Below are 72,089 nucleotides of genomic sequence, written 5' to 3'. Positions count from 1 at the left end.
AAACGACGTCATTTTTGCGTTAAGTAACCTAGAGGATCCGCGTGTTTTGCCAAGATCCGACCCGATCCGAGCGTCGACCTGCGCGTGATCTGCCTCCCCAAGCCGTTAGTCGAGCCGAGCCGACATTCCGAGTCACGTTCTCCGAGCCGTTTTTCTTCCTTAAGCCGAGCCGTTAGCCGAGCCGCTCCAGGTTTTTTTTTCTTTTTTTTTCTCTTTTTATATATTTTATATATTTTATTTATTTACTTTTTTAGGTTTATTTAATATTTTTTTATTTTTATCTTTATTTTATTTTTATTTTTGTTTTACTTTTCTTTATTTTTTTTATTTTTTTATTTTTCCTAATTTTTTTATTTTCTCTTTTATTTTGTTTTATTATTTTATTTTCCTTAAATAAAATCCAAAAAAATATTTTTGGGGAAAAGTTGAAAGTATCAATTTTTCTTAAAAATAAATTTTCAAAAAAAGTTTTTGAGAAAAAGTTGAAAGTATCAATTTTTCTCGAAATTAAAGTTTTTTTTCAAAAAATATTTTTGGGAAAAAGTTGAAAGTATCAATTTTTCTTGAAATTAAAGTTTCAAAAGAATATTTTTGGGGCACAAAAACAATCATTCTTTTCTTCTTTTTTTATTTTTTTAATGTTAAGTAATCCAACAATAGAGCCTTTACAAGTGAAACAGTAGTTTTCTTGCATACTCCTAAGGTGAGAGAATTTTTTTAATTTTCTACTAAAAGTATTAAAGTCAATTAAGAATAATTTTTAATAATTAATTACTTGATAAAATTTTAAGGCTCATTGGATAACACAAATTTAAGCTGGTATCATCTTTTGATGGGCGTTGTGAGGGTGTTATAACCTTCTTCACATGTAACCGAACTCCCGAATCCTGTTATGATTAATAGACCTGAACCTATTCTTTTAGGAACCCTTAAACTTAGGTGTTCCCTGAAAGGATAGATTCTTTAGGTAGTCAATCGCACCTAAATAAAAAAGATTGGTGGCGACTCCCTTCAAGTCAATATCTAGTGATAGATCCCTGGATCTAGAGACACCTAATTTGGTCCAGGCCCGGATCAATTGAGCCTGGTCCAAATAGGTATGCCTGTTTTATTTTTTTTATTCTGGTATTTTTGTTTTTTGTATCTTAGTTACTTATTATTTATTATTACTATCTATTAATATATATTTTTTATTTTCATTTTTATTATGTATCTGTTGATATACATATTATTATTTATCTATTATTATTATTATTATTATTATTTATCTATTAATAGTTTTATTTATCTAATTTTTTTTGGTTATCTATTAATATATTTATCTTTTTATTTTGATTAATTTTTTGTTAAGATTAGGATAAAAAATTTGGAATGAATTTAGTTGTGATTTAGGAATTGACAGAGTTGGGATTGATCATAAACTCTTCTGATCAATCACTATAAATAGGTGCTAGAAGAACAGAAGAAAAGACACAGAAAAAAAGCAGACACAGAGAAGAAATAGAAGCTAAAAAAGGGTTTTTGTGTGTTAAAATCCCGAACCGAGTCTCCGAACTGTTTTTCTTCCTCAAACCGAGCCGAGCCGAGTCGTTCCAAGTTTTTCTTTTTTTTCATTTTTTTATTATTATTATTTTAGGATTGTTTAATATTTTTATTTTTTATTTATTTTTTATTTTTATTTTTATTATTTATTATTTATTTATTTTTTATTATTTTAAGATTGTTTAATTTTTTTATTTTTTTATTTTCGTTTTTTATTTTTTATTTTTTATTTTTATTTATTTTATTTTCTTTAAATAAAGTTAAAAAAAAATATTTTTCCTTAAAAATAAATTTTCAAAAAAAAAAGTTCTGAGGAAAAGTTGAAAGTATCAATTTTTCTCAAAATTAAAAGTTTCTAAAAAATATTTTTGGGAAAAAGTTGAAAGTATCAATTTTCCTCAAAATTAAAAGTTTCCAAAAAATATTTTTGGGGAAAAGTTGAAAGTATCAATTTTTCTTAAAAATAAATTTTCAAAAAAAAAAAGATTTTGAGGAAAAGTTGAAAGTATCAATTTTCTTTGAAATTAAAGTTTTCAAAAAATATTTTTGGGAAAAAGTTAAAAGTATCAATTTTCCTTAAAGATAAATTTTCAAAGGGGTTTTTGAGGAAAAGTTGAAAGTATCAATTTTCCTTGAAAATAAGCTTTCCACAAAAAAATATTTTTGGGAGAAAAGTTGAAAGTATCAATTTCCTTAAAAATAAGTTTTCAAAAATGAATTTTTAAGGAAAAGTTGAAAGTATCAATTTTTCTCGAAATTAAAGTTTCAAAAGAATATTTTTGGGGAAAAATTGAAAGTATCAATTTTTTCTGAACAAAAATAATCATTTTTTTATGTTAAATAATTCGATGATGGAACCTCTACAAGTGAAACGGTAGTTTTCTTGCATACTCTTGAGGTGAGAAAATTTTTTTAATTTTTTGCTAAAAGTATTAGAGTCAATTGAGAATAATTTTTAATAGTTAATTACTTGATAAAATTTTAAGGCTTATTAGATAACATAAAATTATGCTGGTACCATCTTTTGATGGGCGTTGTGAGGGTGCTATAATCTTTCTCACACGTAACCGAACTCTCAAACTCTGTTTTGGTTAGTAGACCCGAACCTATTCTTTTAGGAACCCTTAAACTTAGGTGTTCTCTGAAAGGACAGATTCCTTAGGTGGTCAATCACACCTAGATAAAAAAGATTGGTGGCGACTCCTAAAAGTAAATGTCTAGTGATAGATCATCGGATCTAGACGTTATGATAGCTTGACGACTCTGCTGGGGACCCTGAGAGTCAAACCAGCAAATAATTTATGTTATCCAAAAGCCTAATAAAATTGAACATTTTTGTATATATGTGTCATTATTCATTCATGTTTATTTACTTTGTTAATTATGTCATTTATATGCATGTGCATAACATGAGCTCTATACCCGAGCTCCGTCCCTCTAGGAGGGAGTAAAGTACCTATTGCTTTCGTGAGGTTTAATGCTTCCGTAGTGGCTAGCGAAATACTTCCATTCAAATTGAACCTTTTTCGCTTTGTAGCCTGTAATGAGTGAGTATTAGGGTGCCTTACTAGTATGTGATAAACAACTATGTAAGGAGCAATTTGAAAACCTTTAGATTTTAACCTTGAACCACATATAGTGAACCTTAGAGGTGCCTAAACCCAGGATAGAGCCCTTTCTATCCAATGATAAATATACCTTAAAATTAAGACACAAAAAGGGTGTTTATCTAATCATTTTGATTGTTTAACTTTGTGCATCATTTTCATTATCGTATGTAATATTATGCATCAACATCACTTTCATTTCATCCATGAAACTATGTTGTCTATCAGATTTTATGCATCTGCATTACTTTCATGATCATGTTTTAACACAATCATTTGCATCCATTTCATATTAGATTTCATTCAAAAAAATATACATTTCATTTGTGCATCAAAGCATCATACATAAAGCATAGCATAACATTTCTAATCATAATTATGGTGCTAAAGGTTTAAGGATAGCTCCATCTAACGAAAATTCTATCCATCGATACAACACAAGATCCAGAACCAGACAAATGAAGCAGGAAAATTCTCACAGATTTGAAAAGATAGAAAAAGTACAAGAAAAGATTGAAAGTGAGTTGAGTAAGATTCTGGATACTCTCAATAAGATGAATAAGGGAAAAAAAAGTTGAAGAAAATACAAGCCAACAAGTTCTCCCATTGTAAAAAGTGGCTGATCCTTTGTATCCTCCAAATTTTGGCCCACTTCAAGCCCAGTCTGCATAAGAGGTTCCACCATAACACTTCGCATATCCAACATATCTTGGAATGCCATTAGCTTCTAACCTAGGGCATTATTATAACTATGTAAATTTTGTCTTTATTGAAAAAGTAGTAGAACCAATTCCTGACCTAGATGATTTGAAAGAGAATGAGAAAGAAAAGATAAGGGTGAAAACTCAAAAAAGCTTCAAGATTAGTATGCTAGAACAAAAGCTACGAGCTGTGAAAAGATTTGGTTTCTATGGTTTAGTTGATGCTGCTGGGCTCTGCTTAGTCCCTGATGTGGTCATTCCTCATAAGTTCAAAGTATCAGAATTTAAAAAATATTATGGTACGAAGTGCCCCAAAACTCACATCACCATGTATTATCGAAAAATGACAGCTCATGCTCATGATGAAAAACTCTTGATACATGTCTTCAGGATAGTCTTACAGGCTCAGCGGCCAGGTGGTATGTTCAGCTGGACAGAACTCGCATTCGCTCTTGGAGCGATATGACCTATGATTTTATCAGTCAATATCGACATATTATAGATTTGGCCCCTGATCGTTTTGTCTTTACAAAACCTGAAGAAAAAAGCCAATAAGACTTTTAAAGAGTATGCCCAAAGGTGAAGGGATATTATTTCTCAAGTACAGCTTCCTCTGACTGAGAAAAAAACTATAGTGTTGTTTGTCAGTACTTTGAAGTCTCTCTATTATGAAAAGATGATAAAAAATACAATAAAAAATTTCATCGATATAGTGATCTCTGGAGAAATTATTAAAAGTGCCATAAAAAATGGCAAGTTAAAAGGAGGAGAAACCAAGAAGGCATTAGAAAAGAAAGAAGCTCAAGCTCAAGCTGTAAGCTTTGATAGACAATAATTCAGGGGTTATCAACCCTATCCACCTCAAGGTTACTCTCCATACTATCATGCTGTGAATAATACCTCATCCTACCCATGCCAGCTAGCTTCACAACCATCTTATTCATCCACATATCGATCAATTTTTAGCCCTCAAGATCTTACATATAACCTTAACATTCAAGCTCTTGCAAGAACCTAAATTCACCCTACTAACCCAGCAAGTGGTTCACGAGAACAACGGGCTACTCAAGAAAAACTTGTATTTGATCTAAGCCCTATGACTTATACGAAGTTATATCGAGAACTCTATAATAGCCATTTGATTACTCCCAACCATCTGGAGCCGCTTAAGCCACCCTATCCAAAGTGGTATGATCTTACAGCCCATTGCGATTACCACTATAAAATTACTGGCCATTCTACTGAAAATTACACTGCTTTAAACATAAGGTACAATGATTGATCAATGATGGAATGGTAAGTTTTGATCAAGGAAAAGCAACAATACCTAATGTTAGCACTCTGAGTGAAAGTCAAGAATAGAAAGGGTTCGGAGAGTCACAATGAATTGAAAGGCAAGATGTCAATAGAGATTCTTCACCTGATCGCATAGGGAGACAATTTTAAAGAATGGAGATAAGGCTGGTTGAAGGTTTCTTTTGTCATTTTAGGATTTTTTTTTTGAGTAATGTTAAATTTTTTTTTGCAATATGATTTCACTTGTTATCATCTTAATAAAGGCAAGTTAATGCATTTCATTATATTTTCTATTTCACTCAACCATTATTCCATGCTCTGTTACCTTTCATAACTTTACATTCCCATTTTCAAATTTCAGATGATGAATATTTAGACAATGATAACAATAATTTTAGGATTTAATTTTGAGAACTCATCTACATTAATATGAGGAGATGATTTGAGCAAAAGTAAAATGTTATTAGAGGTGAAATAGATATGCCTTGAAAATGTGTAATCTTTTATACAAGTTCATGAGCTTTGTTCAATAGATGACGTTCAAGAAAAGTATTCACAATTGAGATGAAAAATGGCCATTTTTCTTTTACCACTCAAAAAATCATTCATTGCTACCCCTTTGAGCCTATTATGATTTTTTTTCTAAAGAACCCCAACCAAGGATCACCCTCTATACTGGAGGGTAAGTTTAAAAAAAGAATCACAAAAGGTCTCAAGGATGAAAAGAGAAAGAAAAGCAAAAGAAAAAAATACCACACATGATTTGGGGTAAAGTAATGAGAATCCTTTGTGTGAGGAAAGAAAAAAGTAATGAAATGATGTGGGGTAAAATGCCAAGTTGCATCAAATGATCCTTGGTTTTAAACCTTTTTAATACATGTTTTGAGCCTATTATGTCCATTTCTTTTATAACCCTTCACTTTGACTACATTACAACCTTGAAAAGTCCATTTGGATCAAGTGTGAATACTCAAATTGAATGATCATATATTGGACAAAGACATGCTTATGATGAAACAATGGAATCATGCTACATTGCTCTAAAGTTTGATATATGAATGATATCAACAATGGATGAAAAATGAAAAAAAAATGATGAAAAAAAAATAAAAAAAAATAAAAAAAAAGAAAAAAGAAAAAAAATGAGAAAATGAAAAAAGATATTCAAATTGAAAACCTGAAAGGGTAATTTTGGTAGAAAAAGATTCAGGTCAAATGGTTCACATGGATGAAAGATCAAAAACATTTGAAGACCCCTTAAAAACTGGGGCAAAGTTCGTCAAGCTCAAAATGACTCCAACAATAAATGAAATTAGTTTTTGAAAAAGAATCATAGATTAATGTTGAAAATTGTCTAAATATTCATCATTTGGACATACCATTCATCCCTATGACATGTATCCAATTTATTTCCTTTTTCTAGTTGTTTTGTACCAAAATAGTTCTTCATTGATTATCTTTACCATAATTCACCTTGTGTTCTCTTATTGTTACACCCTTAAAATGAATTGAGAGAATGTTTAATTGCATTGTATTTGTCAAGAATTGAAATGACAAAATGAATGAATGAAAATGTGTTTAAAAGAGTCTTGCATTCATTTGAAAAAAAATCTAAGATGATGGTGGTAACAAAATGAAAAAATGGTAGAAACCTAAAAGAGATGATTTGAAAGGATATATGATGTGACCAAATGAAGAATATGATGGGGCAAATCTTAAAAAGTGGTATAACCAAGTGATGAGTACAAGGATGAATTGATCGATATGACTTGCAAGTTATGATTGAATGATGAAAACAATCAGTGGACAAAGTTTGTTTTAGAATGGTTAATGCTGAGACACCTATGAGTAATGACCCAGTGATGGTGGATGAAACTTGTTCTGATATTTGTTAGTGCTGAGAAGTCCATGAATGGTGGTCAAGTGATGATCGATTGATGAAACTTGTTCCAAAGTATTGAGAAACTGAACAAGGAAAATATGCGGAATGGTGGAGTTTTGAGAGCCATATCACCACAATTATTTAGAATTTTGTTACATAGACATTCGTATTACATGCATGATGGTGGCATCGTCGTTTGAATAGTACATGCATATAATTTGATGAATTAAACTTTGTACAGACATGCATGGCACTATGAGAATATAGGTCACGTATTTGCATCACTAAGAAGGCATTTGCATCTTTGTCACTTGAAAAAGAAATTGTGAATATTTTGATGAGAATTTTTTAGAACTCAAATGAGAATCTTTGAGTTTCAAAACGAAAATCTTTGAGAAGTGAAACCCTAAAGTTCGTCGAATGTGAATCTTCGAACAAATGAAAAGTTTAAAACTTTTGGATGTGAATCTCCAAAATACAAAGCTTCATTTTTTTTATATGAATTTCTAATGTTTTAAATGAAAACCTTTGAACTTAGATGCGAAACTCTAAGTTTTATTGCATGTAAGCTTTTGAACTCAAATGAGAAGCTTTGAATTTTTGGATGTGAATCTCCAAAATTCAAATGAAAAGTTTTAGATTTTTGGATATGAATTCCAAGTTTGCCAAATGAGAATCTTTGAAAAAAAAAAGCTTTGAACTTTTGGATGTGAATCTCCAAAATTCAAATAATGAACTTTAATGCGAGTCTTGTAAGTTGCAAATGCAAATCTTGAGATCTTGCAAATTTGAACAAAACTGAAATTTTGATAATCAAATTTCAGTAAATTCTTACGAAGTTGGAAGGTTCTTGCGAATCTGAACCTCTAAATGTTGAACTCAAATTGTGAATCTTTGAGTTCCCATTACAAAATTCTTTCAATCACGATCCATAATTCCTTTGGACATGATTGTCAATGAGTAATTTATTTTTCAAAGTCGTGGTGCCTCTGTTTAGAAGAGCAATTTATTTTCCAAAGTTTTGTTGCCTCTGTTTAGAGGAGCAATTTACTTTTCAAAGTCGTAGTGCCTCTATTTAGAGGAGCAATTTACTTTTCAAAGTCGCGGTGCTTCTGTTTAGAGGAGCAATTTATTTTCCAAAGTTATGGTTGCCTCTATTTAGAGGAGCAATTTACTTTTCAAAGTTGCGGTGCCTCTGTTTAGAGGAGTAATTTATTTTCCAAAGTTTTGCTGCCTCTGTTTAGAGGAGCAATTTACTTTTCAAAGTCGTGGTGCCTCTGTTTAGAGGAGCAATTTATTTTTTAAAGTTTCGTTGCCTCTGTTTAGAGGAGCAATTTACTTTTCAAAGTCGTGGTACCTCTGTTTAGAGGAGCAATTTACTTTTCAAAGTCATGGTGCCTCTGTTTAGAGGAGCAATTTATTTTTCAAAGTCGTGGTTGCCTCTATTTAGAGGAGCAATTTACTTTTCAAAGTTGTGGTACCTCTGTTTAGAGGAGCATTTATTTTTGAAGTCATGGTATTTCTACTTAGAGAATTTGTTTATTTTTTCAATTCGTTGAGCCTTTGCTTAGAGGAGCTTTGATCATTTTTTAAAAAAATAAAAAAACAAAAAAAATAAATAAAAATAAAAAAAATTTTGCCTCTGATTAGAGGAGCCTTTTATTTTCTAAAAGTCGTTGAGCCTCTAATTAAAGAAGCCATTTATTTTCCAAAAAGTCTTTGAGCCTCTGATTAGAGGAGTTTTGTTTATTTTTCAAAAGTATTTGAGCCTCTGATTAGAGAAGTTTTGTTTATGTTATTCAAAGTCGTTAAACCTCTGCTTAGAGGAGTTTTGATTAAATTTTAATGAAAAAAAACAAAAAAAAGGGGTTGAGTGGAGCCTTAAATGGGTGTCTACGTCTTTGCGCAATTTTTGTTTCACAGAAAATGTGCAAAGAGGGACAACTATAGACATCCAATTTGGTTCAGGCCCTGGTCAATTGAGCCTGGTCCAAATGGGTAGGCTCGTTTTATTTTTTTTATTCTGGTATTTTTATTTTTTGTATCTTAGTTACTTAATATTTATTATTACTATCTATTAATATATATATTATTTTCATTTTTATTATTTATCTGTTGATATACATATTATTATTATTATTATTATTATTATTATTATTATTATTATTATTATTTATCTATTAATAGTTTTATTTATCTAATTTTTTTTTGTTATCTATTAATATATTTATCTTTTTATTTTGATTAATTTTTTGTTAAGATTAGGATAAAAATTTTGGAATGAATTTGACTGTGATTTAGAAATTGTTTGAGTTGAGATTGGATTCAAAGATTGAATCCAAATCCCAAAAAGAGTTTAGATTGATCAGAAACTCTTCTGATCAATCCCTATAAATAAGTGCTGGAAGAACAAAAGAAAAGACATAGAAAAAAAGTAGACACAGAGAAGAAACAGAAGCTAAAAAAGGGTTTTGGTGTGTTAAAATCCCGAGCCGAGTCTCCAAGCTGTTTTTCTTCCTCAAGTCGAGCCGAGCCGTTCGCAGGTTTTTTTTTTTTCATCTTTTTATTATTATTATATTATGATTGTTTAATATTTTTTTATTTTCATTTTTTTATTTTTATTTTTATTTTTATTATATTTTATTTATTTTTTATTATTTTAGGATTGTTTAATATTTTTATTTTTATTTTTATTTTTATTTTTTTATTTTCGTTTTTTATTTTTTATTTTTATTTATTTTATTTTCTTTAAATAAAGTAAAAGAAAAAATATTTTTCCTTAAAAACAAATTTTCAAAAAAAAAGGTTTTGAGAAAAAGTTGAAAGTATCAATTTTCCTTAAAAATAAATTTTCAAAAAAAGTTTTTTTTCTTTTTATGAGGAAAAGTTGAAAGTATCAATTTTTCTCGAAATTAAAGTTTTCAAAAAATATTTTTGGAAAAAAATTGAAAGTATCAATTTTCCTTAAAAATAAATTTTAAAAAAAAGTTTTTTTTTTAGGAAAAGTTGAAAGTATCAATTTTTCTCAAAATTAAAAGTTTCCAAAAAATATTTTTGGGAAAAAGTTGAAATTATCAATTTTTCTTAAAAATAAATTTTCAAAAAAAAAAAAGATTTTGAGGAAAAGTTGATAAAAGTTGAAAGTATCAATTTTCCTCGAAATTAAAGTTTTCAAAAAATATTTTTGGAGAAAAGTTGAAAGTATCAATTTTCCTTGAAAATAAGCTTTCCACAAAAAAATATTTTTGAAGAAAAGTTGAAAGTATCAATTTTCCTTGAAAATAAGCTTTCCACAAAAAAATATTTTTGGGGGAAAAGTTAAAAATATCAATTTTTTCTGCATAAAAACAATCATTTTTTTTATGTTAAATAATCCGACGATGGAGCCTCTGCAAGTGAAACGGTAGTTTTCTTGCATACTCTTGAGGTGAGAAAATTTTTTCAATTTTTTGCTAAAAGTATTAGAGTCAATTGAGAATAATTTTCAATAGTTAATTACTTGATAAAATTTTAAGGCTTATTAGATAACACAAAATTATGCTGGTACCATCTTTTGATGGGCGTTGTGAGGGTGCTATAATCTTCTTCACACGTAACCGAACTCTCGAACTTTGTTCTGGTTAGTAGATCCGAACCTATTCTTTTAGGAACCCTTAAACTTAGTTGTTCCCTGAAAGAACAGATTCTTTAGGTGGTCAATCACACCGAGAGAAAAAAAATTGGTAGCGACTCCTAAAAGTCAATATCTAATGATAGATCTTCGAATCTAGACGTTATGACAAGGTGATCAAATTTTAAATTTTAATCACTAAAATTAAAACTCTAACACCAAAAAATTATGCTAACAGTTAGGAAGATTCAATATATGGAGTTGATAATGCATAGGATTAGTCTGAATATTAGGCGTGATGTTAAAGACAATGACTAAGTTCAAAGAAACTATACTGAAGTTACCACCTTTCATTTAATTTCTAGATTCAATATTTTATCTACTACCCCAAAAGATGAAGATAAGACAGAATTTGCCAAGACAAAACCAGAAAGAAAGAACTGAGAAAGATCGTTAATGCGGACGTGAGCTAAATTGACAATAATGTATATGCTATTAGTGGACTTTCATATACCATAATACTTGTTTAATTCTTTACAGTATTTTTCCTTGAATAAGACAGTAATGGCTTACTTGCTCAACTCTCCAGTTGCATAATTAGCGACATGTTTCATTTAATTAACCAAGCTTGTCATCATCTTTTCATGCACTTTTTGTAAAATAAGGGCGAAACGACGCTACAAACGTACGCAGCTGCTGAGCTCAAATTAGGTCTCCGATCTTTGCCCCCTACCTCAAGTTACCAACATTTGTCAACTCTCTTAATGCTGCCTTCTTTATTTTTATTTGGTAGCAAATTAACCATTTCCTTTTCAGCACCCAAGGAATCCACATGACCCCCTTCTACTTCACTACCCAGAAATTTACATCATATTCATATTAGTTTGGAATTTTGTTGTTTCCTTGGCAAAAAGTGCCACAAATTGGAGTCAACACATAATAAGTCTTTCATTTTATTTTTCTTTCTGATTTTTCTTCTCTGGATACAGTAGGTTACTAACCTAGAGACTATGCATACTCGATTTCGATGGAAAATGCCTGTAGATTGCATCACCTTGTTTGAGTAGTAGTCATGAACTCATTATTTCGAGTAACTAGAAAGTAAGACTCTTTCAGACCTTTATTCCTCTTTTTCTTTTGATCAAAGAAAAAAAACCAAACAACCATATGATGAATTCTCATTAGTGGGTGGATTAATGTTTTGGAAAAAAAAATCACTCATCAATACTTTAATAATATTAATTAAAAAATATATAATCATGTAATCTAATAATATCTCTATTTTTTTTAGTTTTGCAAATAGAATGGATTAAAAATATGAGTGAAACTCAATTCTAAGTCTAGCAAACTAGATTCTACGGGTTTCAGTGTTCTGCAATTTCATATTCATGTCACCTAATTGATGAAAAATCTAATATCTTAAAACTATGCAGAGTTTACTTTGGATAAATTACATGACTAGTTATTAAAGTTTTTGTGATTTTTTTTTATTTTCATATCTCAATTATAAAAAAAAAAAAAAATAACGATTTTGTCACAAAAATCTCAGAAATTTAATTTTTTTTTGGTCACACATGTAATTCAGAATAATTTTTATAGTTAAAATTTATTTTTTCTCAAAAATATAATTGATATTTATCAAAAAAATGATTTTTTTTTTTTAAAATTAATTTTTCTCAATTTTTCTTTTTTATTATTTTCTTTTTTAAAAATCTATTTTATAAAAGTTCATATTCATAATTCCATATAACAAAAAATCGATATTATTTTTTTTTATAAAATTTGTGAGGTTATTTGAATATCATCTAAAGATTTTTTCAATATAAACAACAAAAATAATAAATCAATTGAAACTCGTTACTTAATCCAATTAATTTATATCAACATATTTAAAGAGATGATATTTAACTAGTTTGATATTCAAATCGTAACATCAAGGATCTTTCTCCATTTCCTAACATTAGCCTTCATTATAATAGTAATAGTAGTACTATTACTAATAATAATAATAATAATAATAATAATAATAATAATAATAATTTTACAAAGGATGGTAATCAAATCTCTATAATATCATGTCGACAATGAAACAATGGTAATGACATTTAAAATATTAATAAATTTGACTAAATTATGCATTTTTAAAAGTTACGTTGCTAAAATAAAATCTCCCAAAAAATTGACTTAAACATGTAATTTACTCTTTTTTACTATTAATTGTTTAAAAAATTATATAATCAAGTCAATACTGCAAAAATTGTAAATATCATCGGATGAATGTCATATGACAGAATCACGTCAATCAATCGTTAATTTTTAAACAGTAAGGGGATAAAAAATTAAATTTAGGAAAGGGTGATCAAATTGTTATCTTATATAATTGGATGATCAAACTGACTAATTATTTTTGGGGGGCATAGGCGAGAAGTCAATGGCAAAAGGACACTTTGACTTGAAAACAGAAAGGCTTTCCCGCGTGTTAGGTGGATGAGTCATGAGATACAGATACAGCGGGACGAAGGGGGCTGTGGGGGCTGGAGATGATAGTGTCACACTATTTGACCCTGTGGAGTTTTGGTTGTCGAATTCCTACTTAATTCACCTCATTTCTTTAATCATTATCAAATACATTAGAAACCCTTCTACATTATGATATCAGTACCACATTTGTTTCATAAATATAATAAAAAGAACTCGTACCAGCGGAATAAAGTCAATCAAATGTTTGGATATTCCTCACCCTTCATTAGCGTATCACAATAATCTTGGTCAGTGAAAGTGGGACATACAAAGTATACAGATATCAACTCAACAGGATTTCCTCTTTGATACTATCCCTTTTTTTATTTTTATTATTATTTTTTAAGCATTACTTGGTATCAAGGATAAAAAAAATCAATAATAAAAATACTCATTCATTTAATGATTAAAGTTCATAACCACTTTCCTATTTTATAGTTTAACACAAACGTTACGGGGTGGATGGGTGAGGCACCAATAATCTTGTATGGCATCATTGCCAATTAATAATCCAGATGTCTCAGTATAAGATAGGGAACCAGCCTGGGCAAATAATCATATACATCTGAAAACCCAATTTACACCATATAAATATGACCTCTTGGTTTACTAATAATAATAATATAATAGTAATGGCAAAATGATTAATAACAAATTTGGCTCCTAGTTTATCTGAAGTTCAATATGTGCTATGCAATATTAATTACCATAAACTTATATACAAATCTTTAAAAGAAAAAAAAGTCCCACCTCAAATGGTAGATGCATTCACCCATTGTACCACCATCTTGATCGCATTCAAAATAGCAACAGTCCTGAGTAGGGAAGTTGAAACCTGTTAATGATCATGAGAAACCATTTTGTGCAAGATTTAAGATTAAATTATAGTTAGCAAAACTCACATCCCAATTGAGCTTTCATGGCTCTCCTCTGCGTATAATGTAGTCTCCCTGAGTATAAGTCACCCTAAAATGTATGTGTTTGCACTCTTGAAAGAACTCGTGGCAGTACCATAAGCGATCCATTACAGAAGAACCAAGGCATAGTAGTGTATTATTAGCCTAACCAGTAGATGACCTTAAAATGCAGTAACTGGGACTCCTATTTTTCATTTTCCCAGTATGATAGCGAGAAAGTGAAATCCATACTTCAGGATTGGATTTATTTTACATTTATTGCAGCAGCCATGTTTCTCAGCTTCTGAGATATTTCTGAAAATGAAGGTCTCTCTGCAGGATCAGAGGCCCAACACTTTTCCATCAAAGCCTTCCATTCAGGATCACACCATGATGGTGTTTTTGGACGTAATGTGTTGTTTACAATTCCCCCTGCATATTAAATGAAGAAAATTTTGGAAGAGATCATGGTAAAAAATCCATTATCAGCCAAGTTCACATCTAAACATATAATTTGAATGTAAAGTCCAAAAGCATGCATACTAGTAGAATAGCAATGCTTAAATCAGAAAGGATCCCTCAAACACATATCAAAGATAGTTAGAAGTCCATACTCTTCCATCTGACTATTGATTTCTATTTCATTTCAAATAACGAACAACTTAGCACTTATTTTCAGAAATAATTACAAATAGAGATCCATGCATAGGTCAATACTAATTTCTTTCATAAAGAAATTGCATCAAACTTAGACCTACAAAATAAAACAAAAATTAGAACAGAAGTCACTTTCGTTTTTCTATTTTAGAAGGTAATTGTTTATCACTCATTAGGATAGTTCTCAAATGAACAGTAAATAACAATGCTAAAAGCGTTATCCTGTGAACCATGCTTCAACAATGCTAGAATTGTTAACCTTAAAAGCTTTTTCCCAAAAAAGACATGATAATTTTGATGAGGCCACTGCTTTTACACAAATCAACGATGGAGGATCATCTTTGAGACATTATTAGGATTTTATTATTGTTTAGAGTTATTTATGGGATTTCCCCCATTTGTTAGAAGGATGGTTAAGATTGCATTCTAAATGCTGATTCTCATAATGTTGTGAAAACTTTCCCATATTTGGATATTGAAAGTAGGTTTTTCCCCTATAGTTTTCCTCTTCCTTCCCCTTTCTTTTCTATTTCCTTTCTCTTTTCTCAATCTACCCTGTTTCTCCTCCCGTACTAAAAGTTTCAAGGTTCAATAGAAGCAGATGGATTTCCTAACAAGAATATCCTCTTTCCATACACAACCCCCCTTGTCCCCAAACACCCTCCCCCTTTTCTTTCTCCACATGCCATGCAAAGTGTGCAACTATGGATGTTCTCCATGCATAGAACTCAAGAATTGAATCTCATGCTGTCATGCATAACACTGAAGTACCAAATTTTCAGATAATCTGAAAGAACAAACAACCCCGAATAAAAATGGTTCTAGTTGCATATACATGCATATCTATCACGACTCTTTTACAACTTATAAGTCAAGAGACAATTACAACATTCAATTTTGTCAGAGATGACAACTTTAAACCAAAGCATATATGGTGCCATTGGCCTACCCTCACTGGAACCGGTGTTTTGATAAGAGATTGACTTCCAAATGTGTTAAAGAAATTGTACAAATTCATTTTCCATCAAACATGGATTAAAAATTCTCCAAAAATTTTTGTCTTATTTTTCCTCCATTTTTCTGGCTATCAAATGAAAGCAGATAAACAAAGTTAAACTGTAAATAAAAAAGAAAATCCATAGAAAACCTAATTAATATTTATATAAGAAATAATAATTGCTACAGTGTTAAGAAATAATAATTGCTACAGTGTTTGGCCAAAGTTATGAGTGTCATGCATAGACCCAAATCTGACATAGGAATGTCAGATTTTTGGAAAGTTTTTCCTCATAACCAAATGCATATGTTGATGGACATGTCTTATATGGGTACCAAACATTTTGTCTGTAAATTGAAGAGTTGAAGTAACAAAGATTCTTAGCAGGATATGGCAAAAACGTCTAGCAAATCACTGTAAACATACAATATACTACAATTTATGACACTTACCGATTATAGAAGCACAATGCATATCTGCGTAAGGTTCTTCGCCAGTTAGTAACTCCCACATAACGATCCCAAAAGAGTAGACATCAATCTAAAGCACAGAAATTGATGAAATGAATAAAATTAGTGTCTGACCAAATAGAAAATATAATGTCTCAAGAAGCAAACGAAACAAAGAACTGATGTCCAAAACAGCTGAATCTGTTCCAGATTTTCTATAGTCCGTATATACTATTACCTCTTCGGATACCATATTACTTTTACTGCTCAAAAGCTCAGGTGCCATCCACGGTAGAGTTCCACGAACACCTCCTGAAACTAACGTATGCTGTCTGACTTTCGACAAGCCCAAATCACCAATCTAAAAGGGTATGCATGCATTGCATGAGTTCCAACTCCGTTGACCATCAAAAGAAAACTAATACTAGCGTGCTCGAAAGAATATTTATAGAAAGAATGAATTGAAGACCATGGTAAAAGGAGCATATGCTCAAGAAAGAATCTCAAGCTGAAACCCTTACCAAGCTTCTACTATTAAAGAACTCACAGCAAGCTGACAACAACATCCAGAATTTTCAAGAAATTTTGGAAGAACCCAAAAATTTTACTGTACAATACCCAGTCCACTCCAACACCCAAAACCACACCCAGACCCAACTTAAAGTTTGAGTTCCAAAAACAATTTATAAGACAGCATACCTTGCACACTGGACGCTGTGGATCTCTCATATTTACCAACAGATTTTCACATTTCAAATCAAAATGTACAATGTTCTTTCCATGCAAATACTCCATTCCAAATGCAGCATCCATGGCTATGATAAGTCTCTTACGACGATCAATAGTTCTGCTCAATAACATTAATATGTCACACATTAGGAAAATATTACATTCTGGCTTGTTTAGTCTACTATGAAACAAAAAAGGTGCATGCTAAGGCAAACAACAAGATTTCTAAAACAAACACCAGTGAAGATGCTCAAAAGGCAATCTGACCAGAGAGCTATTAATATGGTTACCTGTCCTTCTTCTGTAAAAACTGCTTCAAGGATCCATTAACCATGAATTCAGTAACAGTAGCTAAAGATCCGTCAGGACCATCACGAACTATACCATAGAAAGAAACAACATTCGGGTGATGTAATGAACTCAATATCAAAGCTTCTTTCCAGAAATCCGCAATCTATGGCAGCAAAAAAATAGAGATTGCTATCAATCAGTATATGAAAAACATAAAAGTATCATATATCATTAGAGCTCTTGAAAACAAAATCCTTGGGAGGTACTTAATAAAAACCAACAATTGAACCGTATCCCACAAAATATCTTTTGGCTTTAACTGCCACCATGCATGTGTATCAACTTGAAGGGATAAAACATAAAGACCAGATCTGAATGAAAAATACAAAGATATAAAAAGCAAATAGCAAAAAGCTGGTCTTCCAGACGCATATGGTGGGAAAATCATAAATAAGGGAAACAAGGAACTCTGATGTAGTGATAATAAAACCTCTCAATCAGGATCCTGCCAAAGAGGAAAGAAAGAAGAGTAGCCAACTGGCAGGATGTGGTCTAGAGAGTTCATTACTGCTACGTTATTATTTGACACCCTTTTATGAAGTCATATATAGAAACATAAATATCCAAGGTTCAATTCACCAGCTGAATTGCTTCCATTGAATCAAAATATTTATAAGAATTTTCCCTTGCCTTTCCCTTTTTGCTAATGATCAAAGCTTTATAAGCCATCAAATGCCTTGAGTGCAGGTATAGAAAAAGCAATCATAAGCTACATAATTTTTTTAATGTCATAAAGTACCTAGTAGTTCATTCTTCAAGTTATATAAGCACTTATATTTTAGGCATCGGGCAGTAAGTGAAAAAAAAAATGAAAAAGAGCTATAAAAAACATTAACTCTGCTTCTTCCCCCTTTTAACTTCTAACCAACTCATACGCTTTGTTTACTGTTGTATATCCCTTTCAAACTTTGCTACAGGCGAAAAAAATACCATCAGAACAAATACCACAGCATCTGTTACATATAAGACATATCAGGTGAAGCATTTTTCCACCCTTTTGACTATCAAGCAGCATTGTATTACAAGGTTAAGCAACCAAAGCTTCATGAAAAGGAAAAGTGCTAATAGTTATTACCAAACGTTCTCTTTCAGAAGGCCTCCCTGCAAAGCAGCTAGCTTTAATTCTCTTGATTGCTACATCAGAACCTTTCCATTTGCCATGATAAACTGCCCCATATGTTCCAGAGCCCAATTCTCGGATCTCCTCTAGATCATCATTTTTTATCGTCTGAAGGTAAAATGCAAATACCATCAGAAACAAAATGGTAAAAAGACGTGTGAACAAAGTAAAAAAATTCGATGATCTTAAGAAGTAATAGTGAGAAAGGGATGACAGCATAAGCAGAATGAAAGAGGATGGATCTTAAGAAGTAAAAAATTTCAATAATCTTTCTCATTGAATTAATATCAGGAAAAGGGAAAAGAAAAAAATGACCTGTAACCCTCTTGCAATAGCCTCTTCTTCAGCCTTTGTTGGCTCAATTTTGGAAAGGGTTATGTTGTCATTATCAGAATCCAGTTCCAACTTGCCACAGGCATTCTAGAGCGCAAACATACATTAGAAAGAGAAAAATATTACATTGCAAGATGTTCTTTAACAAAGAAAATTTTATTCAATCTCACCATTGATTCATATTCACTTGCAGCCGCTTCTTTTTCAACTGCATCACCTTCAACGGAGGCACCATCTTCAACTTTGGCTTTCATTTCTTCAACATCTTCCAAAGCTGCTTTCTTAACCGAAGCAACAAACTCTGGTATGAAACTCAAACAGTTTACAGATAGCTTTGAATTTTCAGCAGCACTAGGATCTTTTTCACCAGGTTTTGCTTGCTCACCACCCTTTTCAGCAAATTTTAAGCAATTTGAAATGCTGGACTCAACGGATGCTATTTTAGATTCATTTTCAGTAATTTTGTTTTGCTCTGGACAGCACATACTTGGAACATCAGACTTTTCCATCTTCACTACATGATTTGCTTCTTTATCTTCTATGGGAACAATTTTGTCCTCAATCCTCAATGTTCCAGTCGCGTTAGAATCATCTCGTGATTTTGGATTGTTACTGGAAACAGATATATCATGGATTAAAGTTGAAGGTTGATTGGGCAACTGAACAGGTTCAGTGGAAGTGGCAAAATTTAGCATGTCTTGAGGGGATTGAACTGGTTCCATATTGACAGAGTGTTGAGTTTCCTGACCATGAGAACCAATGTTCACCTTGAGAGGATGGGCATAAGCATTGTCTGGAACAGCAGTCCCATCAAAACCCAGCATCTTTTGCGAAGACTCAACCCAAGGATTTTGATTATCTATTGCAACACAAAGCCTTGCACTACCTTCCGCTGGACCCTTCAAAAATGCTGAGCTAACTGCACTATTTACTTGCTGGGGTAAGCCAGACGCTTCATATGCAGGAGCACCATGAGTTGGGTTCTGAATGTTTCTCCATAAAGACTGCGCATGTACATGTACATGTCCATGTGATGCCTGGTAAACATTATCTCCTCCATATGGGTAAGGATAATTCCCATAGCGGACACCTCGTTCTTCAGGAGGAATGTGCATGAAAGGTGAAGCAACCACAGCTTGATCATGAAACACTTCATTCCCCAATTCAGATCCAGGTCGGTGATGAGCATAATTTGAGGGAAGATGATGGCCATCCGCTAAACTAGCATGCCCAAGAGGTAAATTCACGCCAGCACCATCTAGAACATACTGGTCATTCAATCTTCCAGCTCCATGTGCATGATTTCTTGCTTCCTCAACACGAGGGTTCAATTGGTGCTGCAAAATCCATCCTCTTTCATGACCGTGTGTTTCACCATAAGCAGAATGGGGATCAGTTTGATCTTTGGAATAAAACCCAAGATGCAATTTTCCATCTGCATTCAGCATGAAAGCTTCCCGGGTTGGCGGGCATTCAGCACATGGATTATTAAGCTTAAGAACACCATTTCCCACGTTGGGATGCTCCAAATGTGGTGGTTGATTTCTGCTTAAAGCAGCCCTGCAATGCTCGCAAATGTGGTTCCCTTCATAAACACCGTGACTATGAAGTATGTTACCAGGGAAACCACAAGCCTTATCACCAGAAATAGCTCCAGTTGGCATCCATACTACATTATCTGAAAACTGTGGCTGGTGTTCATATTGGGGATGATTTAGTTGCTGCCGCACATAGTCTTCAGGCATTCTATCCAAGCATTTGTCTGGTAATTCAGGAAATGGGACTCGGTAACGAGCAGAAGATGGTGAAAGTGGAAACTCTGATAGTGTTCTGGGATCATGATGTCCATGGTGCCTAGGAGAATAGTAAGCAGGACTCCATGAACCTTCCATTTCATTGTATCTCTGAGGAACTGGTTGTTGGAGTTGCCCAGACCCCATATGAGGGATAGTAAGATCATGCAAATTATATGGTGGCATCGACATCTCACCACTCCTTTGGCTATGAAGACCACCATCAATACTCATATTGTTAAAGAATTGTTCTGCTAAATGAATATCATCGGAAACTGGAGCCATCACAGGAGAGTCACATTTCCTAAATTCAGAACCCTCATTTAAACTGTTTAAAGCATCCACATACCTCCTCTCAGTCTCCCTCTCATCCCCATCAACATAATGTGATGAACCATCATGGTCAGGTTGCGAAAATAAAAAAATCCTAAGCCTAGTGAACCCATCGCCTGAACCTAACTTCTCATACTCTTCCATCATGTTAGTCACATCATCATCATTCACAACTGATACTAAAGCATCAAGATCCTCATCTGGCTGCTGATATTTCATCACTGCAGCTCCATCATATAGCTCCCTCATCTTACTCATCAACTCCTCATAACTAATATCTCTCGGCACGCTCACAATTCGCGTTTCTCCACCAACATACCTCAATTTACCATCTTGGGGTCGAGGCAAAATGCTACCCAAGAAGCTACACAAGAATTTTACACGCGGGGTTTCATCATTAGAACCAGAGGTGGAGGAAGGCAGGGCAGATGCCGGGGTTGATGAAGGTGAATCCATCAAATACACAGCTTGACTATTATTCTGCTGTTGATGATTAACTATTCCTTTATTACACATGGGAAGGTTTTCAGCTCACATCATGTAACTCAACAGTGCCGAAAACTCTACCCAAAATGAAAACCAATATACAAGTTCTCAAATTTTGACACCAGGAACAGATTGATTCTCCATCTGGTAACTCAAAAAGAGTACCAGAAATCATCAAATCTCTCAAATTTTCAAACACCAAAAAGCCAAAGAAAGTAAAAAGAACCTAAATTGAATCCAGCTAAGCAAACAAAAAAGCTACAACTCAACTAAATTCATTAACGACAACTGAAATAAAAACCAGCAAAGCTTCCAAATATAGCAGTTCCTTAGATTCAATAAAAGAAACCCAAATCGGGGTTAGTCAGAAATAAATAAATCCAAAGCTTAAAAAAAGAAAAAAAAAGTACCTGAAAAATGGGGATTGTCAAAAGAAAGGAAAAGACTGAATCTTTTTTCTGTTTTCTCTCTCTGCTTGATTGGGTGAGGCCATATTTTGATCAAAGGAAGAATGATGATAATATGAATATGGGGTTGATCTAAAGAGAAAGAGAAAAAAAGGAAAGAAAAAGTGGGAAAAAAAGAAATGGTGGAAGTGAACGTGAAGGAGGAGGAAGAGGAGCGCCATAGGCAATGGGGAAAAAAATGGGGGAATTTTTTAGGAATGATGCCAAGGCTGTACGCCAGGAAGCGTCCCACGTGGCACAACCATCTCTCACAGTCTCACTCACCCTTTCTTTCTCCCTCCTTCCTTCCCCCTATTTATTATCTTCTCCCACAACCCTTGCGCGTGGCGTCTCTCTCTTCTCTTGCCACCCATTTTTTTCTTTCTTTTTTTTTTTTTCGTAATAAAAAAATATACTACTATTAATTTTTTAGGTCATTGTCTAGTCTACTGATGGAACGTCAATTTTTTTTAGATTTTTCATTTTTTTCGTTTTTATGTAAATAGTTAAAATCTTGAAAGTTAATACACTTTTTTTTTCTTTTTGTGTTTGATTTAAAATCATCCGTATCTCGGATGTTGAGATATTATGATATATAAACCTTTCAAAGTTAATTTGAATTCCAAAAATTATTTAATTCATTTAAATTTAAATTTGTCCAACTTAAAATCTCAATAACTCGATTTCAAATTAAAATAATAAAATTTGAAAATAATTTTAATTGAAAATCTAAATTTGAAATAATCAAAAATTCAAATGATTTAAAGAATAATCTAAAACAACTTAATTTATATTAACTTAATTTTATTTTTAAAAATTTTAATCTAATAAATATAACATAAATTAAGAGTCTACTAATATTTAATAACTTTAATCATTTTAAGTTATTTTTTTAAATCTCTTTATATATATTTATAAACTTTTGGAGGTTATCTTTCTAGATAATGAGATTCCTCATAGTTATTTATAAGTTATAATATTTATAATCTATAATAATAAAATATAAAAGTAGGGATACGAAAATCTTTTGTATTGTTAAAAATAAATATTTTAATTTATTATATTTTAAATATTTTTTAAGCATTATTATTATTTAAATAAAAGTTAAAAATTTAAGTTGTATGTTTTATAAAAATTGTGTGAAATTTTTATAGATAAAACTTTTTTTTTTAAATATATGGATAAAAACAAAGTAATTAATAAATAATGAATTGAAATTTGTTTAATAGAAACAAAAATAATAGACCACTTTGTTTAAAGTTATATATTAATGGATAAAAATATTACTCTTTATCTCATTTTTTTTATTTTTTTGGGATGTTTTAAAATTATGTCATATTTTTTTCTTTGAATATCTAAAACTCTTACTTTTTATATTTTAAAATTATTTTTATAATTTTTTTTACTGTTAATATTAAAAATTATGAAACTTTAATTTTACAAAAATAATTTAAATTTTAATATTAAATATATTAAAATCAAAACTTCTTTTAACTTCATAAAAATCAATACATGACAAATAATATGTGAAAGAGGAAGTACTAGATAATAATTATGTTAAAATTTTCAGACAAAAATTTAATTTAAATATATAGGTAAAAACAAAGTAATGTTTAAATAATGAATCAACAATTGTTTAGTAAAAAAATATATAAAATGTGGCTTGAAGTTCCATATTAATGAATTAAAACAAAGTAAAGGATAAATAATGCACTGTGAAATTGTAAATATATTAATATTCAATTTTTTTTGCTTTTGAAATCTTCAATATCTAATATTTAATTGTTTAGTTAAAAAAACCTATACACTTGGCTTAAAAATATAAAGACCAAAAGTTTTAATAAAAATTTATTAGTATTAGAGTTATAAATGATATGTTAATACTTATAAGTTATTCGAATTGATTCGAATAAAATTTGAATTTAACTCGGTTATTATCGAATCGAGTTCGAGCTCAAATAATTTGACTTATCAATCAAGTCGATCTTGAGTATTTTTATACCCGATTCGAGTTATTCGTGAGTCTAATCAAATTTTTATATTTTAATATATTTTAATTGATAAAATATCTTTAATTCAAGTTCGAGCTTGAGCACAAATAATTGAGCTTTCACTGAATATAAAAATCAAACTTTTTTTTATATGTTAATTAAGTTTAATCGAGCAAGTTTGAATAACTCGATTTCTATCTCGAGTCAAACTCGAACTTAAAAAATAAAAACTTGATCAAGTTCAAACTGAGTTTTGAGTCTCGAATTTAGAGTTGAGCTCGAGATTGAAATTAGTACTGTATCAGCTCAAACTCAATCGATTACACTTTTAATTAATACCAAGATAAAGAAAGATAAAAAAATAATTGGTATAGTGGCAAAAAAGAAATATTTTAAATCTTGATGTCTTAAGTTTAAATTTTATTATGTGTAAGTTTAGTTATTTAATTATGTTTTAGTTTATTAATTAATTATATAATGATATATTATATATGAATATAATAGTCAATTATTATTGTAACCTTTTAAATATATATATTAAATTCAACGAAAAAAATCTTTATTTTCTTTTATGTTCCAAATCTACTTTTAAACTTCCTACTTTATTATATATCTGATTAAAAAATATATTACGCATTTAAACTCTATTGATCTCGTAATTTTTAAGTATCAAATTTAATAATATATCAATTAATCTAAAGGGTAGTTAGTAAAAAAAAAATTTATTAATTGAATTTATATAAAACAATGTTATTATATTTTTTTTTTACATTTGAGATCACTAAAATTTAATATTTTATTAATAGATCACATAAATAATGATTAATGTTAATTTTATTTGATAATCAAACATTTAAAATTTTCAAATAACAAATCAAATTCATTTTTATAATTAATTGAATTTATTGAAACAGTATTAGACTTTTTTATTTGAAAAAAATCGAATTTAATTTTTTAATTTAAATAGAGATACGTAAATTTTTTTTATTGTAAAAAAATTTAATATCTTTATTAAAAAAATGACGGAGTAAAATTCACGTTTTACATGATTTTGAACGTGGTTAAAAGGGAAAGTCAGAGATACATAAACTTTGAATAAGATATTTAGATGCTAAAAACACTAAGTCACTTACAGAGACACAATATTTGTTTTTGGAGTTTACATGATTTACTTATTATGCCATTAAATTTATCACATCGCTTAAATATTAGTAGTTATTTTTCCAATTAAATAGCATTACTTTTTACAAAATGGAAAAAAGAATAATAGAAAGATAATGAATATGAACAAGATTATACATAAAAATAATGCAAAAAATTTAGTTGATTCAGAAAAACACAACGAAAATGATGTCCACTTGACTCACTGGTTAGGGACAAGATCATGTATTTGAAAATTATCCACTATTAAAAGCCTAAATCCTTAAACATAGATGCAAGAGATTTTTCAAAAAGTTACCTTCTTTCTGTCATCTCTCTCTTTTCTTTTTTTATTGTCTATGTGTTCATGACATAGACTCATACATATGAAACTTTTCTCATACCTAGTTTGAATAAACATATTCATTCTATTCATCCCACATAATGGCTAAATGTTATTTTTTTCATCATTATTTTGCAATGGATGAATGCCATGCTAAGCATAAAGAAAAGATGAGACTTCAACGACAAGTTTTTCCATCATTCCTTTTCTCTTATGGTCAAATGTCATTTCTTTCATCATCATTTTGCAATGGCCAAATGCCAATCTTAGCATTGAGAAATAAGAGGCACAGCTTAAACCTTTTAATCATGTTCTGCCTATGATTGAATGCAATATTAAAAAAAAAAAAAAAGTTTGGTTTTCTTTTTGTTTGATTCAAAAATCAATCTCTTAACTATCATGGATAGTTTTTTTTTATACTTTGTATCAAAATACCAATAACCACCATGTGGTAGTTATCTTACATGTAGGATTTTGCCCATCCATTATGGGCGACTATTGCTTACAATAATTAATAAGAAAATAATTCTATCATACATAATAAGGTATTTTAATCTTTTAGTTTGAATTTTCAAGTCAAGTTAGGCCTCAAGCAAGATTACTTTTTTAATCATTATAACATTACTTTTTAGTCTAACTCAAATCATACTTTAAATAAAATTTTCCAAGTCCATGCTAGGCTCAACTCCATATATTATATATTTTTTATATAAAGAAGGTTGTAGTTCGGGAGAGAGAAAATGATTATAGGCATTGAGATTTAAATTTCAAACATACTAAATATTATTTTTTAAGGATGGCTACATAAATCAATTTAACTAAACTTCAAGTCTGAAATATTATATTATTAATAAAAATTTATCTTTATAAGATTTTAATTTTAAAAAATATTAAAAATCTTAATACATTAACATAAATATATTTTTTTAATAAAAGTGCCTAATCGAGTGAGTTTGATGGAAGCTTGACATTAAAGAGACAACAAATACTATCCATTAGTTTATTAGATAGGTAAAAAAAAAAAAGTAAACATATATTAATATATAGATCTAAATGCTTATTTTCTCCATGAATTATATCATTTCTATTAAGTTGGTACTTAAAAATAAAAAATTCGCAATCAAATACCTAAAGTTTGCTTTTATCAAGTATTTGCCATTTTTTATTAACAGTAGTTACATGAATGATATGGCATAAATACTCAAAAAAATCATAACATATGGCAAAAATGTCATGTTGCTTTTTTTTATTTTTAAAATTTTTTGAAAAACTTTTTTAGTCAAATTATATTTTTAAACTTAAAAAATAAAAAATAAAATGAATGAGAGAGAAAATAATAGAGATGGAAAAAGGGATGGGTCGGTTTTGACATCAAATGGTCAACCTAAGGTAGATTAACACTAATTTGAGCCAATTGGCTTGATCTAGTTTGCCCTAGACATATCAGTTAATCTACCTTAATGGATTGATTGGGATTGATAGACCATCACCTAACCTATTACCTTCCTTCTTCTATTCTCTCTCCAACAACCCTTTTCCTATCTTTTTTTTTTAATTTTACAATTTTCTTTTGAATTTTAAAAAAATTTTCATTTTTTATTTTTTTAATTTTTGTATTGTGAATTTATTTTAAAAATGTTCTATATTTGGCTTTTTTTTTGTAATTTTTTAGTTTTTAATTTTGGTTTTTTAAAATTTATTAAAAAATTCATATATTTTGAAAATTTTTTGTTTTTAGAATTTTGTATAAAAGCATTTCATATATTTAATTGGTTTACCTTTTTTGGAAAATTTTAAAAATTCCATATTTTATTTTCTAATTTTAAAATTTTTTTTAAAAATCATTTTTAAGAATTTTTTTTATTTTTTCTTTAACTTTTTTATCACTAACGTGGCAATGATCCTCTATTAAAATGTTGTATTGACATAGTTGCTTACTTGGCATTTACATGACATTTAATGATTAGTTTTTTATCTTAAAATGCCTTGTTATCATTTTGGTAACACCATTTCATAAAGGGGCAAAATACTTAACAAAAGCAAACTTTAGGCATTTAATTGTAAATTTTTATTCTTTTAAATACTAATTAATCTGATAGAAATAGCATAGTTTAAGAGACAAATATGTATTTAACCCTAATCCTTTATATAAAATTTTTTCCTTTATAGAGCTCAATCGGCTGTCAGGCATCGCGCTTTGTTTTTTTTTTTTAATTTGGTTTTTAATTTTTATTTTTAATGCTTTTCTTTTTTTTTTTTAACTTTAACTTTTTTTCTTTTTTAAATGCTTGTCTTTTTTTTTTTTTTAGATTCTTTTTACTTTTTACTTTTTTATATTTAATAAATATTTATTTTTTAGAACCCACTTGATATCAAATTTTTCTTTTTTTTTCCTTTTTTTACTTTTTAAAAACTATTTAATAAATCTTTTTTAGATTTTATTTTTTTATGTATGAGATGTATTTGATATTAAAGGTATGTCACACTTTTTTTTTAGTTTTTTTTTTTTTTTCAAATTTTCCTTTTTAAATACATTTATCAAATAATTATTTAGAGTTTATATTTGTGGAAAATAGTTGGTATTAAGAGTATACTACATGTCAAACAATTTTATTTTTTTCTAACTGTTTTCCTCTATTTATATTTTTTTTACTTTTTTATTGATATTTTTAAATATTTTTAAACGTTTTAAAATGGGGCTCATTTGATTTTATTATTAGAAATTTTTTATTATTTTTTTCTTTTTTAATTTGATAATGTTTAAGAAATGGATATTAATAAGGGAGTTGAGTTACATTTAGATTTTTTTTGCTATTTCTTTTTTAGTTTTTGTTTTTTAAAATCAATAACATAATTTTTCTTTTAAAAAAGGTTTATCATTATTGATGTCACATAACAACTTAACTTTCTTCCATTTTTATCTTTTTTTTTATTTTTCCTTTTGTTTTTTCCTTTTTTAGTTTTTTCTTCATTTCTTTATTTGTTTTGATGAATTAGATCATTTTTTAGAAAAAAATCCAAACAATGTGTACACGCAACACTCTATTTCTTTTTTACTTTCCACTTTTTTTTTTTTTTTGCATTTTTACACTTTTTTACTTTTAAAAAGATTTGATGAATTTTTTGAGCTACCACATGGCATTCCATGCTTTTTTTTGTTTTAAAATTTTCATTTACTTCTTTATATTTAATAAATATTTTAATTTTAATTTTCTTTTGTAAAACCCACTTAATACCAAGTTTTCTCTCTTTCTCTCTCTCTTTTGTTTTTTCATTTTAAATTTTTTTAAAAATTCATAAATATTTTTAAAGATTTTATTTTTTTTTATCTAGGATCCAATTGATACTAAGGACATGCCAAATTTCTAGATTGCTTGATACTAAAGGTATGTTGCATGTTAAGTCATTTCATTATTTTTAATTTTATTAGATAAATTTTCACCAAAAAAATTGATAAATAATTTTTTAAAAAAAGTCAATGGAGGTATAGATAAAAAAACAATTAATATTCAATGGGCTTCAAATGGTTTAGATCCAATACGTATATTTTTGTTAGTTTTTCTTAAAAAATAAAGATCAAATTCAATACGAGTTAACCACTCGAGTATATATAAATATATGTTTTATTATTCATTTAATTTTATATTTATATATGTATTCTATTAATAAAATTTTCTTTAATATTTTTATTTAATAAATTTACGTACCATCTTTTTTTACTTCTTTTTCTTTTCAGTCTTTGTCTTTATTTTTTTAAAAAAAAGTTTTTGAGTATTTTTAATTAGATAAATTTTGTTGAAAAAAATCAATGGATGTTGGTACGACAAAACAACTTATATCCCAGGGATTTTGATTTAGCCCAATCCAATATGTGTGAGTTTTTTAAAAAAATCAATATCAGGTCGCGCTTTTTTTTTTCTAAAAATCAAGGTTAGAATGAAGTAGGTTTTGGGTCTTCCATATTACCCTAAGTATATATGTAAAATAATATTTTTAATTATTTATCATTTTAGATATATATATATATGTAATATATTAATAAAGTTATTATTTAAAGTAAACTTCACATACACCCCATTTAGTTTGCAATTTTTCCACTTACACCTCTAAGAAAAAATTTTCCATTCATAACCCTCGATTTACTTCCGTTACCAAAAGAGGTCAAGATGTTAAAAAATAAAGGTGAGTGTAATTTTGTAAGTTTATTAAAGTTTGCTTGATTTTTAACGTTGTTACCCCCTTATGGTAACGAAAGTGAGTTACAAAGTTAGAAGGGGGAAATTTTCCACGAGAGATATAAGTGACAAAGTCACAAACCACATGGAGTATATGTATAGTTTTTCTTATTATTCAATATCTTAATTTAATAATAATACAATATTTATACACAATTAAGATATAATCAATCTATCCATCTATCTATCAATTATATAAATGTTACTTATTTGATTTTTGTTTGAATTTCATTAAGGTATTGATGTGATACATTATTTTTCTTTCTTTTTTAAATCTTTTTTACTATCTTTTTTTTTTTACAAATTTTTGTTTTTTTATATATTTTATTTTTTATTTAAATAAATTTGTTATAAAATCCAATGGAGGTATCTACACGACACCAAAATCTGTTTTTACTTTTTTTTTTTTTTAATCACAAAAATTTTGCAAGAAAAGGCATTGATGGATAGGTAAAATAATTCATATATGATGAATTTTAATTTGACTCGATTCGATAGCATGTATTTTTTTCCTCTTTTTTGTTTTCTTTTTAATTTTTTGCTTTTTCCTTTTTCATCTATTGCTTTATTAATTGAATAAATTTTGTAAGAAAATAATATTAATAGAAGTTTATTTCCTTTCATATTTTTTAAAATTTTTGTTTTTTTTTTATACTTGATTTTATCCGAATTAATCAAAATGGATCTAAATTGTTTTTTCGTGTCCAATTTACACTTATTTGGGTATTTTAATAATGTTTATTGTTTATTAAGTACAACTATTATATATGTTATTTTATTTATTATTTAAAAAAAAGGAAAAAAGAAAGAAAGTAAAAAAAAAAAAAGTTAAAAAAAGGGGGGAAAAAATTCGTATAGAGGGGAGATACGACAAAAGCTAAAGTCCAAGCTCCAACTGTATGACACCCTATTTTTTCTAGCCATCCCCTAAAATTTTTTCTAAAATCTCAGATATTTTGGGATTTGAACTCTACAAATGAAACTTTCTTTCATAGGTAATAAGAGGGCAAATCACAGTGAAAAAAAAATACAAGCCAAAATCCTAAGAGCTTTAGATTAAAGAGCTCTTCCCCATGACCTTCCATTCTTCTTACCACTTACGTCTTTCAAAATTTCCACCAAGCTAACATCGCCAATTCATAAACCATAAGGCCATTCGGCCACCCCCACTAGCATTCACTAGAATTACCCTAACATCTATTTAGTTGAAACACCCAGCACACACACACACACCACCAACCCCATCACCAACTTTGCACCGAACACAATACCATAACCTATTGCATCCATTAAAATTAAAACTCACAGCTTAAAAAAAAAATCCAATCACATCCCTTGAAGCAGAACATAATGCCAAAAGCATAATAACAGCCATAGTCCTTACTAAGGTAAGGAATCTAATTAAATAAAAAATCAAAAGTTAAAAAAATAGAAAAGATAAAACCAAATAAAAGGAAGAGATTTAGAAGTTGGGTGTTCGAAGAGGTTTGTTGTTTTATAAGGTTTGTAATAAGTGTTGTAAGGAGAAAGAAAGGAAGAAGATAATGCCATTATTAGAGGCGACAAAAGAAGACAATGACTCTTATTGTGGGCCTTGGACGATTAAGAATAGTGAAAAGCGAGAATAAGGGGAAGGAAACAACATACTTTGATTTGAGCCGAATCAAATGGCGAAGAAAAAGCTTACAGCAATTTGAAATTTCAGGCTTCAATCTTAGATCTAAGACTTTATGAGTTGAATTAGCCAAAACCAAGGTCTAAATCAGAAAGAAGGGGTTAAAAAGAGTCAATAAGTGAATTTTGATGGTGTTTCGATACCCAGAGCAATGGCTAGCACGATGGTCGACTATCGAATTTTGGGTTTGGTAGTGGCTATCGACATCTTGTTAGAGGAAGAAAAAAAAGGGTTAGAGAGAGGGTCTATAGAGAAAAAGAGAGGTAGAGAAAAATAATATAAAAAATATTTAGGCCTTTTATATAAAAGCAAAACAATGTTGTTTTAGGGGTGAAAGACCCACACGTGGACTCGGATCGAAATCAGGGTCTACATACCTGACTCGATCTTTAAGCGCTCTATTTAGTCGAATCAGTTTAAACCACTTAAATCCGAGCTGAACTACTAAATCACTCATGAATCGCTGAACCAATCTCGAATTGCTCCAAATCGCTTTGAACTGCTCGAACAACTGAACTATTGATCCCAAGGGCATTTTGGTAATTTTATGTATTTTTCATTTATTCTCATTTTTACTTGATTTTTGGTATATTGTTATAATTGTTTATTCTTTTTTAATTGTTTATTGTATTTTTGGGTGAATTTTGATATAGCTTTAAAAATATTTTAAAAAATTGTATGAAAAATAAAATGTTTTAATTTAAAATTTGTTTATGATAAATGTTGAAAATATCGAGGAAAATATTGAAATATAGAATTTTCCTAAATTCTTCAAAAATAAAAAAATAATAAAGAAATAAAATAAAAGATTAAAAATAAAATTTTTGTTTGTTAAATAAATATGCTAAGAAAAAAGTTGAAATATCAATTTTCCTAAATTCAAATAAAATAATTTTGAAAATGCTAAAGAAAAAAGTTGAAACATTGATTTTTCTTTAGAATAAATTTTTTAGAATATTTAGGAAATTTTTAAATTATCAGTTTTTCCTAAAACTAAAAATTAAAATTTTAAATCTTCTAATGATAGAATTATTAAAAAGTTGTAATAGCAATTTTTACGTAAATTCGTAAGTGAGGTATTATTTTCTTAATGCTACTAAAATATTGGAGTATTCAGAAAATTGTCCAATATTAATGATTTTAATAAACTATAAAAAATATGTCTTTGAATCCGACAATGGATCCTCTTTAATAATGATAATATATATCTTGAATACTCTTAAAGTGAAAAAATATTCTTAAATTTTTTATAAAATATTAGAATAATTTAAGAATAATTTTCAATATTGAGTTCTTTTGAAAATATTTTTAAGAAATTTTGATCAGTTTAATGGATAACACAAAATCAATTAGTACTATTTTCGAATGAACATTATTGGGGTGCTATAACTTTCCCCATAAGTAACCATACTCCTGAGCCCAATTTTGATTTCGCAAACCAAAAGATAAGATTGGTGGCCAATTGCACCTAAACAAAAAAGATTTGTAGTAACTTTTAATTTTTACGTTTAGCAATCAAATTCCTGGACTAATGCATTATGACAATTTTTTAATTAAATCAAATTTACAACAAAATAAATTGGGTGATAGGAATAACAAAATAATCAATATCCAATAAGTTTTTATCTATCTCGATCTAATATGGGCTTTTTGTAAAAGTCGATATCGAATTAATTTGAGTTGTTTTCTTATAGAAATTAGGGATGGGTCAAAAGTAGGTGTAGAATGCTTTGTCCCAAGCCTCTTATGGTATATATAAAGTATTTATATATGTATATATGTATTTTGTTATTTATATATATGTATATATGTATTTTTATATATTATTATTTATTTAACTTTGATATATATGTATTCACCAATTTTTTGTCTAAAGTTTGGTATTAAATGGGTTAAAAAAAATAAAAATAAAAAATTAAATTTTTATAAGATATATTATGCGAGAATTAGAGCTTATTTAAGTATTCATGTGTCATTTCATTTGTATTTTTTTGTACCTTTTATTTTTTTAAAAAAAATATGTAAATTAAAAAAATGAATAAGGATACATGTATAGATTATTATTATTATTATTATTGTTATTGTTGTTGTTGTTGTTATAACTAACAATATTTAGAACACTAAGAACCCTCTTTTCATTCTAAATAAAAGTGATTTTGATTACTATAATCTTGACAATAACATCTTTCATGCCGATTTGTCTCTCTAGAAGTCTTTAGTACGCTCCAAACTAATTCCATGGTAAACCAAAGGATATTCTTTGTGCAACATTCATATTTGCTTTATCTAGCTTTTATTGTCACCAATAAATGACCATCACAATTTTTTTTGTACAAAAAAAGGAAATTCAATTATAAAATAGACTAATACAAAACATGTCCAACTGCATTAACAGAGAGCAAGTTTTTAACAAAATAAAGAGGTTTCTAAAACATAAAAAGGGACACTTCAAAACTATTAAAACTATTACAGATGCTCTTACTTCCAAAATGAGCAAGCGCATCTGCACATTTGTTCCCTTCACTAAAAACGTGCTCCAATTTTTAGCTCTTAAACTTGTGCAATGTCCTGCAATCAGAGATTAAAGGTTGGAAAATAGGATTGACATCTATTGGTTATTAACCATGGATAAAACAATGGTGGCATCAAGCTTAATTTTTAGGTTACAAATACTAAGATGATGGCATTAAGCTCAATTTTCAAGTTATGAATACTAAGATTTTTAGCAGGCAATAAGCTGTCCAAGTCTTATAAACCTAGAAAAGCCAATGATCCATTTTTTTTATCCTTGTAACGGATAATGGTTCTAGCTTTTGTCTTACTTGGGTTTTCGATGCAAGAGCCATTCATGTTAAGCTTGAACCATCCTTCCGTCGGTGAAGACCATTTGACAAACATAAAGGACTATTGATGTAATTGAATCTCTCTCTGATTCATGGCATAAAACTCCACCACATTGGAAGTGACTTTCTTCACAATATCACCATTACTAGCACCTTAGTTGAAGATTTTCTTATTCTTTTCTATCCATATCTCCCAAATAATGTGAGTGAACAATAAGTTCCAACGAATGCCAAAAAGAGATTGAAAGTGACTTGGTAAGATTTTCCTTATTCATTATTTATGGTCATCGACCTTTTGGAAGGAAAGGCCAGATATATCTCTTAAGGTCTCCTAGAAGTTTTTAACCTATTGGCAGTTGCAAAAAAAATGTGTTAGATATCCTTAATCTTATGCATGTAGAGGAAGCATATATTTGGTACATTGAGGACTCTTCTAATAAGAGTTACCGAGTAGAGAGAATGTCATGCATGCATTCTAAGATAAAAAAAACTTGAGCTTAAGCAGACCTTTAATTTTTTATATGCATTCCCATTAACCTTTAGCTGCATGTTGCATTTTTCATTTGGCAAGATCATATGTTGATTGAAGTGAAAAGACATCCTCAAATGAGGTAGCCCAATAAGAAAAATCTCTCTTATGATCTATAAGTTGGGCTAGAGTTACTCTCATGTTATCTAAAATGTCAGAAAGGATTTGGAAGCATAAGGGAATATTTCGGTGATAATGAAAAGCCTCCAAGCATTGTCCCACAATAGTTTCATTTTCTCCAAGATTAAGTAGACCTTGAATGGTAGCTCGTAAGCTACCACTACCCAACCAATTATCAAACCAGAAGTTGGTGGTAATGTTAGAAAATTTAAGAAAACAAAAATAATAAGAAAGAAGAAAATATAGCTTTGAGGAGTGAAGAACACTATCTTAAAGGTAATTATACTTATAGGATACAAAAAGCCTTAAAAAACTCTCTAAATTAAAAGTAGTGAAATTGGTTAGGCAGAAAGATTTATTTATAATAAATAAACAATCACCAATTAAGCCAATTCAAAAAGTCATGATATTCTATATGATCATATTTTCTTGTTTAAATAAACTTTATTTAAACAATCTTGTTTCTCTATTCATATATGTTTATTCGTACCTTCATATATTTTTTTGTTTAAACATGTTTATTCAAAATCAGTAATATTCTGAAATAAATAAAATAATAATAATAATAAAGATTTAAAAATTAAATCTATTTATCAAACAAGCCTAAGTGCTCCAAGTGCTTAAGTGTTTATCTTTGACTTTTAAAATTATCTCACCCACTAGGAAAACTCATAGCAAGTCCAAATAACTTGGGCCACTCCAACACTTAGCTTAATTACTTAAATAACATAAGTAATTTCTTTTAAATCACATATAAATAATCTTTCTACTTAATGTAAGATACACTATATTTTAAACTACCAACAATTCTTCACTAGTTTGAAATGTTGGTGCTTAATCTTTAACCTTTCACACAAATAAATATTATGAATACAAAAGGTATATTTCGATTTAAACTTTCGATTAGCATATATACTTTAGAATTCTAACAAAGTTGATGGTATCAGCAGATTAAACCTTAACTCCTAACATTAAAATTAAAGATGTAACACACATAATACTTATTTAATATTCTGTCAGAGGTTTATAACCGCTTTAGCAATATTATGGCCATATGCTTATCTTTATTCATAAATATTTATAAGAAAGTTTCTAATTTTCTTATTGAAGTGGCACCACTTCTATGTTTATATAGGTGGAGTTTCTTGTTTATGTCTCTATTACTATAGACATTTAATTATAAACTCCATTAAGAGTTCAATCTCATCCTCCAATTATGCAATGGCTTACACTAGTATTCCAAATATTTAGAATGAGTTGACTAGTGTTTACAGACACATAATAATAACTTGTTATCTATTAAACTTTGCAAGTAGAGGTTATTAATTCAAAGTTAGGTTCCCATTATTGGCGTCTAAAAGGAATTTTAAATCCATTTCATTTGTGGTGCTTCTTACCAAATTTCTAAGTAGCGCTTTAGTAAAAGGATCTACTAAGTTGTTAGCAGATTTAACATATATTATGATAATCACCCTATTTTTTATCAATTCTCTGATATAATCATGTCTTAGACTAATATGTCTATATTTTTCATTATATATTTCACTATAAGCTCTAGACATAGTAGCTTTCACTATCATAGTGCAAGAAAATGGTTATTCTTAGTTGTGGCCACAACTTTATATCCATTAATAAATTTTTTAGTCATTTAGCTTCCTTGCTTGCTGTAGCTAAAGCTATAAATTTAGATTTCATAGTTGAATATGAAATGCAAGTTTGTTTCTTGGATGTCCAACTAATTGCACCGCCTCTAAAGGTAAACATCAATCCTGAAAATGGATTTATTGTCACTTATACTAGTGATCTAACTTACATCTAAATATCCTTCCAAAACAACTGGATCTTTGAAATAAAGTAAGTCAAAATCTTGAGTTCTTTTAAGATAACCTAAAACTTTTTCTATGGCTTTCTAATGACTTATATTGGGCTTACTTGTATATCTTCATAACTTGTAAATAGCAAAAGCTATATATGGCCTAGTACAATGTATAGCATACATAATATTTCCAATAGCACTAGCATATTCAAGTTGTGCAATTACATAACCCTGATTTTTTGTTAATTTTATACTTGTATCATATAGAGTATTGGCTTCTTTTATATTAAGATACTTAAACTTATTAAACAGTTTCTCAATATAATGATTTTATTAAGTATTAAACCCTTGTTATATCTCTTAACTTTAATTCCCAAAATGGTATCAACTTCATTTAAATATTTCATTTTGAAATTAAAAATCAGATATCTTTTGATTTCATTTATGCCAATCATATTGGTACTAAAAATTAGCATATCATCCATATAAAGACATATTATAACTCCATATTCTTTAGTAAATTTTGAGTAAATGCACTTATCCACTCCATTATGTTTAAAACCATTGGCTACTATAGTTGAATCAAACTTTTGTGCCATCGTTTAGGAGCTTGCTTTAGCATATAAAGTGACTTAATTAATTTACGAACTTTATTCTCATTACCTGAAAGAATAAAACATTGTGGTTATTCTACATATACTTTTTCGTTTAAGTCACCATTTAAAAAGGCTATCTTAACATACATTTGATGCATATGTAATTTATAAATGGAAGCCAAAGCTATAAAAACTCTAATGGATGTTATTCTAGCTACTAGAGCATATGTATCAAAATAATCCATGCCTTCTTTTTGTTTAAACCGTTTGCAACTAATCTTGCTTTAAAGGTGTACAGAACCATCTGTATTATATTTTTTTCTAAACACCCATTTACATCCTGTAGGTTTAGAATCTAGAGGTAAATCTACCAAGACCCATGTATTATTAGATATGATTGAGTCCATTTTATCATTAATAGTTTTTTTTTCAAAAAGTAACATCTCTTGAAGTCATAGCTTCATTAAATATTTTAAGATCTTCATCTATATTTAGTAGAATATGTGTTTTATTAAGCACTTTGGTTCTATTTCCTTCTACTAAGAATACTATAGAATCTAGAGAAACAAAATCAAAAGATAAAAGATTCACTTTTCTAGTTCTTTTGCTCTTTCTAAGTTCAATAGAATCATTACTTTCTTTTATTTTATTTTCAGTTGTAGGAATCATTTCAATTTGTTTCTCCATATCAATTTCAGCATCACATATAAACTTATTTTCAAAAAATTCTACATGAATAGATTTGATAAAAACATTGGTATTTAAATCAACAAGTTTATATGCTTTTGAATTTTGTGCATAACCAATAAAAATACTTTTAATACCTCTAGGTCCTAATTTTGATTTATGAGGATGGGGTATTTTATAAAAGGCAATGCACCCTCACACTTTAAAATAATCCAAATTTGGTTTTCTACCATGATTTAAATGTTTATATGGTGTCTTTAAGAATTTTTTTGAAAGAATTCTATTATGTATATGGCATGCTGTTAAAAATGCTTCTCCGTAAAGATTTAAAGGTAATTTAGCATTTAACAACATACTGTTTACTATATCAACCAAGATTCTATTTTTCTTTTCAGTTAAACTATTTTGTTAAGGTGTATAAGAGGTTGTCTTTTGATGAATAATTATATTATCTTTACAAAAAAAAAAGAAAATGAATCTGAAAAATATTTGCCACCCCTATTAGCTCGAAGAATTTTGATTTTATTCTCCTTTTGATTTTTAACAACTGATTTATATTCTTTGAATTTATCAAAAGCTTCATCTTTTGTTTTCATTAGATACATAAAAGTATAACGAAAACTATCATCTATAAATGTTATAAAATACATTTTTTCTCCCCTTGTTAATAAACTATTTAACTCATAAATATTAGAATGTGCGAGTTTTAACAATTTTCTATTTCTTTCAACTTTAAGAAAAGGTTTCTTAGTCATTTTTGCTTTGACATAGATTTCATATTTAATGTCATGATTTTTCTGGTATGTTATCTAATCATGTTTAGTCATATGATTCATATATTGATAATTTAAATGTCTTAATCCAGCATACCATAAAGAAGAAGAATACTCAACAATATAAGCAAAAACATTATTTTATTTCATCAATGCTTAGTTTAAACATACCATCATTGGAATATACTTTTCCAATGAATACACCATTTTTGGACACTATAACTTTATTAGACTCTAATACAATCCTAAAGCTTTTTTTATATAATAGATTTGTAGATACAAGGTTTTCTCTAATATCAGGAACATGAAAAACATTAAGTAAAGTTAGTTTTTGTCCCAAGGTGAATTTTAATTCAATCGTTCATTTTCCAATCACTTTGGCAGAAACATGATTTCCTATAAAGATGTTTTCTAGTCTCTTGCATTCTTCATAAGTCTTGAACTGCATTTTGTTGTTACAAATATGAATTGTTGCACTAAAATCTAGCCATTAATTAGATGACTTATTTGCAGTAGTCATATGAACTTTGATAATCATTCTAATTTGCATGCCAGTCACCATTGTAACAAGTTCATTAATTTCTTGCTCAACTAGATTTGCCTTACTTTCAGAACTAGAACCAATCTTAATTCTAGCATTTTTAAATCTACAATCTTTAATCAATATCCTTTCTTTCCACAATGGAAACATTTTATTCTTGTTAAATTTGGATTTCTTAAATCCATTTTTCTTAACTTTAAAATTGTTTTGAAATTTACTAGAAGGCTTATGAGTTTTTTCATAATTTTGTCCACTCACATAATTCACATTGGAACTTCCAAGAAAAAGTGCATCTCTTTTACGATTTTTTGCTTTAATCTATATGTGAGTTTGAAATTCTTCAATAATGAAAGTATCTGTTGAATGTAGAACTTTTTTCATATATCCATTCCCAAAAAGATGAAGTTTTAACAAAATAGCTCTAACTTAAAGTGAATTAAAAACCTTAATTTCTAGCTCACTTAACTTAAAAACTAGAATTTGCAACTCATGCACTTGGTTCATGATTGGTTTGTCATCAGTTATTGAAAATTCAAAGTATTTCAGAGCTAGAAACTTATCCGTACATTTCTTTTCATTCATGTATTTATGTTCAGGAGTAGTTTATATCTCTTTTGATGTTTTCATATTTTTGTATAGGTCATATAGATGATCTGATAATGAATTCAGAATATAACCTCGATAGACTAGTTCATCTTCTTCACGTTTGCTTCTTGTTGTCTTAACAACATTAGAATCTTTAGGAGTTGGTTTTGAAATTGGTTTCAAATTTGGATCAAGTACATAAAATATCTTCAATGAAGTCAACAAAAAAACCCTTCGATTTTTCCACCTAGTGTAGTTTGATTCATTATAACGATCAAGTCTGATTACATCTTGATTTTGAAAACAAACCTTCATGCTTGATTCCCAATACATAGCAACAGTAGGGACAATAGTAGATATAGTATCCATAATTACCTTTAAATTGTTAAAAAATTTAAGAAAATAGAAATAATAAAACAGAAGAAACTATGGCTTTGAGGTATAAAGAACACTATCTTAAAGGAAATTATGCCTATAGGATAGAATAAAGCTTTAAAAAACTTTTTAAATTAGAAGTAGTGAAATTCGTCAGGCAAAAAGATCTATTTAGAATAAATGAACAATCACCAATCAAGCCAATTCAAAAAGTTAAGACATTCTGTATAGTAATGTTTTCTTGTTTAAATAAACTTTATTTAAATAGTCATATTTTTTATTCAAATATGTTTATTCGTACCATCATATTTTTCTCTATTTAAACATGTTTATTTAGAATTAGTAATATTATGAAATAAATAAATAAATAAATAAAAATAAAAAAAATTTAAAAATTAAATTTATTTGCCAAACAAGCCTAAGTGCCCAAGTGCCTATCTTTAACTTTTAAAATTGTTTGACCAACTAAAACAACTCCTAGTAAGCTCAAATATCTTGACCTACTCCAACACTTAGCTCAATTACTTAAATAACATAAGCAATTTCTTTTAAATCATCTATAAATGATCTTTCTACTCAATGTAGGATACACTACATTCTAAACTACTAACAAGTAAAACCATCGCTGATAACCCAGCCTAAACCTTTTTCCATAATAGGTCCTGTCTGCCTTATTGCTTTTCATGTAACTGAGACCTTAGAAGATTTTTTCCCATCGCTATTTGTCTAAAGACATTTGGCTTTCAAAGTCTGAACCTAAATGGCTTCCCCTTGATGCATAAATCACCACGCCGGCTTGTCAGTTGAGCTTGGTTTTGTACCTCAGCCTCTTTCAGGTCAAGTCTACCATCACTTTTCTTAATGGTAACTTTACTTTTAATTTAGAAGATGTAGCTTCTTTTTTTCTCCAATTTCACCCCACAAGAAGTTTGTATTAACTTTACCCAATTCACTGCAAATGCTTGCTAGTAAGGCTCGACACTACATGTAATATGTGAGGATTTTTCCATGACAAACTTAATCAAGATAATCTTGCCAACAGGGGATAACAAGCAAGCCTTCAACTCTGCCAACTTGGATATGATCTTGTTGATGATAAACATATAGTAACTATGGATTCCTATATAAAGTTTTTGTAGATGTGTTTTTGGGTTTTTTTATCATTTCATCAAATAAAAGAAGTTCCTTTACTTTTATGAATTGTTCTAGATACCTTTTTAATATCATTCAAAAAGTTTCAGATTGCCTAGTATTTCACCAATTAGTAATCCATGATTTCAAACTTTTATTAAATGAGAAAAAGATCTACCAAGGCAAAAATACTATAAATATAAGATATAGAAGGAGAGTGAATGCCTTTTTTTGTGCCATTTTTTCATCTGTAAATTGTTAATGAACCCATGTCATTCATTGACTTTCTATGATCTAATCTTTCTATCAAGCACGACTTTCATTATATTATAAATTATAAGGTATGGGGCCATGAATCTATTTTGTGTTTTTATTTTTTTATTTAGTGCTTAGTCTTTGAATCTAAAAAGAATACACCAATAGAAAATAAGAATCCACTTTGAATTCAAATGTTCGAATGAAATATATATTATATTGTTTCCAAGTATCTTAATTGATCAAAATCGAAGCAATTGCCTTTTTCAATAATTACTTAAAAAACTGCTTTAAATAATAAAGATTATTTTATTCATATTTTGATATGAATGAGCTTTATATCTATATCAAGATATCAATAAAATATGTTGAAAATTTTTCCTTTATGGACTGGGAATCCTAGATATTTGTTAAGGTCATTTGTATCCTGAATTTCTAATAAGTTCACCATGTCCACTTAGAGCTCTTGACTAGTTTTAGGCAAAAGTAAACCTTAGACTTCTCTAGGTTTATCTTTTGCCCATTTCATTGTAAAAGTCAGTTAGGACTTCTTTCATTGTCCTAGCAATCACCTTATCAGTTTTGCCCAATAGAATGATATTATTAGCAAAAATGACATGTGAGAAAATAGGGCCATTTCGAGAAGCTCTAATTGGATACCATTTTCGATCTTCCATGGTTTCCATGATCTTTTAGCTAAAAAACTCCATGCACATGATAAACACATTAGGGGATAAAAGACCTCCATCCTTTAGGCCATTAGAGGGCTTAAATTTATCCAGAACACCACCATTCATTATGATGGCTATGGATAAGGATGAGAAACAACTTATCATGAGAGAAATCCATGGTTGAGGTAGGTTAAAGAAATTTAAAACTTTCCTTATAAAGCCCCACTCAAGTCTATCATAGGCTTTTTCTAAGTCCAACTTAACCATTATATGCCCTTGTTTACCTTTCTTCGTTTTTGGACCAACTCTTAGATAATAATAGAACTATCACAACCATTCCTCAGAACAAAGCTTGCTTAGAGAGGCGATATCATGTTATCAAGAAAGAGGTCTAAGTCTTTTGACTATAATCTTGGAAACAATTTGTAGGGGATGTTGCAGAAACTAATAGGCCCAAACTGCTCGGTTTGCAAATGATTGTTACATTTCAGAATCAAAGAGATCAAAGTTTCATTCAAATCTTCTGGCATAGATGCTTGATCGAAGATGGATTTTATAGTGGCACACACCTTATCTTTGACAATCTCTTAACATCTATGGTAGAAAACAAAAGATGGAGTCCATTAGGGCCAAGGGCTTTAAGTGGTTTGAAACTCTAGAAAGTTTTTTGAATTTTCAAATCTAAAATGGGAACCGTGAGATCAAGCTACTCCTAATAGTTTATCTTGGCCACAAGCCTAGGACCAATGGTATAGTTAAAAGAGCTCTGAGGGTGTGAAGTGGTGTACAATTTCATTAAATGGTTTTGGACCAAGTTGCTCATCTCTCTTGGTTTAGTGATCCATTTACCTTCATAATTCTCCAAACTTGAGATTTTATTGTAGCATCTTCTAAGGATGGTAGAAACATGAAAAAACCTAGTATTCCTTTCTCCATCAATAAGCCAGTTCACTTTAGATTTAAGCACCTAGAGATCTTTCTCAGCTTCAAGAATCCCATTATACTTCTCCGACAACATCCTTTGTAGATTCAAGAGGAACTGGTTAAGTGCATTTCCAAGAGCTTTCTCAATGCCAGATAGGCAGACAAGAATCCTCTTTTTCCTTTTAAATATGTTGTCAAAACAGTTAACATTCCACTATTGTATGTCATTTTTCAAGATGCGTATCGTTTGAGCAAGGGACAATTAGTATAGCTCTAACTTTTTTGAACCAGTGGCATAAAGCTTGGGTTGACAAACCACATCTTCTGGAGGTGAAAAGGTTTGGGACCCAATCTAGGCAACCAATTATTCAATGACAGCAAGACCGGGCAATGGTCCAAGCGGGTTCTAGGCAAGTAAGTGACCTTTGCTTCGCGGAAAGCAAGACACCACGCATGGTTTGCAAAAACCAGATCAACCATTTCTTGAATGAGGTCCATAATTCCTCTGTTATTCAACGATGTAAATCGAAGGCTCGAGAAACCAAGATTCGCAAGTTGACAAAAGCTTAGGCAATCCTAAAAAGCCCTAGATCTAGCCAAGGACACTAGCATACCTCCTTTTTTATCTTTATTTCTAAAAACTTCATTAAAATCTCATAGAGCTAACCGAGGAAAGCCATGGTGGAAAGCAACAGTTTTAAAATTTTTCCAGAGTAACATCTTTCATTATAACGTGGACTAGCATAAATAGGAGAGAGTAACCAATATAAGTTAGAAGATTTTACCTTCACTGTAACATGGATCTCCTGTTTAGTGGCACATATATCTCCAATATCCATCAGATCATACCTCCAAAGTATTTAAATCCTTCTTTTGTAAGCAATAGTCACCGTATCTTTCCAAGCATCAAAGGGTAGCCGATTAATAATATGACGTACATCCTCGCCCCGAGCGCAGGTTTCGATAATAACCATAATCTCATGTCTATGCATACTAACCAGTTCCCATACGGTACGAATAAAATTAAGATGTTTGGCACCCCTACAATTCTATAGAAGTATTGACATTGGTAGAGCTTGTGTGTTGGGGTGGCTCACAGATAGCCTCTGGAAACATGGGATAACTTGTTTCGCCCTTAGTGACCATTTTTGAATCATTCTCCTCATCTTAGGATATAATTTGGTCTTGTGAACCATCAGATCCTCCCTTAATAGAATGGATGAACTGATGCAAATGTGAAACTGTTTCACATGCAAACTAGTCTTTATCTTTAGCACCATTGGCTGCGAATTGTTCATATTGATCTCCAAGGCATGATTGATAAACTAGGCTTCCTAGATTACTCGGATCCACCGGGGGGTTTAGTCTTAGTTCTGACCATGATAAATCCTGAAATTATGTCAAGTCTGACTCCTTGAAACTCTACACTAGCTAAAGGTAGATCAGAAGGGGTAGTAGTGAGCTTCTTCTCTTTGGTATAGTCTCTGCCACCCTTTTGACAGGAGCTTCTTCCCCTATCCCATAGTGACACTGATTGTCTGAACTTGCCAATCTTATCTTTTAAGCTTTGAAGATGAACAGTTGGTTTCCCAAGACAAACCAACTGGGTTTTCTGGAAAGATAGAGTTTCTGCTTGACTGTTGAGCTGGGGGGAAAAAGACCCCTCCGATCGTGTCTGCATGCTGGCTTGTGTTCCATGAGTTCTCTAGCGCTCCTCTCTTCTTCTCTTTATTTCCCTGCAGAAATAAACTATCTCGCTGGTCATTAGATGGCTGAAAGCTTGCCTCTAGAGCCTCCTGGTTAAATAGGTTTTATGTGCGGAGGTTGTCTGCGTGATTCAAGTTGGTCCCAGTTGTGCAAGAGTTGCGTAAAGTGATATTCTATACTAGACCCAACTAGGTTGTTTTAATGTTCTCTGAACTACTGCCATGCAAATCCTTTTCCCCTGAGCACGTATCCTCAAATTGCATAGGATTAAAAAGTATTGGGAATTTACCATTTAGTTAGGTTTTGTCAAGCAACCTTAAACCAATTTTTGTCATGTCCAATTGCAGATTGACGATGACCATATTACAATCCTGTCTTAATGATGTTTCATCTTGCACCTCATTGACTTTACCTACTCTTGCCTTCTTCCTTTGGTTAAGTTTCTTTGTTACCTTGAAAGGAGTGCCAAGACTTTTCGACTGAGAGCTAAGCTCCACTTGGCTTTCTTTGCCTTTGTTTTTCTTGTCAATATCCACTAACGATTCTTTTCTTACGCAAATTTTTGCATTAGCAAATTCACGTGCATGTGCATGGGAAGGCGATCTTCCTTTTCCACGGATATCCTCTTTACCCTGTGATTTTTTGCCTACAAGGCTGTTCCACTTCTTTCTTTTTTGGACGACCATCCTAGGCCCAAAACCCTGTTCCATCTTCTCACCAGGCGTTGGACTAGGATCCCGCATTGGTGATGGCTGTTTGGTAGATTTATTAATGTTAATAGGCTCAACAGCCTTAACTTCTGGGTAGAATTCCTATCGATGCCCTAGTCTTCCACATTTGAAGCACAAAGCTCCAATGATTTCGTAAACTACTATTTGTTTACATCCTTCTACCCTAATATTAGGGATTTAAATTATGATAGTGATCACATTTTCAGTGGTATCTAGTTTGTCACGATTGCAAGTATAACGGGGATCTTTGAGGTCATTACAGCTATCGCAATAGTGAATTTTTTTTTTAATTTTGCTCAACTTACTATAAAATATAATAATTTTAATTATTAATCATAAAAACTCTTATTTTATGATTTTAAAAGTAATTTATATCATGTAATATGTTTTATTTATTTAAGAAAAAATATTTATAGTAAAATATTTATATTTAAAAAATTACTCACATGATAATTAAAAAATAACAAGAGATAAATAAACATATGAAAAATAAATAATCATAACAAATGATATATTTAATTATTTAATTACCGTACTCATCAAATTATTACTGAACTATATTGCGTATAAATCAACTAACAAGTGAAGATATCTATAAATTAAGCAAGAGCATTAATATTTATAGGCCAAGAGAATTAATTTTTATGGGCTTACAGTAAATCAAACTTGATAGCCTCTATGCTGAAGGCTATCTTCAACAACAATAGCTTCAAGTCTACTTCTTTTGCCTCTTAACTAAATTGCGCAAACCCATAACTTATCATCCTCTCACCTTGAATTCAATAATTTTTTCTCCAGACTTTCATCCTCATCCCCATCTCTTAGCTCTCTTTTTTTTTTTTGTGTGCTATGTACTCGTCTCCCTCAACCTCAAGTCTCACTCTCATCTCTTATCTCTCATTTTAAGTTCAAGCGACTCCTTCCTCCTTTTAGCAGTGCAACATAGCCTAGTCTAATCCCAAACACACAAAATCATGAAAAATTTGGAAATAAAAAAAAGTAATTTGAGTGCTGAATTAATTGCTTACCTTAAACTGCATGTGGTTGATCTTGATTGAAGTTGATTTTAAGAGAATTGATATCTCTGAAAATTTAAGTTTTGTGAGTTTTTTTTTTTTGAATTTGTGAATTGATGTTTATTTTTTGGCTTGCTATTTTTATTTTAAGTTTTTAACTTGAATTTTTGAATGAAAAACAGAGTAGTGGGCAATAGCGGATTGTTATTGCCGTTATTCACCATTAGCTAAATTTGTAGCCGCGATACATTACTATAAATGAGATTCAAATTTTCTTTCATTTTTTTTAATAGCGATGACAGATGGTGGTACTACCGCGAAATAGCGACCGTTATATTGTTATTCGACCGTTATTTAGATTCTAGCATAATATACCTTGGTAGAGGTTTTTTCAAATCCAGTTGCACACAGATGCGTGTATATCTTCCTCTCTCACCTACTAATGTTTGGCCATCCACTCTCAAGAGTGCCCCAATGCATTTCACTACACCAAAATAGAGATTTAGTGGCTGTTTTTTAGTGGCATTTTTAAATAAATGCCATAAAGTTTTGTGTTTTTATAAGGTTAGCGGCATTATTTTATAAAACGCTACTAAATTCTTATGTAGCAACGTTTGGATTTAAAAACACCATTAAAAATATATTTTGTGGCATTTTTGATCGAAAAGTCGTTATATACTTTGACTTTTAATTGAAAGAAATTATTTAAGACGTTTTTGGCCAGCAATGCCTTAAATAACCCTATTCAAATTTTTGTATAAGATAATTTAAAGTATTTTCTAGATAAAAACACCTTGAATAATCTCAAAAAAATTAGAAGGGATTATTAAAGGCATTTTTAGCCAAAAGCACCTTAAATAATCCCTTATAATTTTTAATTAAAGGGGATTATTCGAGATAGTTTTTATCAAAAATGCCTTGAATAACCCTATTCAATTTTTTATAAGGGATTATTTAAGGCTTTACGCCTTAAATAATTCTAAAAAAAAATAAAAAAAGATTATTAAAAGCTTTTTTTTTGTAGAAAATACCTTGAATAATCTAAAAAAAAATAGAAGGGGATTATTCAAGGTAGCTTTGGCCAAAAATGCCTTGAATAACCCTATTCAATTTTTTGTAAGAGATTATTCAAGGTATTTTCTAGCCAAAAACATCTTGCATAATCTTAAAAAAAATAGAAGGAGATTACTCAAGAAGTTTTGAGCCAAAAATGTCTTAAATAATTTTTTAAAAAAATAAAAAAAATTATTAAAAGTGTTTTTAGCCAGAAACGTCTTGAATAATCCTCAAAAAAATAAAAAGGGATTATTGAAGGCATTTTGGCCAAAAATCGTTTTGAATAAACGTATTCAATTTTTTGTAAGGGCCAAAAAATACCTTAAATAATCCTAAAAAAATGGGAAAAGATTATTGAAGGTGTTTTTTTTACAAAAAACACTTTGAATAATTCTTTAAAAAAATAAAAAAGGGATTATTCAAGGTATTTTAGCTAGAAACACCTTGAACCATTCAATTTTTTGTAAGAGATTATTCAAGGTATTTTTTGAACAAAAATGCCTTGAATAATTCAAAAAAAAATGGAAGAGAATTATTTAAGGTGTTTTTTTTTTACCAAAAACACCTTGAATAATCTTCAAAAAAAATTGGAGAGGATTATTAAAGGTATTTTTTGTCAAAAACTTTTTGAATAATCTTCAAAAAAATGGAAAGAGATTATTGAATACGTTTTTAGCTAGAAATGGTTTGAATAACCTATTCAATTTTTTGTAAGGGCTAGAAAATACCTTGAATAATCTTTAAAAAAAATGAGAGGGGATTATTGAAGGTATTTTTTTTTATGTAAGATATGAGAATAAGGTCAAAAATAATTTTTTTTATATTTTTTGGGGCTCTTGGACCATTACTTAGATTGAATCTTTGTTTTAATCTAGTAGGTGCAAAGAAATGGTTGTATGAATAGTTGGGTGTTTGCAAAGATGGCTGAAAATGAGGTGTACAAGCTAGTTGTTGTAACGACTGATATGATTGACAAGGATAAGGGATGGATGTGACATTGTTTATGAGAGGGTAATGGGTTTGGTACATTGGTGCAGGGTGTGGAGTGAAACCTTCGAACTGTTGCTCCACATAGTTCACTGCTTGAGCTTCATTCTCTTTCTTTTTTAGGGCTTCACCTTTCTTTGCTTCACTTGTCTCTCTTGCATCGAGGTTGCCATTCTTTATGGTATTTTCAATAATTTCATGGAATATCACTATATCTGTAAAGCTTTTAGTGGCATTACCTATCAATCTCTTATAATACGATGCTTTCAGGGTATTCACAAATAAGACAGTTATCTCTTTCTTAGTGATGAAAGGTTGAACTTGTGCAGCCATATCTTTTCATCTCTGTGTATACTCTTTAAAGTTTTTATTTACTTTTTTTTTCATGTTCTGTAGAGATAGATGATCTGGAGTTAAATCCATGATATGTCAGTATTGTGTAAGGAATGCCCTTGAGAGCTCTTACCATGAACAAATACGAGTCATGTCTAGTTAAACATATCATTTGACTGTAGATCCCATAAGGCTATCCTGAAATACATGCATCAACAACTTCTCATCATGAGCATATGCTGCCATCTTGGGACAATACATGGTGACATGGTGACATGAGTCATTGAGTATTTTGTGTTGTCATATTTTTCAAACTCAGAGACCTTGAATTTGAGTGAAATGACAATATTTGAAACCAAATAAAGCTTAATTGCATCCATGAAGCTATAAAAATCCATTCTCTCTATGGTCCTAAGTCTTTTTTCTAATAATTTCATCTTTTGTTGAGCACTGGTATCTTTTACTTTCTCAGATGTCTTTATCTCTAGCTTTTTTCTCTCCTTGGAATCATCCGAGTCTAGAATCAAGATTGGCTCAGATGATTTTTCTACCATGATAGGATTAGTAAAATTTTGAAATTGTCTTGGAACAAGTGTGGATGTCATCCTTGGATAAGGATTGGCATATCCTTTGGGGGTAAGAATTTGAATTCTGACTTCTTGAGAAGGTTTAGTTGGCTGTGGTTCAAACCCTGGAGGGTACGTGGATCCACCATGTCTGACAATTGTTCTTGGAGGCTAAGATTTTCTTTCACTACTTTTTCTTTATCCAGATTCTTAAGCATGTCCATTATCCTATTAAGATCATTTTTTAGTCCTTCTTGAGCCTTCTCAATCCTTTCAAATCGATTGACTTGTTCTTGTTCCATGATTCTTGTTTGAGCTTTGGTATTGTATGAATGATAGTAGGTTGAGTCAAAAATTTTTAATGGGCGTGCTATTCTTAAACCTTCATCACCAAAATTTTAAAAAAAAATTAAAATGCCATGTGTTGAAAATTTTATTTTATATATTTTTATTTTTTTAAAAAACAAAATTGGTGCACATGATGCATGGATGAAGTGAGAGATATTTGCTTTTGGATAAATTTCAACACTAGAAATTCTTCATGAGATTAGAGCAAGTCTATAGTTCTATGGGATCCATGAAAACTTCTCGAAAGAAAGATATCTTAAAGCAAATACCTTCATGTAGAATTGTATGATATGATTAATGTAAAAAGAAAAACAAAATAAAATTAAGTTAGTGTAAGGAGGTGGTTTGAGATAAAAAAATTTGAGATTTTTTTTTTTTTTAATTTTTGTATTACACACAACTTTTATTCCTATATGTTTTGGACTTAGGTATTTTTTACAAAATGGTGGTTAAGGCTCTACCTAATGTTGCTTCTTACGGCTTATTACATGCTTAGTTTAGGTTGACATGCATCTAAAGGTTCTCAAATTATTCTTTACTGTTGTCCACGCTGGACTAGTAAGGCATCCTGATCCTCACCTATTACAGGCTATGAACGAAAATGGTTCAATTTGAGTAAAAATAGTTCACTTGCCATTGTGGAGGTTATCACCTCACGAGGGCATAGGTACCCTACTTCCTCCTATAAGGGACAAAGCTTGGGTATAGAGCTCATGCATGAGATGTATCATGTTATTGTGTGTGCAAATATATCATAATTTATTGACAGTAATACATACAAAAGAATAAAGCATAAGAGGCATAATAAAAGAAACATATGTGAAATTTTCCTTTTTGTTTTCAATTTATTTTTTTCTTTGACTTTTTGTTGAAGGTGAAAAATAAAAATCTAAAAAACCGATTAGGATTGTTTAAATCAAAATTTGAGGATAACACGTAGTTAATTTTGACCTGACTCTCGAAAATAAATAGCATCGCCAGTGGAGTCGCCAAGCTGTCGTAACGATTTTGGAGCCTCCCAATGAAGTTGAAAACGAAAATTAAAAAAATAGAGTCATCACCAATCTTTTTTGGCTAGGTGCGATTGGTCACCTATTAAAATTTATCCTTCTAATAAGTTTTAAAATTAATTAAAATTTATTAAAAGGGTAATTTTATAGTCTGCGAAACAGTCTGAGTTGGACAGTCGGTTACGTGTGGGAAAGGATTAGCACTCCCATAGCGTTCATTTAAAAATGGTACCAATTAACTATGTGTTATCCATTAATTTTGATAAAAATAGTCTTATTTTCGGTGTTTGAAAAATAATTTTCTTGGTTTTTTCATTTATTGGAAATTGGTTTTATTAATTATATTAAAAAGTTTATTATTCAAATTTTATTCAAGAAAAATAAATTAGAACCTCTTTTATTGAAATAATTCTTAAAATGTTTCAATACGTTGGTAACATTAAAAGAACATTTTCTCATATAGAGATTTCTTAGGCATCATTTCTTGAAATACCTTAGAATCTCATCCTCGGAGGCTTAAATTTACTTTTTGTAAAAAATTTATGCCGTGCACACGATGCAAATGATAATACGTTAATGCACACATTTTATTTTTATTATTTAAAAAATTTATTAATTTTTATTAATATTTATTATTATCTTTATTTAAAAAGTTTTCTTTTTCCTCATTTTTTATTATTTATTCTTAATTTATTAATTAATTATTATTTACTATTTTATAACAAAAGAAAATTTTTATTGTATTAAAATTTTTTTATAAATACTCCAATACACTAGTAGTATTTAAAAAAATCTTTTCACCTAGAGATTTCATAGGTATCACTACTCAGAGTATCTTTGAATCTCATTATCGGATAAAAATTTTCTTTTCATACATTTTTTTAATTATTTATGTTATTAAGTTTATTTTTAAAAATAACATAATTATAAAAATTTTAACAATATTATAAAAAACAAAAATTTATTATAGCAATTTTAAATATTTTAACATGCATAAATATTAATAATAAAATTTAAAGTAATAAAAATAATATTTAAAAAAAATCAAAAAAATTTAAAAAATAAATAAAATTTTTTACTTGAACCGGACCGACGTTGGTCGCTTTCAACGGTTTGAAGCCAGTCCGGCTTTGGTTCAATAGTTTAGGTTTGGTCTGAATTGGATTCGACGGTTCGATTCCGGTTCAATTAGACCAATCAGGCCTGAGGCTAAAAGGAGTCGGGTCAATGGGTCGATTAGCGTGGATCCTAGTTGAATTTGGGTCCACATGCAGATCCTCTCCTCTAGCAAAACGATGTCGTTTCAGCCATTTCCTTAAATGACATCGTTTTGAATCTCAGCCTTTTATGAAAGCTAAAAAATTTTTTTTCTCTTATTTTTCTTCTCCCTTTCTCTCTCTACACTCTCAGACCCCCTCTCTCTAGACCAGTCGGTCGGCCAATGTCTAACCACCGTCGTCGCCGCTTCGATCGTCATTGGTGGTGGCCGACCGATAGTCGAAAAATACCCAAAAACACCAAAACATTTCCCTCAACCCCCTCTTGCCGAATCCGAACTCCTTTTCACTAAAAACAACCCCAATCAACATAGATCGGAGTTTAAAGTTTCGGTCTCCTTTCTTTTTAAAAAAAAAAATTTAAAACTAACTATTTTTTGTTTTTACAGGTCTTGCTTGGCGTTGGATTCCTCCCTGCAGGGAAGACTGTATTGATTTTTTTTTTTTGCAAAAAGATTTTCTCTTTCTCTTTTTGCAAGATATCCTCCTCTCCTTTCTCTCTTGGTCTGGCACGGAACTCTATTTATAGAGCTTTAGCCATACCACGTGCCTGGCTTGGCAGAGGGTTTGGCAGAAGGGGGTGTCGTGTACGGTACCCCAAGCATCAACCCCCATTTTTGCCCCATTATCATTCTATATTGTCTAATCTTGACCCTGTGCCTGAGCAGGTGGCACAGGGCCTAGCGTGGGTGGGTGGTGCCAGGGTGCCGTGCATGGCACCAAGATCTAGCCCCCCTCTTTTTTTGTTTTTTCCTTCATTTGTAGTCTTTTGCTTGTTTTTTTTTTTTTCATTTTTTTGTGTATTTTGTTTGATTAAAAAATTAAATTAATAAAATAAAAGATAAATCAGCTTTGAGCTTTGACTTTGGGCCCAATCAAAATTGGGTCTTAAGTTCAATTGAAATGAAATTAAGATTTAGGCCCGAGAACCTGATATATCTAATAAATTTTAAATCAAGATTCAATTCACAAGTCCGGACAAAATTGGTGCCCACAGTGATTGTATTTCCTAGTTTAACATTAGCCTGAACAGCTTATTGTGAGACTGGATTGAAAGCTGAGTAAGAATGTGATTCTTGTCAGAACTGTTTGGAATTTTTATACTTTCTCGGTGAATTCTGATTGTTTGTAGTGGTAGAAACACTAGTCGTATCGGAAGTCTTCTCCATTTGTCCATAATCCATATATTTATTTGCATTATGTGAATATATAGTATAAATAAATCACTAACTTGTATGTGGTTTTCTTGTTTTCAGCTTGAGGCTCTTCTACATGGACACTCATATTCTGCACATGAAATGGCGTGCACAGCAGCTGCTAAATCCATTAATGGTTCAATGATCCAATGACAAACTATCATATCAGAAAGTTCTCAGAAAATGTTTCTTAGGGAGGTTCCTTGAATTTTGCCTTCTGTCTTTTCACCTTTAACAAGTTTTGTTTCCACCTGCTTTGCATATATTTAACTTTTTCACAATCTATCCTCTTATTTTTTATGGGTCCGTGATATGCTCTTATGGTTGACAGTCCCTTATATTGTCTGTCTTTTACTCAATTGATTTTCTAAGGTTTTTACACTGTCATATCTATCTCTTTTTCGCATTTTTCTCCAAAGAAACAAAACAATTAAGATCAAATTATGAACAGATCAATGTAGTTAAACTGAAATTGTGAAATACATTTTGGATTCAGTGAATCATCAATCGTAAATACTTTTGTATCTAAGTAAACTTGGGAGGGATTTATGTATCTTAGTTGCAATCTTATAATTTTTAACAACATTTTTCTTAAAGGGGCAAAAGTAATTTTGGTCAAATATTCTGATCTTTCCCTAGTACTTTGGCTTATTTCAGTTGTCAGACTTTGTCCTATAACTGTACTTTTTTTCTTTTTAAACTGTATACCCTCACTGTCTCTGCTGAGAGGGTGATAAAATTCTAAGAGACAGTGAGGGTGATAAATTTCTAAGTACTTCACCGCAAAAGAAAAGACTTCCAAATGTTCTTAAAAATTTAAGTTTATATCAATGATTACATTCCAATCGCACATGGTGAAAATATGGAGAAACATATAATTCCTTTTTAATTATATTTTCTCACACTTTCACTTAAATTGTTCAGTTATGGGATGCAGACCTTGTGTAACGTTAGGAACACTCTTTTGCCCTGGAACACTTCCACTTAAATATAGGTCCAATGCTGGGTATGTTTTCTTTTACTTCTTTTTCTGTGTCATCAAATTTGTCTCTTGTTTGCCTAGCATGTAATTCTTTAAGACTAGTTTTAAATGCAAAATTTGTTTCCATGGAAGACAGTACCTTAACCCATCACGTTCATGCGTCACTATTCTGGTTTGCATGCTATTAACAACAGTCCCAAACATAACGGTCAGAGCTGAATTGGTGATCAACAGTCGTCCAGAACATATTTCCTATTAGATGAAATTTAGACCCTCCTGGAAATTTTGTGACATTGGTGGTTGAGTTTGAAGGTTTGTATATAGAGGTGTCCAAGGGCCAGTGAAGGCCGAGCCTGGTTGACACTTTGAAAACCTAAGCCCGCATGCCTATGTATGTTATATTGATTATTAGAACATTAAAAAGTTTTTTATATTAATATTTAAAAATATTTTTTAAAATTAAAATTAAATAAAAATATATCATTTATGAATATAATAATGTCTTTGGATCAGGCTGAACCTAAAATTTATGTGCCAGCCTAGCAAGAGTCTAGTCTAGGGAAGCGGCCTGGCCTTGTACACCAATATTTGCATATTTAGACACTTTTTATTGCAACTCCTTGTAGTGTTGCGTGTGTGTGTGTGTGTGTTTTTTTTTTTTTAATGGTATGCTTGTTTCATGGTGGGCGCATGTGATTATTTGGTTAACATGGGCATAATACATCCGAGCAAACTCATACTTAATTTTTTTATGCTTTTCCTTTAATGGACTTTTATGTATTTTGAAACATAGATCGACTGGCAAGCCTCGTATTGTTAGTTTGTTTATATTTGGGACATAATCTAAAGAGATGCGGATCCTCCTACAGGTTCGCACCTCAATATGCAAGCTCTCTTCTTCAGATGCCCAGTGAGGATGGTATCAACACCAGGCGCTTAGGAAATGTCGTTTATCTCATGTGTGGCCCCTGCACATACCCTGAAATCTGCTGCCAGCAACTCATCAAACTCTACAGAAGGCTTGTGGAGTTTACTTTTCTTTTGCTTTTTTTTTCTTAGGTTACCAAAAAGAAAATCGGATATGTAGATCTGACATGATTCCCAAATGAATGTCATATCCAAATTTAGAAAACCTATTTTGGATTGTTAGATGAGTTTTGTTCGGACATATTCTTGAAATTATTGATATATCCAATCCATGATATTTGAGCATTATAAAAGTTTTGATATTTTTAATTTATTATGACATTTCTGATATTGCTGCTACATTTCAATGTGTTTTTGTCAGTCATTATTTAAATATTTTACAAATTTTGAACATATTTGGTCAACATTTTCGTAGTGTAGCAATTGCAAAATTGTATTCAACTTGGAAATTTAACTATACTGCTTCCCAGAGTCAGAGTTCCGTCTTCGTCTTATCATCTGCCATTTCCTCTACACTGTACTGCTTAGGGTTAACGAGTCCGCTTTCTTCCTTTTCAACCGCTCTTTCTCTCGCCTCTCTTTTGTTTTTTTTCCCTCTTTTTCTTTCCCACCTCCTCTTCAATAGCCTATTAGTCATCTCCCACAAAGGTGATTGGTTCCATTTCTTTTTTAATTATTAATTAATTCTCATCTCTTTATAAATTAATTCTTATTCTTAGTAAGTACTATTCTATTATAAGCTGTAATTTTACCACTATAATTAAGTGAGGAGTGCAAATTTATCATTAATCTTTTAATTATTGTAATTTTATCATTATATTTTTAATTTTGAAATAAATTTAATGCTATATGTTAAATTTTGAGGTAATTAAAGAGTAATCAATAAAAAAATTCTGTTAAAATATTTATAATTCAAAAAATAATTTGAAAATAATATAACAAAAAATTAATCATAAAGTTAAAATCTCAATTATTTTATTTATTTTTATCATAATATTTTCTATTAAATATAATGTCACATAATTCAATTTTTTTTATGTTATTTTTATGTCATCATTATTTTTTTTTACTTTATATATAATATTATATCATTCTTTTTCGTTAATCTTGACCTTTTGTTTCTGTTATATTTTTTAAGATTTAATTATAAAACAATTTCTAATAGTAAATATTTTTAGTTGCTCCAAACTTATTTTAAATTAACCAAAACTCAAACTTATGATAATAAATTTATTTCAAAATTAAAAACATAATAATAAAATTACAACCATTGAAATATTAATCGTAATTTTCACGTACCATATCCATTCATAATCCTATAACTTGAACGAATCAGCATGTGACGTGTGGCATAAACACTGACGTAAGCTAAAAGGAAACACATAAACATGTCAAAAGTGACGTGGCAATCCCCGACGTACGGTCACGATTTAATCCCATTACTCACCCGACAAATCCCCTACGCAAACTCAGAGATGTACAAAAATCCAATCTGCTAATAAATATCCACTGCATCAGGGTCCACCGAATTGGCTTTCACCAATTCCTCAAAACCACTCCGCCCAAAGTCATCATCAACAAATCTTATCCGTCAAATGCACGAATGAACCATCGGATTACCGTGAATCATGACGTACGAGATTGTTACTCGAAACTCTTGTCCCAGCTAAGAGTCGCCAGAGTAGACCACCACACAAAAAAAAAAGAAGTCCAGAAGACCAAACAGACTTTATTTTACTTCAATAATAGTAACATAGTAATCACTGCTTCAAAAGATTTTCTCTCGGATTTTCTCTTTCCCAAACACAACCCTCGAAACGCTTTAGAATTTTCCTCTTTTTCTCAGGTTTTTTTCCTTCAGTTTCTCACTTTTTTTAAAAAAATTTCTTTATTATTTGTTCGGTTGTATTGTGAGTAACTGTTTAGTAAGAACTTAATTTTGCTGCTTTTGATTTTTCTTTAAGTTTAGTTTGTTTTTAGTGTTTAAAAGGGATTATGTTTTGCATAGTGTGAATTTGAAGTTATTAATTTGAATAGTGATTTTTAAGGGGGTTGATTTTGTTGTAACTATGCAGATCTGGGAAAATTAGGGTTTGGTACTTAGAAAATGCAGAGGCAAACTAGGTATATGGAGAGGACAAATAGTATGGCTAGAGGGAAGAGGAGTTTGGAAGGAGATGAGGACCAGAAGACCGAGCGAAAACGCCCCGCTTTGTCTAGGTATTTTCTTCTTTTTTTCCCCTTTAATTGTTTTGTAAATGGTACTTTGTTTGCTTGTTTTGGTTTCTTGTATATTTTGAGAACTTATGTTTGATCCTAGTTGTTGCTTTTTTTTTTTACTTTCATTTTTACTTCAGAAAAGAAAAAGCAAAAAGCGCGCTTGAATATAAAAGAAAATAATATTTTTGAATAATTAAAAATTACTTTTTTTTCCAACAAAATTTGTAACTTTGCTTTTGTATAGAACTACTATGTTACTTATAATTACATTTGTTCGTTGTAGTCAATTATGATCTTGCGGCAAGTTTTTTAGGAAGCAAAAAGCAAGTAGTAGAAGCATCAACCCCTCAGAGCAATTGGGGAAATGAAATACATATCTTTTTCAATTCCTCATAATGAATTATTAACTGGATAAGGTTTTTGACTTTTTGTCATTTGATTGTGTGATGTTCTTGGGAATTTTAAAGTCTTAATATCAGGTTTAAGAATTGAGGGGATCTTCTCTATGTGTAAGGCCCTAAATATTTTCTAAAAAATTACGTGTATATGTTATGCAGTGTAATTGTAGAAGCTCTTAAGGTGGACAGCCTGCAGAAACTCTGCTCATCTCTGGAACCCATTCTTCGTAGAGTTGTAAGACCTATTTCTTACTGCTTTTCTTTCTTTGTATTCGATTCTCTTGTTGTGGAGGATTTTAGGAACCTCTTAGTTATGCGTGATCAGTGCATCTGCGTTTTTCTTTTCCCTTTTGATATAGTGTTGGTTAGCACCATTGTCTTAAATGACACTGGTTTTAATTGTATGATGATGGTGTTCTTGACAAGTTTACACTTCTGCTGATTGGAGTTTTACTTCTGAATTGGTGCCATATATGTACGTGCGTATATGCCTACACATGAACATGCATCTCCTGTGCTTTTGGTGCTCAATTACCTTCTTTTATATAAACACAAACAAATATCCTTTTCATAATTTATCATCTATTTCTCTTCAATCTCTCTCTTTTCAAGGTTTCAGTTTCTTATGGGACTGGAGTAAATCCTATACATTTGAGTATTTGGATGAAGAGTGCTGATTGTCTTGTTTAACTTGTTCAAATGTTTTCTTATAAAACCTACACGCCATATAAGGGTTTCCTACTTTCTTTTTGTTTTTGGACTGTTCCAACTTTCATCACCCTGTTTGGTTTGAAGGTTTGTCATTCAATTATATTTTGGTGTGATTGGTCACTTGTTTTCCTGATGTTTGTTACTGCTGTCAAAAATTACATGATTCTTGAAAAATTACATTATTCTTACATATATTTTCAATTGGAGTCTTAATCCTGGATTAACACATGCTTATGTGAGAATGAGTCATGATTAGAACTTTTAGTTGATCTTGTGTTGCATTTATTACCATAATTGAGAATGACTATACCTTTTGGGATGTTACTCATTCTTCCTTTCCCAAACCCTCTTAAAAATGCTAATTGATATAAAAAATATTTTAAATTTGACTTTCTAACTGATCGCTTATTCATGCACAGTTATGAGTGTGATGAAGTTTTTCTAGGGTTTTTTATATTTTAAATACTCATGAAATAGGGTATCTGAGGTGTAGATACAAGCCTGCCCTGCATCCATGTGACAGATGTTCACTGTATGTGCTGAAATTTTGTTTATTTTTTTTGTTCACTTGATGTGTAGAAAATTTTGTTGGATGATACTAAAATGAGCTTTTTGTGTTTTGCATTTAAGAGACCAATTTAGAACAACAATTTTTATTGTAATTCTAAGAAAATTTATTTTGTATTCTTTTATTTTCCCTTTTGGATTATGTTCTTTTCCTCATATGTTTACATCTTGTTTCTGCAATTGATGCTTTGCAGGTAAGTGAAGAAGTGGAAAGAGCTTTGGCAAAATTAGGCCCTCCTAGACTTAATGGAAGGTAAAATATTTGTCCATTTATTTATGGTTGAAAAGTCACTTTTGCTATATTCTGATGTCTCAATTTTTAGGACGTTTACTTTATCAATTATAAGAGATGGACAATGGTGCCTGATAAGTGGTGTTACATCCCCTATAAGTTTGGTTTAGGATTTTGTGGTAGCTTTATGTTTAGCTTACCTATTGTCAATTGGTATACTTATCAAACGTTTTATCTTACGGTAGCTGGAGGTTTTGATTTTCGATTCTGAAATGATGGTTTTAATAAATTTTAGTTATTTTTAGAAATTCCAGCTTGTTTGTAGCATTGTGCATGATGATTTGAGAACGTCATATAGGATATTGAATGACACGTTTTTTACATTAAAAACATTTGTCTTTTGTTACTACAATAATTTTAGCATTTTCTTTGGGAATCATAGGTATTTTGCTGAATAATATGAACTGTGAGTGCTAACAAGGGTTTCTGTTAAATTTAATAGTTTGTGTTTTGTCTTGGCTCATTAAATAGCCAATATTTAAGAACATTGTGCATGAGAATTGAAGGGCTGCAGTGAAATCCTGAAAGAGTTTTGAAATGCTCTTTGGCTTTCTTTTCTTGTCCATTCTTTGTACGGTTGCTTTGGGTAATTAATTGCTTGACTTTGGGTGCACTTTAGCATTATTGATGCATCAATATGAAACTGATAAAACCCATACAACAAGCTTGGTTTTACGATAACTTTTATTAGATTTTTGGACCTAAACCCTAAATGCATACAATATTTTATCTTGATCTTTCTTCAACAAGCCTAGTTGTATTAGGTTTAGTTTATTGTTTTTTGGTGTTGTTTATTCTTTGCAAGAACCACCTTCTGCTTTAGCATTAAGGTTTGTTTTCTCTTAGTTGCTTTTTACTTTTATCTTTCCTCTTTTCCTATACAACATCTTTTACTTTTGTTATGTGGATAAAATCTTCTAATACTTTTGGTTTTCAGGTCTTCTCCAAAACGAATTGAAGGTCCAGATGGAAGGAGCTTACAGCTTCACTTCAGGTCCAGGTTGTCTCTTCCTCTTTTCACAGGAGGAAAGGTAGAAGGGGAGCAGGGTGCTGCCATCCATATTGTTCTAGTTGATGCTAACACTGGACATGTTGTAATAAATGGACCTGAAGCCTCTGTAAAACTAGATGTTGTTGTGCTTGAAGGTGATTTCAACAATGAGGATGATGAAGATTGGACACAAGAAGAATTTGAGAGCCATGTGGTAAAAGAGCGTGAAGGAAAAAGACCATTGCTGACTGGTGACTTGCAAGTGACCCTCAAAGAGGGGGTAGGGACACTAGGAGATCTCACTTTTACTGACAATTCTAGTTGGATAAGAAGCAGGAAATTCAGGCTTGGCTTGAAGGTTGCTTCTGGATATTGTGAGGGTATACGTGTAAGGGAAGCAAAGACGGAGGCTTTTACTGTCAAGGATCACAGAGGGGAATGTGAGTTCATACTTTGTAACATAACTAGTTTTTCATTCATGGATTTCTTGAAATTTCTTTTGTTTTTTTTTAATTGAATTGCTTGACAGTGTATAAGAAGCACTATCCACCTGCATTGAGTGATGAAGTATGGCGATTGGAAAAGATTGGGAAAGATGGGTCATTCCACAAGAGACTGAATAATGAAGGAATATTCACAGTTGAAGACTTTTTGCGGCTTGTGGTCAGAGATTCACAAAAGTTACGACATGTGAGTTGGATTTTGGTTTTGAAATAAATATGCTATTATTTGTATTTTCCTTCTGATATTTCTGTGTTTGTAGATTCTTGGAAGTGGCATGTCAAATAAGATGTGGGATGCTCTCTTAGAGCATGCTAAGACATGTGTGCTGAGCGGGAAGCTTTATGTTTACTTTACTGATGATTCAAGAAACGTTGGTGTTGTATTCAATAACGTATATGAGTTGAATGGCCTTATTTCGGGGGAACAGTATTTGCCTGCTGATTCTCTATCTGATAGTCAGAAGGTGGGTGAGATATATGCTGTTTTTCATTTTCTAATGAAATGCAACATGTCCTGTACTTTACTTTTCAGAGGCTACCAAAAGCAATGTTTCCTAGGCCTACAATAATATCTTTTTTGCAGTACTTTTGTATATGTTAGGTCGCCATCGGTCGGGTAGCCAATTGGTTAATTTCAACTTTCCTCTCTGTTAATGTATGTGAGAGATTTGTTCAAATCAATTGAAAGTCAGAAGAAATTGAAGAAAGGAGAAACTAAAAAACAGCTGCATTGAATGTTGTATTTTTGGGGGGTATTGATATTTTCCTGTGGCATTTCAATAAAATAAAACAATCAAGGAAATATTGGTAGCTGGATGGAATGACTGCTGCCTTATGAGTTCAGGGTAGTACATCATTCTGTCTTAAAAATTTGACCATTTGCATGCAGTTTCTAACTTTGCTGGTTGGATGTTCCTGCCCCGTAGCTTTCTGAGTTAAACTCATTGCTAAGAGAAGGCTAATCTGAGATTTTTTTTCTCTGTTTCTGGTTTGTAGTTTGGATATTGACCTTTTATGCTCATTTTCTGGTCTATAGTCATGTGGTACCTAAAGGCATGGGAGTGGCAGTTGATTTGTTTTAGGGGTGAACCAATAGCGTCTGAGCTAAGTCGTTCTTGCTACAGTATTTGTTGCATATGGTTTTTTTTTTTGGCCAAGATTTATCGTATAAGGTTTAGAATGAACTAAAGATTTTCTTTAATTTACAAGTGATAAAGAGTTATCGGGAACTTTGTTTGTTTGATGTTAAATTTAAATTTATCTTATACCATGGAGTTGCTTTGATTTACTTCCCAAATATGATTGTCCTTTGTTTTTCACCTTTTGATAGGCCTTTAATTGAGTTTGTACCTTGTCATTATTTTCAACTGCTTAAGTTCTGGGTGAGCTTTATTTTCAGTTTATATTTTCTAATTGAATTTAACAAGGGGAGCACAAATTTCTGCAGGTCTATGTAGATACGCTGGTGAAGAAAGCCTATGACAATTGGAATCAAGTCATAGACTATGATGGCAAGTCACTGTTGAACTTCAAGCAAAATAGGAGGTCAAGTGCCCGAAATGAACTTCAGATGGGTGCAATAAATTACCCTAATGCTTTAGATCATCAGCTGCAGTTACCGCGGTTGCCAGTTTCAGCTCCTACTGAGCAAGTGCACTCTGGTCTACAGGTTGAAGGTAAGCATTCTGACTACTGTAAATGTTTAGCTTTTAAGGAATTTTCATATGATATATAGCTCAGCTTAATCTTCCTGGAGTTATAAACATCATTTCACTTCTTGCTTGCTTAGTTCTTCTTTTCCTTGGTACGATGCAGAAGATTAACATGGTATTAGTAAAGGGTCTTTATGAAGGATGAATGCCTGCTATGAGCTAACCTAAATAAATAAAAAGATGGAACTACCTAATATAACGAAATTCTAAAAATAATTGAGACCTCTGTTTTATCTAGCACTAGCATCAACCATGGTACAAATTTCTTTGGCTGCTTTTTAACCTTTAGGTTATGTTACTTGGATGTATTAAAATTTTATCGACATGATCATGGACGCAATCTGGAACTGTCTGACATTAAAAAAATTGTTAGAACTTTGGGCTTTCATGGCATGACATAACCTCCTTGGCAGCACAGATATCTCTAGATTGGGGGTGCTATAATGGGTGAGAAGAGAGGAGTGAGGGATAGAGAGAAAAAGAATAAATCAGTGAGATAACAGAAATAAAAGGACAAAAGGAGAGGAAGAGAGGAAAAAAAAGGTGACAGTGGCTGACAGAATCATCGCATCACTAGAAATGATGCAAAGGAAGAGGACCATTTTGCTGCATTCTAATAGGGAAGAGAAGAAAAGAAATTAATGTTTTAACATCCCAGGGGTTTCAGGCCTTAAGCCCGCAAAAGGTTGGAAGCCGCTTGGTTTTCGTTCTTCTTTTATTTATTTATTTATTTATTTTTTGTTTGGGCCTTCAATTTTTTCATTTCATTGCTGGGATGTCTTTGGATGAAAAGGGGTAAAACCTCTTAGGTTTTTTACCTTTAATAGTAGTAATCCCTATAAAAATAGAAATGGTCCAAATTTGCATAACAAGACTTTGATTTTCCATTTTTTTCCATGTATAATACAAGCAGAAATTTCACATTTCAGAATAAGCTGACATTATGCTAACAACATTGCATGGAAGTAGCTATCTTGTGTTGCATTATGATCACCTAAATTGAAGCTAACCTTTATATCACACAAATAAAATCTGTATAATCCAATAATATACAATGCTTAAATAAATGTAAATACCATTTCTGATAAAAAAAAAATGCAAATGTAAAACAAGTACCTGCACCGTGTTCTTTGGATATTTTATGCTATATCCCTGTGTCTTAAGATTAGGGCAATTGATGAGACAGACAACCTAAATACATATTGACAGCCAATATTCTTACCCAAGGATCAGCAACATAGTCTTTAGGAATTGCATCTAGATTTATGTCTTGGCATTAGCCAAGGTCATAAATGGGAGGTTTTATCTTATTAGATTGTTTATAAATATAATTTCCGAAAGATATTGGATCAGATTTTAAATGGAAGGAAAGTTCTTTTCTAATCTTTTTAGTTCAAAAAGCAATTCTTCAACATCAGTGTCATTGAAACTGGTTGAACTAAGAAATTCTTTGATGTCAAAATGACTTTCTTCTAGATAGCAGTTATTATGGTGAAATTTTGATTAACAGTATGAGGTAATGTATTGCTTAACATCAGATATGAAAGTACCTTGGTCGTTGGAAATTTTGGTTTTTGTTTGTTTGTATTTGATAAAATTTGTTTCTCAAGCATGTTGAAGGAAATATATACCATTCTTACTGTAGTTGGTGCCTTTCCTATCAAGATGCCTAGATTGTAAAAGTTTTGTAAGGAAAGGTTAATAATAGCACCTATTTGTCATTTAAATCAATAATTTTGTCATAAATTACAGCAAAGTTACTGTGATTTTAGTTGGGAGTCTCCTGTTCCCTTATTGTTTTAGAGTTAAATACATCTTTATTTGAAGATGCGGTTGATATTTTGCCCTAAAGGATAATGCCTGTGTTATAGCATGGATTCTGATTGAGATTTTTAATATCATTAAGATTCCCAACTGTACAATTTTGAGGTTTAAAACCACCTTTGTTTCATCCAATCATGGCTGGCATTTGGGTAACTTCATTTATTTTCCTTTTGGTTACCTCAGGGTTTAATGATAATCAGTCAAACAGATACTCAGGGCAGTCCTACCTTGTGAATTCAGATTCTCGTAATCAATTTGACAGCACGCAGTTTCTGCCTCCTGACCAGCTGATTAACAATTCGCAGCAACCACAAAGCTCAAGAAATGATAACAATGTTGTTGGGCTGGCTCTTGGTCCTCCACAGTCATCTGCCTTAGGGTTCCAAAATGTTGGCTCTTCGATGCATCCATCAAATCTTAATCCTTTTGATGACTGGACAAACAACCGAGATAAGGGAGGTGAGGACTTATTTTCGGAGGAAGAAATTCGCCTCAGAAGTCATGAAATGCTTGAGAATGAAGATATGCAGCATCTTCTTCGCCTCTTCAGCATGGGAGGTCATGCTTCTATTAATGTTACGGAAGATGGTGGGTATGGGTTCCCAAATTACATGCCTTCCCCAATGCCAAGCTTTGTAGATGAAGATCGTTCACGTCCTGGCAAAGCTGTTGTTGGGTGGCTGAAGATTAAGGCAGCAATGAGATGGGGGTTCTTTATACGGAAGAAAGCTGCTGAGAGACGGGCACAGATAGTTGAGTTAGAAGAGGAAGAATAGCTATCAAGTCTTTTTAAGCGTCAAGCCTCTCATTTCTGATGGAAGTTGCTAGAACTCTCAATGAATGCCAGGGAAAAACTAGAGGTACTGATCGCATGAAATTATTGGTTTTAGAGCTTCTGAAGACCCTAATTAGACATTGGGAATCTCTTCTTGTACAGTTGCCCGTACAGTAAGATGTCTCTTTGACTTCCCTTTGTAATATGCTTTACCATTGGTTTGTGTATGATAATTCGAGTATCTGTTAAGAGGGTAAATTTGCTTTTAAGTTGATGGCCCCTCCCTTGACTGATTTTTCTAATGGATAAGGTGTGACCTAAGTTGTTTCAGTTAATTGTTATATAAGGCTATAAGCATCATGCTCGTACGTACTTATTCCTTGGTGCCCTTGCTTCTCTGATTCTCAGATGTTCTGGAATATGTAAGCTATTGTTGCCTGAGTTTGGTCGTCACTCAACCGAATAATGCACATCACTGCCTGAATGTTCAACCCAGGATGCTCAAGAAATTGACTAATAGTCTCTTTAACTTGGAAGTGGCTTAGGGGTTGGCAATCTTGTGTGGTGAGTTCGTTTTGGTTTACATCGAGAAAGGGTTATGTTTCAGACCAAACTTTTGGTTCAAAGGGAAAGTAGATCTTAAATTTCGGTTTGGATTGGAGATGAATTCCAGGTGTCATAGAATAAAGACTGATAATTAAATAACAGGATAAGAAATACAGACCAGAGAATTGAGAGAGAAAAACAGTTAGTTTTTCCATTCATAAAAATTTGGCTCGATACGTCATTGTACTCTAAATAAGCACAAGTGCCGAATTTGTTAGCTGTTTGCTAATTACAATAAATAAGCACAAGTGCTGAATTTCTTAACTGTTTGTTAATTGCAAGGAACCGTTAACAATTGAGCATCTGATAGCGATTAAATTTAGTATCCAATATAGAACCAACTAATTACAAGCGGCCACCTGCATCTTCAACGGTCATGCCCTATTTCTCGGTCTTATCTTTTTAGATATTGCCTTCCCAACTCTTTTATGCAGTGATTGTATCCATTTTCTCAATGTGCTCCTATAATTGTTCTACTATTAGTTGTAGCTGTTAATTTCATCACATTACCCTCCCCTCCCTTGTAAAAAATCCTTGTCCCCAAGAAGCAGAGGATGAAAATTGAGAACTAAGAATTGAGTACTCTTTCAATTTGGCATGGTCAGGACATAAATTGAACCACTCTACCAAGAGTAGAGTAACTACTTGGTTTCCTCTTTTGCCTATCCTCTCCTTGGTGGCATGGTCAGTAGGAGCCATACTTGGCACTATTTTAGGTCCAATTTTCTTCTTCAAAAGACTGACATGAAACACATGATGAATCTTGACAATGGTTGGTAATTTGCAGTGTGTACGTCACTGAACCAATTGTAGCAACTGAGGTAGGGTCCACAGTACTTAGATGAAAGTTTCAGATTCTTTCTTAGGGCTAATGTTGTTTCCCTGTAAGGTTGAATCTTCAATACATTTCATCCCTATAACTTGGAACTCTCTTTTTTTTTGTTCTTGTCTGCATAGAAGTTAATCTTTTATTGAGGCTTTCCCCTGTTAATCAATGATCAGCTTGTGCAATTGTTCTCTCTCCTTGAGCATTTTTTCTACAGAGACTTTAGCATTAGAACTAGCATCCCAAGAAAATCCGGGACGTTGGCAACCATACAGTGCGTGGAAGGGTGACATTCCAAGAGCCGTGTGATAATTGGTGTTATACAACCATTCAGCTAGTGGCAACCACTTACCCCAGGTCTTAGGACTAGGGAAGCACATAAATCTCTAGTAATGTTCCAAATATTGATTCAACCTTTCAGACTAACCATCAGACTCAGGATGGTTGGTTGTATTAAGCTGTACGCTAGTGCCTAGCAATTTCATTAACTCCTGCCAAATTGATCTCGTTAAAACCTTATCTCTATTAGATACAGTAACTTTAGGAGTACAATGCAACTTGTGGACTTGGTTTAAGAATAATTTAGCTACATCCAGAGCTGTATATGGATGAAAATGAGGCAAGAAATGTACATATTTGACAAATTTATCAATAATGAACACCATGTAGCTGAACTTCTGAAATTGTGGAAGCCATTCAATAAAGTCCATTGTGATTATCTCCTAACTTTTATTAGGGATAGGAACTAGTTGCAACATGCCTGGATAAGAAACATGTTCATTTTTGTTTCTCTGGCACACATCATATTGTTGGACATAGTATTGTACCTGCTTTAACATTTTTGGCCAATAGAAATACAAATTTAATCTGTAATAAGTGGCTTGAGTACCTGAGTGACCACCCAATGGAGAATCATGCAAAATTTGAAGAACTTGTTCCCTCAACTATCTATGGCTGCCTAGGTAAACTCTGCCTTTGAAACTAAGCATGCCATTGGTGTAAGATAAATGGGGAATAACAATAGGGTTAACAACTAAGGCTTCGATTTTTTGAGCAAATTCATCCCTTTTACAGCTATTCTAAAGCTCTGTTTGTTTCACCAAAAATAATTTTTCGAAAATAATTTTTACATTTTTAGGTGTTTATTTAGTAGAAAACTGATTGATCAATGAAAAATGACTTATTGATCAATAGAAAATAAAGTTATTTTTCTGAAAATTATATTATGAATTCGAAAAAGGAAAGATATTTTTTTTAAAAAAATTGTTTATAAGTAAGACTATTTATCAATGTTTTTTAGTATAATTTTACTTATAAATAATACTATATTAACAAATAATATATTAATAAATATTATTATATTAATAAATAAATATTATAATAATATATTATTAATAAATAATATACTATTAATATAATATAATATTAATAAATAAATAATATTAATTAATAAAAATTATAATATTATATTAATAAATAATATAAAGAATAATAAATAGTTTTATTTTAGGTATTTTATATTAACATAATATTTTAATATTAAATATTATTATTAAAATAAAATTATTTTTGAATATTAATAATTTTAATATACTTTAATAATAAATAATTTTTAATTTTTAATACTTTAATAGTTACACTAATATTTATTTGGAAAAAAAAACATATTTTTTCAAAAAATAATGAAATAATAAAAAATATTTTTCATTAATTTTTCTAAACAACAAAAATTTTCTTTTAATTCAAAAAATGTAAATATTTTTCAAAAATTATTTTTTAAAAATAAACAGAATCTAAATCTCATTAACCCGTTCAGAAATGATGGTGGTAGAGGTCATACTTTGGCATTGAGCTTCTTTTTCGTGTTGTACCCTTCCTTCTCTTATAAGATACGTAATCGGTTTTCATTGCCCAACTAAAAGCTCTATTTCTTATGACACAAGTAATCACGAAGGCAAGAGTTCAGTTCGCACTATCACTGGGAGGTTTACATCGCTGCCCTAGCTTTGTGTTAAAGGCACAACGGAAAGAACTACAACCTCTATTGACGTAATATTCATTCATTGTGGCCAGATTAGGCATCTGCTGCCTTGCTCATTTTGCCCTTTCTATATTGATTGGAATAATCTAATCCAAATAGCTTGGTCAACCCTTTCTCTTGTATAGTTATTGTCATCTTCTATTCTAACAAGTAATGCCTTCATCTGGTAATAGCCATCACTATGCATAGGTACTCATTCTCATAAATGGACAAATCAAGACCTAAGACTTTACTCAAGTAAGCTAAGGTCACCCTTTCTGAGTTAATACAGCTCCATTGCCGATAGAACTAGCATCAGTTTCAAGGTAAAAAGGCTTGAAAAAATCTGGTAGTGCCAGCATACCAGAAATGCCCACCGCTTCCTTGAGTTGATGAAAGGCTGCTACAGCTTCATGGCTCTAATATAACCCATTTTTCTTTAACACGTCTATTAAAGGCTTGCTGATCATGATATAATTCTTGATAAATTTCCTGCACTAACCAATCATTCCCAAAAAGCCTTTTATGGACTATAAACTTTTAGGCAATTGTAAGCTTCTTATAGCTTCCACCTAAGAAGGTTTGTAGATACTCCATCGACTGAAATGATATGGCCTAGGTATTTGACTTGATTTTAGCCAAAGAAACACTTAATCCTTTTTGCAAAGAGTTTGTTTGTCATAACATATAGATTCGTAAATTTATAGCTAGATTTAATAAATGGAGTCGTCACCAATCTTTTTTATCTAGGTGTAATTAGCCACCTAAGGAATTTATCCTCTTAATGAGCTCTTAAGCTTGAGTAAGAGTAATAGGTTCAGGTTTACTAACCAAAACAAGATTTGAAAGTTCGGTTACATATGATAAATGTTATAGCACTCCCACATGTCCATCCACAGGATGATACCATTTTATTTTAAATTTATCATAAGGTATTAACTCTAATAGTTTTAATTCTTATGTTAAAATATTGAAAATAATTCTTAAGACTCTCCATCAATCTGATAAACTTCTTAAAAATATTTTTTCACCTCAAGAATATTCAAAGATCCTATTTGTTTTCTTGAAGAGACTTTATCATCAGAAAAAAATGTTTAATCATTTTATATTTTTTTTGAAAAAATATCTAATTATTCTATAATTTTGGCCAAATTAAAAATATTTTCTCTTTTGAATTTCTAAATTCTCCACCATTTGGGCCTATTTAGAAATTCCTTTTATTTCTCTTTTTCTTTTAAAAAGAAATAATATGACAATTATTTTTCTTGAAATTTCATTTAAATTCTTCCACCATTTGAGACAAATTTAAAGAAATTTCTCACCAAGAGATTTCTTAAGAATTACCATTTGAAATTTCTAAGAGTCCCATAATTGGATAAGTGTAAAATATTTTAACTAAAATTTTTTATTTGGAAAAAAAATACAATTACTTTTATTGAAATTCATCTAAATTATTTCACTATTTGAGACAAATTTAGAGAAATTTTTCACCTAGAGATTTCTTAAGAAATTTACTATTTAAAATTTTTAATAATCCCATCATTAGGCAATTTGTATTTAATTCCAAAATTTTTATTAATAATTTTTTTATTTTTTTATTTTTGATTTTTTTGTTTGTTTGAAAATAAATATTAATTATTGTTATTGAAATTTCATCTAAATTATTTCATCATTTAGAACAAATTTAGAGAAAAATTTTCACCTAGGAATTTTATAGAAGTTTACCATTTGAAATTTCTATAAATTTCATCATTGGATAACTAATACTTATTTTCAAAAAATATTTTATTTTTTTATTTTTTATATTTTTTCTCAAATTTAAACATGCAAAAATACTAAGAAAAAAACAAACACATAAATAAAATATTAAATAAAATAAATAAAAAATACCAAAAAATAAAAATGGCTTGGCTGGAGTGGCTCGATTTCAGACACAAAAAGCAGCTAAAAAACACGACTCAGGGAAATTGGCTCGGGTCTACTCGGCTATAGGGTTTGATTGGGAGGCGAGTTAGTGAAGTGGGTTGCGCTCGAGTTGGGTTGACCCGAATAAAAATACGTGGATCTTAAGGGTTTCTTAATGTTAAAACGACATCGTTTTGATAGGGTATAAATAGCAAGAATTTGGTATTTCTCCTTCCCCCTCACTTTTTTTTCCCCTTTCTTTTCCTCTCTCTTTAAACCACTAAGAACACCGGTTTAATCCTTCACAGATTTTGGGGTTATCACCAGAATTTGGGTAGGTTTGTAGGAATCTAGCCAGAAGTTCACTGATTTATGAAAAATAGATGTCAAAAACTAAGAACTTCACTAAAAACTGGGAATTTCATCAAAAAGTTATCGAAAAATTCAAATTTCATCCAAAATTTTCATTGGAATATGGAAATTTCCAAAAAATTTCCAAAAAAAAACTTTTTAATCCCCAAAAATTTTTCTAAAAATTCTTAACTATTTTCGTGACTGCTTTTCTTCACCTTGATCTTTGTATTCTACTTTTTGTGTTTCTGTGTGTGTTCTTAAGCTTCTTATCAGTGGGTATTTATAAGCTTAATCAAAATAGTTTTTAATCAACTCTATGTCCACTTTTGGTTAGACTTTCGCATTATCCCCGAACATAAAATTTATCCTAAGGAAATTAAAATCAATTGCAATTATGCTAGCACCCCATACACGGTAGAATTTATAGTTTTTTTATTTTTTTCTTTTTTTTTTAGCTATTATCCCATCATTATCTAAAAACACTAAAGATAAATCAACTAAAAAATAAAAAAAAATAAACTAAAAAAATCGTAGATAGCCATCAAAATAAAATAAAATAAAATAAAATCTAAAAAAAATTAAAAATACATAAATAAAACAATAAACATTTTGGGCCTAACTACTTGGACTTTATTGGGCCAAGCCCTATAGGCTTGGGCCCGAACCAATTAGGATGTCTACAACTACATTTCTTTATGCATTCTTTGTGCAACAGGAATTGTGCAAAGAAGTAGACACCTTTCATGTCCAAATAATCATCTTAACATGTTCATATTTTTTGTTTGCTTTTTTTTTGTTTTGTTTTTTTTTCAAACACTTACACTAGTTGAATAACACAAAACTCCTCTAAGCAGAGGCTCACAACTTTGAAAAAATAAATATGGCTTCTTTAAATAAAAGCTCAACAACTTTGAAAAATAAATAAAGCTCTTATAAATAGAAGCTCAACGACTTTAGAAAATTAAATAAGACTCCTTTAATCAGAGGCTTAACGACTTTGAAAAATAAATAAAACTCCTATAAGCAAAAACTTAATGACTTTTGGAGAATAAATAAGGCTCCTTTAAGCAGAGGCTCAATAACTTTGAAAAATAAAAGCGCATTTAATCAGAGGCTTAACAATTTTGAAAAATAAAATAAGACTTATCGATAATCATGTCTAGAGGGGTCATAAATCGTATTTGAAGGAATTTTAAGAGATCATGCCCGAAAGTTTTAAATATCATTCCTAATACTGAGAAATATCCTTTCCCAATGATTAGAACCTTACC

General features: G+C 30.6%; 2 protein-coding genes across 5 annotated transcripts; one reads left to right on the top strand and one right to left on the bottom strand.

Annotated features, from left to right (window-relative positions):
- Nucleotides 1–13,735: 13,735 nt before the first annotated feature.
- Nucleotides 13,736–22,036, bottom strand: LOC111286662 (RAF-like serine/threonine-protein kinase 20). 4 transcript variants are annotated; one of them, XM_089762334.1, is made up of 10 exons: nt 21,713–22,036; nt 18,861–21,630; nt 18,673–18,777; nt 18,313–18,465; nt 17,177–17,340; nt 16,857–17,004; nt 16,396–16,518; nt 16,161–16,248; nt 14,061–14,486; nt 13,736–13,993 (listed from the first exon to the last, which is right to left on the bottom strand). In XM_089762334.1, exons 2-9 carry the CDS (start codon nt 21,330–21,332, stop codon nt 14,320–14,322), a joined length of 3,420 nt encoding a protein of 1,139 aa, XP_089618460.1. In that variant the 5' UTR covers nt 21,333–21,630; nt 21,713–22,036; the 3' UTR covers nt 13,736–13,993; nt 14,061–14,319. The 4 variants fall into 4 exon arrangements, with proteins under 4 accessions (XP_089618460.1, XP_022732491.2, XP_089618461.1 ...); XM_022876756.2 differs by having other exon boundaries at nt 13,736–13,973; XM_089762335.1 differs by having other exon boundaries at nt 18,861–21,446.
- A 34,840-nt stretch (nt 22,037–56,876) lies between these two features.
- LOC111286618 (calmodulin-binding protein 60 B-like) lies at nt 56,877–65,483 on the top strand. The gene is made up of 9 exons (XM_022876678.2): nt 56,877–56,960; nt 57,190–57,334; nt 57,892–57,967; nt 59,205–59,263; nt 60,240–60,733; nt 60,823–60,983; nt 61,057–61,260; nt 62,244–62,472; nt 64,516–65,483. The coding sequence occupies exons 2-9, from the start codon at nt 57,222–57,224 to the stop codon at nt 65,106–65,108; spliced, it is 1,929 nt and encodes a 642-aa protein (XP_022732413.2). The 5' UTR covers nt 56,877–56,960; nt 57,190–57,221; the 3' UTR covers nt 65,109–65,483.
- Nucleotides 65,484–72,089: the final 6,606 nt, after the last annotated feature.

Source organism: Durio zibethinus, chromosome 6 (assembly GCF_047325235.1).
Source record: "Durio zibethinus cultivar Kanyao isolate XHJ-2024 chromosome 6, ASM4732523v1, whole genome shotgun sequence".
In the NCBI taxonomy this organism is placed as follows: Eukaryota; Viridiplantae; Streptophyta; class Magnoliopsida; order Malvales; family Malvaceae; genus Durio; species Durio zibethinus.
The sequence above is the reverse complement of the archived record's forward strand: the minus strand, read 5'-3'. Positions and strand labels throughout refer to the sequence as shown.

Bases quoted from the DNA above. Each gene is read 5' to 3' on its own strand.
- LOC111286662 (XM_089762334.1), bottom strand. From the start codon at position 21,332: ATGTGTAATAAAGGAATAGTTAATCATCAACAGCAGAATAATAGTCAA. The intron at 18,778-18,860 runs GTGAGATTGAAT...TTTGCGCTCTAG, and splicing joins CAAGTGAATATGAATCAATG to AATGCCTGTGGCAAGTTGGA. The intron at 18,466-18,672 runs GTCATTTTTTTC...TTTTACCTTCAG, and splicing joins CTATTGCAAGAGGGTTACAG to ACGATAAAAAATGATGATCT.
- LOC111286618 (XM_022876678.2), top strand. From the start codon at position 57,222: ATGCAGAGGCAAACTAGGTATATGGAGAGGACAAATAGTATGGCTAGA. The intron at 59,264-60,239 runs GTAAAATATTTG...TTTGGTTTTCAG, and splicing joins CCTCCTAGACTTAATGGAAG to GTCTTCTCCAAAACGAATTG. The intron at 60,984-61,056 runs GTGAGTTGGATT...CTGTGTTTGTAG, and splicing joins ATTCACAAAAGTTACGACAT to ATTCTTGGAAGTGGCATGTC.